General features: G+C 46.5%; 1 protein-coding gene and 1 long non-coding RNA gene across 4 annotated transcripts; both read left to right on the top strand.

Annotated features, from left to right (window-relative positions):
• The first annotated feature begins 15,406 nt into the window (after window positions 1–15,406).
• On the top strand, window positions 15,407–30,069 carry LRATD2 (LRAT domain containing 2). 3 transcript variants are annotated; one of them, XM_035126252.2, is made up of 2 exons: window positions 15,407–16,013; window positions 21,348–30,069. In XM_035126252.2, the coding sequence occupies exon 2, from the start codon at window positions 21,353–21,355 to the stop codon at window positions 22,241–22,243; it is 891 nt and encodes a 296-aa protein (XP_034982143.1). In that variant the 5' UTR covers window positions 15,407–16,013; window positions 21,348–21,352; the 3' UTR covers window positions 22,244–30,069. The 3 variants fall into 3 exon arrangements, with proteins under 3 accessions (XP_034982143.1, XP_034982144.1, XP_034982147.1); XM_035126253.2 differs by having other exon boundaries at window positions 15,407–15,854; XM_035126256.2 differs by having other exon boundaries at window positions 15,407–15,854; window positions 21,351–30,069.
• Window positions 30,070–44,838: 14,769 nt separating this feature from the next.
• LOC132592533 (uncharacterized) lies at window positions 44,839–49,351 on the top strand. Its single transcript, XR_009557984.1, has 3 exons — window positions 44,839–44,966; window positions 47,478–47,530; window positions 48,375–49,351. It is a non-coding gene; the product is annotated as an uncharacterized LOC132592533 (long non-coding RNA).
• Window positions 49,352–72,089: the final 22,738 nt, after the last annotated feature.

Consider the following 72,089-nt stretch of genomic DNA (forward strand, 5'->3'; position numbering starts at 1 on the left):
GATAGGTTTGATCGACCTGCAGTCCATGGAACTCTCAAGAGTCTCCTCCAGCACCATAATTCAAAAGCATCAATTCTTCAACGATCACTTCCAGCTCTCACTTCCATACATCACTACTGGGAAAACCATAGCTTTAACTATACGGACCTTTGTCGGCAAGGTGATGTCTCTGCTTTTTAAGATGCTGTCTAGGTTTGTCATTGCTTTTCTCCCAAGAAGCAGGCGTCTTTTAATTCTGTGACTGCTGTCACCATCTGCAGTGATCATGGAGCCCAGGAAAGTAAAATCTCACACTGCTTCCATTTCTTCCCCTTCTATTTGCCAGGAGGTGATGGGACCAGTGGCCATGATCTTAGTTTTTTTGATGTTGAGCTTCAGACCATATTTAGTGCTCTCCTCTTTCACCCTCATTCAAAGGTTCTTTAATTCCTCCTCACTTTCTGCCATCAAGGTTGTGTCATCAGCATATCTGATCTTAATTCCGACTTGGGATTCATCCAGTCCAGCCTGTGCTTATCAATGAGGATAAGCACAGGCAATGCAGGTTCTCCTTCCTGGAGAGCACGTGTTGCGGTGGGGGCCAGCAAACTACCCCCTTTGCAGCTGGGGCAGGATTGTTTGGATTACCGTTGTGGTGACTGGACCGCAGGTTGTTGCTGGGGTAAAAGACATGTTGCCATTATTGATTGACAGCCCTGGGGTATAAATAGGCAAGCACGTGTTCAGATCCCCCTCTTTGTCTGCGTACTTCGGATCTCCCTCCCTCCCTCCCTCCCTCCCTATTTTTAGGCTTCTGTGTTGTCCTTGCTGTGCCTGTCATGGGGTCATCCACATTGATGCGGAGGCCCAGTAGGAATTTTTCCATTTGGCTGATTGGCTGGTACCATCTGGTTTTTGCCTACTGCATAGCAAATAGTCACAACTTGTAAGGTTGGCGGTTAGGCATTGGTTAGTTTGTTGGTATTGGAGGGGTATTGTTGACTGTGGCTACCCCTCCAATTGGTAAGGAATCCAGGGGCTCGACATGCTTTTGTCCATATCCCCCAGTCAGGGGCCAGGGCCTCGCAAGAGCCCTGGGAGCCTGAGGGGAAGGGGGAGGGTCAGACACACCCGACCCCCTGTCTCTCCCCAGAGGGTTTTCCTCTGACTGACTTAGATGTCAGTTCTGTCCATAGGGGACAGTTGGTGGAACCAATGCCTACGCAACCACTCACATATTTTGTATTTTAATAAAGTTGTGGCCAAAGTCATGCCAAAAACCCAAAACAAAATTCCGTCTGTGGTGTGAGTTATTTGAGGGGGTGGTCAGGGGACCTCAACACGCAATTAGGAACAAGAGGAATGTCAATGAATAAGCAAAACACTTTTTGCCAAGAGTGCCAAAAACAAGCAAACAAAAAATCCTTGAAACAAAAGAAGAAGAAGCAAAAATCCACCACTCTGAAGAATAGCTTTTTCTTTCAGTTCACTTTGGTTTCCTTAGTGGGTGTTTTCTCCTGCTCCTTGGATTAGACACATGGGCATTCCCATGCAATCACAGATAACCCAGAGAACCGGATGGTTTCACAATGCTATGTAGCCAATCAAGTTTGGCAATACGATGACATCACTGAGGATAACCACAGGCAATTAGGAACAAGAGAAATGTCGATGAAACACTTTTTGCCAGGAGTGCCAAAAACAAGCAAGCAAAAAACCCAGAAACAAAACAAAACAAAACAAAACAAAACAAATAGTCCATAGCTTTTCCTTTCTTTTTCTTTTTTGGGCAGAATTGAAAATGCTGGCAACCCCCCCCCCCCAACTTGAGTATTTTCAGCTCAGCTCTAATTAGCAATAATGTCCTTTCCACCAGCCTATCCACAGGCAGTTGCATTAAGCCTGGTGCGTTAGGAGCTGAAGCAATGCAGCAGCACATCTCCATATGGGTCTGCAACCAGTCTGTGGAGGAAGATGAAACTGAAAATGGCTGGGAGGTTGCCCTGAAGCAACTGAAGCTTTCAAGTTAGATTTCTGTCTGGGAGAGAGCCAGGCGGGGTGCAGGGGCACAAAGCAGGTTGGAAAATAAGAAGACTTGAATTACAGCATCTCATTTGCTCTCCTCATCCCCTCTGCCCAATGGAAATCAACTTCCAACACCGGGCGAAATGGCATCTGTCTGCAGATTGGGGGGGGAGGGCAAACGTGCACAGCTGTCAGTTCTGACAGGTATCAGAATCATTTTTACGAGCGCACGCATCATTATCCACGCTGAACTTGATAGCTCCATTCTCAGTGCGCCATCAAGCAGGCCAATCGCTTCCTCTCCAGAGGTGAGGTAGTTTTTAATCCAACAAGTGTGGAGGACTAAAGGGAGATCCATCTGCTCCTGCCCATCGCTCCCAGAGAGCCCGTCGCAGATGCTTCTCTAATCATGAGCTCGGGAATGAAAACGGTGGCATCTGTGAAATTGTTCTGCGCCAGCAGTAAGGAACCCCTGGCCTGTAGGCGTAATGTTTCTACCAAGTGGTACCCACCTGCCCTCTAGATGTCAGCGTCAAGGAGCTGTCAACGAGGCAGGTCAACCACAGAACAGGCACGTACACTCACGGCAGGCATGGGATACAATTAGCTCTTCATTAACAGATAATAATAATAATAATAATAATAATAATAATAATAATAATAATAATAATTTGTTCCCCAGCCACTCTGGGTGGCTTCTAACAAAGATTTAAAACACATTAAAACATCACACATTAAAAATTTCAACAACAACAACAACAACAACAACAATAATAATAATAATAATAATAATAATTTTTTATTTATACCCCGCCCATCTGGCTGGGTCTCCCCAGCCACTCTGGGTGGCTTTCCAACAGAACAGGGTTGCCTTCAGATGTCTTCTAAATGTCAGGTAGTTATTTATCTCTTTGACATCTGATGGGAGGGCGTTCCACAGGGCGGGTGCCACTACCGAGAAGGCCCTCTGCCTGGTTCCCTGTAGCTTTGCTTCTCGCAGTGAGGGAACCGCCAGAAGGCCCTCGGCTCTGGACCTCAGTGTCCGGGCTGAACTATGGGGGTGGAGACACTGCTTCAGGTATACTGGGCCGAGGCAACACAGCAGAGTCCTCTGGTTAGCCTCAATCCAGCTTAGACATCGCTGGAACTGGGTTTGGCTCTTCCTCTGGGCCGGTCTGGCCCATTGCTCAGCAATGTGCAGGACTCTCCTTGATTGGGGTGTCAGAGGGGGAAGCGAGCCTCCAGTACTGGGACTGTCCTGCTGCTGTGTAGCAGGGCCAACCTTCGACTCCTCTCTGTCTGAGTCTGTGCTCAGAGTGTGACTCTCAGGCTCTAACCCTGTCCTGAAAGGCCCTCCTTCTCCTTACTCCTCTTGATTGCTCAAACCCCAGGCTTCTAGCACCTCCTAGCTTGTCTCTTCTGCAGACTGCTCTTCAGTGTCCCACCACCAGGATCTGGAATGTAAGTCATCATCTTCTGTGCCCTCCCACACTCTCGGTGTGTGTGTGTGTGTGTGTCTCCCACCACTCTTCCTCATCCATCCAGTCCCTGACAGCCAGGTTTAAGGCAGTTAAAGGTGTGTCTTCCTGTTGAAATCAGGATTTGCAAACCTCATCTGACATTGTTTCATCTGACATTGTGGGAGCACCAGATGGGGGGGGGGACATCATCTGTCAAAATGATCCACCGAGGGGCGCTCTAGATAGTTCCACCACCCTCAGAAATTCAGGGTGTGTCTGACGGCCCTGGAGAAGGAATTCTTTGTGGCAGCTCCTAGACCAGGCATCCCGAAACTGCGGCCCTCCAGATGTTTTGACCTACAACTCCCATGATCCCTAGCTAACAGGACCAGTGGTAGGGGACGATGGGAATTGTAGTCCAAAACATCTGGAGGGCAGAATTTTGGGGGTGCCTGTCCTAGACTGTAGAACTCCCTCCCAGCAGCTGATAGCATAACTCTTTAGCCTGGCCTTTGACACCTGAGATATGTGTGTTCTCAGGACGCACCCTATTCCTGTGATCAGAGCTTGGCAGAGACATTTCAGCAGCTGAGGTGAACACCGAAAATGGTGAGCCCTCTTTCCACCAGGAAAGAAGGGGTTGGTGAAGATCAAAACATCAGGAAGAACTTTCTGACAGTAAGAGCTGTTCAACACTGGGATACCCACCCACAAGAGGTGGTGGACTCTCCTTCCTTGGAGGTTTTTAAGTAGAGGTTGGATGGCCATCTGTCATGGATGAGATGCCTGTACTCCAGGGGGTTGGACTAGATGACCCTTGGGATCCCTTCCAACTCTACAGTTCTATTATCTGCTGCCCCTGGAGACCCTGCCTCACCTAGCCTCATTGGTGGTCCAGCTCTGCCTGTGACTGCGATTTGTTTTAACTGTTTTTAACATTGAATTTTATTATTTTTGTTATCACACCCTTGGACCTGATGGTGAAAAGCAAGAAGCAAGTCATCAACAGCAATGGTGTGCTGGTCTAAAGGATGCTGTGTGACCTGTTGCATTCATCTCTTGAGCATAAAGGAAGAACCTACAATAGATTAGTGAAGGTTGCACCAAGGAGAGGAGGTAAGTGGCTTCTATTTACCCCCCCCCCCCCAGTTTTAGGAAGAATGTGGAACAAACCATCAGGGTGTGGGCAGAGGGGAGCCTCTCCTTCCCTCCCTTCCCCCCCTGCTGCTGGTCCCCCACTGCAATGTGCTGCCTACTTGGTAGATACTAACAGCACCTCTTCAGCACTGGCTATAGGTCGATATGAAATTATACAGCTTGAGATGGCTTTTCTTTCGAATTGGATGCAATTGATCCATTGCAAGATCTGAGAGGCAAGGGAGATCTACATTGCCGAAGTCAATCCAGCCGCAGCAGAGAAAACCTCTAATTGCCCTTTCTCTATTGCGCCGGTGAAGCTCTTATTTTGTTTTGCTTTCCTAAGAACCCTTAACTCGATACTGCTGACTCCTCCTCTGGGGCTTTAAGCAACAGGAGTATATGCAACTTGTGGCTGGATTAAAGGCCTGGGAACGACACAGCCCAGTTGCTCCCCCTGTCCTGTTAACATCTATTATGCAGCATACAGAATCATCAGACGTGTGAGAGTTCTCTAACTCGTGGGAGAATCAAGGTCCTCCATGTGGGAGTCAGTGCTCATTGCACACAGATATAGGAGAATACTGGCTTGTTCCAGGCCCAACCAGACATGAAGGTCCTTGCATGAATGCCACGAATCATCATAGTGCAGGCATCCCCAAACTCAGCCCTCCAGCTGTTTTGGGACTTCAATTCCCATCATCCCTGACCACTGGTCCTGTTAGCTAGGGATGATGGGAGTTGTAGTCCCAAAACATCTGGAGGGCTGAGTTTGGGGATGCCTGTCATAGTGTAAGGGAAAGCATTAGCAGGACTGGGACCCTGGGAAGGAAGAGTTCAACCCTTTCCATGGTGGTCCCAATGACCTCCTCCCCATCAAAGCTATTTGCACTGTAAGAGAAACCTCCATTGGCAAAAATGAAGGTTTCTCTCCTAAGGCAAATAGCAGTTTGGGGTGGGGCAGGGAGTGTTTGTCACAATTGCGGCAGGAGGGAAAACAATTAAACTCTTCTTCCTGGCAGTGAACACACCACACAATTAAAGCCCCTTGCTTTCACCAAGGAATCCTGGGAACTGTGGTTTACCCCCCCCCCCACAAAGCTACAATTTCCACCAACCTTAATAAACTACAACTCCCAGGACTCTTGGTGTGTATGCAGCCCCGCCCCCTGCAATCCTGATGCTGAATGCCCCTCCCCTGACTGTTATTTACATTTTTAAAAAATAAGTGTACATTAATTGCCTTCACACAATTGGCATCATGTCCACTACTGACTTAGGCTGCAGTCCTAACCACACTTCACTGGGAGCATGTCCCATAGAATCTAGTAGGACTTACTTCTGAGTAGACCTAGATAGGAAGACACTGTTAGGCAGCAAGGCAGCTGTTTCCATGGCCAGGGAGGCTCAGTCTGGATAATAATAATAATAATAATAATAATAATAATAATAATAATAATTTATTATTTATACCCCGCCCATCTGGCCGGGTCTCCCCAGCCACTCTGGGCGGCTTCCAACAGAAAAATACAGCACAATAATCTATTAAACATTAAAAGCCTCCCTGAACAGGGCTGCCTTCAGATGTCTTCTAAAAGTCTGGTAGTTGTTTTCCTCTTTGACATCTGTTGGGAGGGTGTTCCACAGGGCAGGCACCACCACCGAGAAGGCCCTCTGCCTAGTTCCTTACAACTTGGCTTATGGCAACGAGGGAACCGCCAGAAGGCCCTCGGTGCTGGACCTCAGTGTCCGGGCAGAATGATGGAGGTGGAGACGCTCCTTCAGGTATACTGGACTGAGGCCATTTAGGGCAGCCCCGTTTTGTGATCTTCACCACCTCTGTAAAGTGTAATAACATGTATCCCATGTTTTATATATATCTCCTTTTATTTAAATAAACAAATGAAATGCAATATTTAACAATGCAGAGAGAATAAATCTTCTATTAAAAAATAGCCAATCAACCACATAGAGCACTTGCTGCAACACAGAGAACGCAAACTCAATGCATATTTATTCTTACACACCTGAGGAAACGGAACACTTTGAAGAGCTCTCAAGTCTGGGTGTTGAATTAAAAAAAGATAGAAAATTATTCACTGACCAAATAACAGAGCACCACAGTGAAAAATGCATTGGTAATGTGTCTGTAAAACGAACTATTCATGCTATTAAAGCTTATGAAGGGGAAACCATGCTATTAAAGCTTATGAAGTGGTGTTGTTGTGTCACTTCCTTAATTACCCTCTGGCGTTGGGTCAAGTGCTCAGACCAGAGCCATGTCCCAGATGTTCCAATGTCCTCATGGCAACACATTTCCCTGCTCCTGCTTCATATCATCGGCTGCTGGGAACAGGGGACCAAGTATTTTGTACAAAGTTGTGCTTCACCAGGCTATGAAAAGACGAAATTAAAAGATGCCTGCTTCTTGGGAGAAAAGCAATGACAAACCTAGACAGCATCTTAAAAAGCAGAGACATCACCTTGCCGACAAAGGTCCGTATAGTTAAAGCTATGGTTTTCCCAGTAGTGATGTATGGAAGTGAGAGCTGGACCATGAAGAAGGCTGATCGCCGAAGAATTGATGCTTTTGAATTATGGTGCTGGAGGAGACTCTTGAGAGTCCCATGGACTGCAAGAAGATCAAACCTATCCATTCTTAAGGAAATCAGCCCTGAGTGCTCACTGGAAGGACAGATCGTGAAGCTGAGGCTCCAATACTTTGGCCACCTCATGAGAAGAGAAGAATCCTTGGAAAAGACCCTGATGTTGGGAAAGATTGAGGGCACTAGGAGAAGGGGACGACAGAGGACAAGATGGTTGGACAGTGTTCTCGAAGCTACGAACATGCGTTTGACCAAATTGCGGGAGGCAGTGCAAGACAGGAGTGCCTGGCGTGCTATGGTCCATGGGGTCACGAAGAGTCGGACACGACTAAACGACTAAACAACAACAGGCTATGGAAAGAGAAGAGCTACTCTTTTCACATTTCTATCTCCACTTTCTTCCGCCATAAGAACATAAGAAGGTGAGCCTGGTGGGTCAGATCGATGGTCCATCTAGTCCTGTTCTTACAGTGGCCAACCACATGACTGTGGGAAATCTGAAATCAGGATTGGAGCACAAGAGCCCTCTCCACTCTGGTGGCTTCCAGTAAGTTGTAGCCATCAATTGCCCTTTCTTTCAAAAATCTGCCTAATTCTCTATTAAAGCCATCCAAAAGGCGACCCATCATTAACTCTTATGAGAGCGTTGTGAAATACTTTCTTTTTAAATAATAATAATAATATTTTTTCCCCAAAATTAAATAAAACAAATTGTACAACATATTCCAATTAGTATTCCATAAGTATTCATCTTCCCCTCCACCCTTCCATGGTTTCCTCAAGTTTTGTAATATTGCTGTATATTACAGTCGTACCTTGGAAGCCAAACGCCTTGGCTCCCGAACAATCAAAACCCAGAAGTGAGTGTTTTGGTTTTCAAACAATTTTCAGAAGCCGAATGTCCAGCGCGCCTTCAACCACACTGGCCTGAGAGCGCTCCAGTTGGAGAACAGCCTTTACCAAAGGTGTCATGGACTTTGAAGATGCTCAAACTCAGGATGAAAGGGAGAAGTGCACTAAGAGGAAGGCATACTTGGCAAACCCTCACTATCATCAACTCCTGCCTGGAAGCCAATGTCCCCACTGTGGAAGGATGTGTGGATCCAGAATTGGCCTCCACAGTCACTTACAGACTCACTGTTAAAACCGTGTTCATGGAAGACAATCTTACTCGATTATGAGTGACAACGAAAGGGGACAATGACAATAAAGATATCTTATTCTTCTTTGGCGATCACTCATAATCGAGTAGAAAAAAGAGGACCCTAACTTCCAGAACTATCTCTTTTAGGACCATCTCATCTGCTCACATCCCTTTCCCCATTCATATCAGGTTTGTTAGATTGTAAGCTTGCTGGCTGAGACTGTGCTGGTTCTTCTTTTTAAAAAAAAATGTTTTATTTAAACAAAGTCTAGTGATACATTTCTAAACAGAAAATGGGATAAACTACATAAACAAATATCTTGCCATATAGTTCATTCCAGTAATGCACAAAACAATTCCATCTCTCGGCATACACAATATTCCATTTTACACCTTCTCTTTCCCAACAGCACCTATCAATTTATCCTGTGCTGCCACTTCTGACACAATTCATTAGCCATTCCCAAGCAGTTGGTACATTCTGGTCTTTCCATTTTCTTACCCAAACGATTTTTGCAGCCATTAGTAAGACAGAGACTAAAGATCTCGATCTCTACTTCATCTCACTTTCAACAAAGTTAAGACAAAATCAACAAAACAGTAGGTCTTCTTATAATGCCTGCTATATCTGAAATGCACTGTGAAATTGTTCTCCAGCAAGTTGTAGCAAATGGGCATGCCCAACACACAAGGGCCACACATCCCATTTTGCCACCCGAGGCAGAATTAGATCACAGCAGCAACTCACACAGAGAGACAATGGACAACCTCTTTTGAGGGGAGGCGATTCTCCCTGGTTGCTGCATGGGGAGTTATTGCATGATCAGAATTACACACACCCCAGCATTAGCATTAGCTACCCAGATGCGGGTGGCTCTGTGGGTTAAACCACTGAGCCTAGGGCTTGCCGATCAGAAGGTCGCCGGTTCGAATCCCCGCGACGGGGTGAGCTCCCGTTGCTCAATCCTAGCTCCTGCCAACCTAGCAGTTCGAAAGCACGTCAAAGTGCAAGTAGATAAATAGGTACCACTACAGCGGGAAGGTAAACGGCATTTCCGTGTGCTGCTCTGGTTTGCCAGAAGCAACTTTGTCATGCTGGCCACATGACCTGGAAGCTGTACGTCGGCTCCCTCGGCCAATAACGCAAGATGAGCGCCGCAACCCCAGAGTCGGTCATGACTGGACCTAATGGTCAAGGGGTCCCTTTACCTTTACCTTACCCAGATATGACATCTCAGATTCACAAACCAGGTGACCATCTTCTGTCCCTTTCTGACCTCAGAAGCAGAACAATACTGAGTGTTGCGGTTTATTATTGTGCTGGCAAAGCAATAGGCCTTTATTACATACTGGAATCAAATAAGAGGTGCTGTTTTTGTACTGTTTTCTTCATTTATTTTATGTGGGAGAATGATGACCATGGCTTGCTGGAGAATTTTATTTTTATTTAAAAAGCGCACTTACTATAAATTATAAAACAGATATTAAAACTAATTTCCAGTTAATGCTCGACTCTGGCCATCAAAACTTAGCCCTAAGAGAAAGATCTTGCAAAATAATCATAAATATATATATTTGTTGTTGTTTTATTAACATTTTATTGCAAACAAATATTGTCCTCTTCCCCATTTCCATCCTTTCCCAAGCTATCCCCTACGTGAACATCCCACACATTTTTGAAAGTGTCCAGTGTTGGACTGGAATCCAGTAAACAGTAACAGCTTCAATGAACATGCCCTCTCCTCATTCTCAAGCCCATTACACCTGCTTCCTAGCTGATCCCACCTTAACATAATCCCTTTCACACTCTGTATATGTACTCCTGACCAAGAAGCTAACCAGGAGAAAAGATAAGGAATGGGGGGAATAGGACAAAAGGAGAAGGTGGGAGAGGTGGCAGCTCTAATCAGAGAACGTCGGACAGTGGAACGGACTCAGGAGGTGATGAATTCTCCTTCACTGGAGGTTTTTAACCAGAGGCTGGATGATCATATGTCAGGGGCATGTTAGCTGTGCTTCTAGCATTTCCGGGGGTTGGACTAAATGACCCTTGGGGTCCCTTCCAACTCTACAATTCTCTGATTCTGTGTCTACAGAAACCCTACAACTCATGGTAGCATCAGCTTACCACCTCTATGCAAAAGAACCCGCATAGTGTGGTGTGGTTAGAAATCTGACAAGCATGTATCATGTTGTCATTTAGGCAAGCACTGAATACATTTTTTATGTTTAAGAAGGCTTCCCCCGAAGTCTGCCCCAGTCACTTCATGGAATAATAATTGCACACTTTTTAATTGCACCGAGTTTGTAATATTTCGTTGTTGTTTTATCTTATTCTATTGTGTACCACTTTGGTTACTTTGTGATGTGAAGCGGTGTATAAATCTATATATATATATAAATGTAAACCGACCATGTTTGTTTGTCTCCACTTTTTGCCAAAACAGCTTGACCAATCGCGTTCAAATTTGGACACAACGTCACATGCGAGTAAGCGAGTGACCACATACCATGTAATGTCTCCGGTATACATCACATACCATTTGCATAGACAGACATCACAACAGCGCCAGGTTACCCCCCCCCCCAAACCCTGTGTCCCATAACTCACCACTCAGACAAAAGTGCATGCTGGGAAATAGAAGCCAGAAACTGCGTCTCCAAGGGCGGGACAGAGTGCATACTGGGAAATTGAAATCAGAAGCTGTATCTCACTGGGTAGGGCAGATCTTAAAGTCAGGAACCAATATGCTATAACCTCCACAATGGCCATTCCTCCACAAAGGGCCACGCCGGGATCCTGCCCCTAGCCACCCACGTCCCACCGTCAGAGACAGGCCATGCCTCTCCGCCACTGCCACCGCGCCGAAAACCAAGCAACGCCACGCCACGCCGTTGCCGTCCCCTTCCCTCTCCAAAACACCTCAGCTCAGGTTTGGAGGGAGTGGAGGTGGGGACTCGCCTGTGTTGGGGGTGGGGGCAGGATGGGGTTGGGATGGGTCATGGGTCAGGATGGGATGGGGGGAGTCACAGGGATGAGCCACAGCAACACGTGGCTGAGCCAGCTAGTAATAAATAAATAAGTGCATGATAAATAAATACCGGTAGCAGATCACATTTCAAATATGCCCTCCGTTAAGACTTAAAAAGGTGAAAGGCTGAACAAATCCCCAAGAACTGGTTCGCCTATTATAGGTCAGAAAGGTAAAGGACCCCTGGACAGTTAAGTCCAGTCAAAGGCGACTGTGGGGTTGCGGCGCTCATCTCGCTTTCAGGCTGAGGAAGCCGGCGTTTGTCCACAGACAGCTTCCTGGGTCATATGGCCAGCATGACTAAACTGCTTCTGGAGCAATGAGGCACGGTGACGGAAACCAGAGCGCACGGGAACACCGTTTACCTTCCCACCGCAGTGGTACCTTATTTATCTACTTGCACTGGTGTGCTTTCAAACTGCTAGATTGGCAGGAGCTGGGACAGAGCAACGGGAGCTCACTCTGTCACAGGGATTCGAACCGCTGAGCTCGAAACTGATCAGCAAACCCAAGAGGCTAGTCGGTTTAGACCACAGCACCCCCTGCTCCCTCTACGCCTTTGATACCGGTAGTAACATAGGAAGCTGCCTTACATGGAGTCTGACCCAAGGCTTTTTTTCTGCAGGAACTTGCCAGCTCTCAGTTCCGGCACCTCTCAGGTGGGTGCCATTGCCATTCTAAGAGAACGAGGGAGGTGTTAATGGTGAGTTCCGGCACCTCTTTTTCTAGAAAAATATCACTTTCTGACCATTATTCCATTGAGCCCAGTATTCCGACTGACAAAGGCTTTCCAGGATTCCAGACTCGGTACATTCACAGCCCTAACTGGAGATGCCAGGAAATGACACTGGGACATTCTGCATGCAAAGCAGGCGCTCTGGCACTGAGCTATAGCCCCCCCTGGTGTTCAGTGCCACCTCCAGAGCCACAGTTTCAGGTGTACCCTGTTAGTGTTTTAGATTACCTATGAGCAGGTGCCGCTTGCCTTTCCTTCATCACCAAGCAAGGAAATACTGTGCATGCCTGCTTGTCTGGAAGTACAGAGCTTCCAAGGCAGATGGGTAGAGCTCCCTTATAGGCCTGAACGCCGGCATCTCTCTTTTTTAGAAATTAAGCACTGCCCACACACCACTTGACAGCAGAAAACGCAGTCCAAATAATATATATGCCTGGAACATTTATAGCTTATGCAGAAGTTCTCAAGCTGCGGCCCGTTAGCTCCATTCCAGTAGTCCATGGAAAGCTTGCAGAACTGTTAAAGAATCATAGAATCATAGAGTTGGAAGGGCCACCCAAGGGTCCTCTAGTCCAACCCCCTGCAATGCAGGAATCTCAGCTAAAGCATCCATGACAGATAGCCATCCAAACTCTTCTTAAAAACCATGGAGAGTCCACAACCTCTCGTGGGGGACTGTTCCACTGTCAAAGAGCTCTTACCACCAGAAAGTTCTTTCTGGGACTCAGCTAGACTGGTAAAGAAAAAGCAATTTATATGTGTTGTGTGTGCAATGTAACATTGTGCCACCAGATGGCGACGTGGGGTCCTGGTTTTTCTCTACCTGTTTTCCCTGTTTCAATTTACAACGCTTTAAACTGAAACGCTTCTTTGATCCAGCCCTGGTATTTAGACGCAATCTTCTTTCTTGCAACTTGGCCCTGCTGCTAATTTTTTTTTGTGAAGATAGAGAACCAGGTTGTTGTTGTTGTTGTTGTTGTTGTTAAAATTTATACTTCTCTTCATCCAAGGATGACAGGATGGTTTACAACAGGGGTGGCCAACTCCCAAGAGACTGTGATCTACTCACAGAGTTAAAAACTGGCAGTGATCTACCCCATTTTGGGGGGTTCAGGTCCAGGGCCGTCTCTAGGCCCGGGTCCGGGGGCATGGGGCGCCAGGCCACCAGGGGCGCCACTGTGCCCACGGAGAGGTGTGGCGGAGGCGGCCCCAGGTGCGCCTCTCAGCTGTTCAGCAGCTTCAGGCCACTCTCCGGAGGCGTGCGGGCCTGGGGCCGCCTCCGCCGCACGCAGGGACATTGCAACAGGGGGCAGGCAGCACCCCCTGGCCCAGAATCCTACGGCTAGGTGGCGCAGGGCGCCGGCCCTCCAGGTGGCAGCCGCGCTGCGCCCGCTGCGCTGGGAAACGGAACGGGGGGGCGCCGGAGGGATCCGTCACACCAGGGTGCCAGGTATGCTGAAGACGGCCCTGTTCAGGTCAAAGTTGTTGAGCTTCTTTTTGAGAGAAGGAAGGCCTGTTTTTTAGGGGTTCAGGTCAAAGTTGCTGAGTTTTTCTTAGAAGAGCCAAAGCTGTTGAGTTTCTTTGGGGGGAGCCAGTGATTTACCACAGACGTCCAGTGATCTACCGGTACATCACGATCTACCTGTTGGACGTGCCTGGTTTACAATATAAAAAGATAAAAATGCATTCCATAGTAACAAACAAAAACAGTAACACCGCCTCACCACCACAATGATTAAAAGGCTATAGATTGCTGATTGCTTAATTAGCCAAAGGCCTGGGAGAAGAGGTATGTTTTTGCCTGGCACATCAAGATATGCAAGGAAGGCACCAGGAGAGCTGGCAGAGGAGACAAGCAGGAAGCCACCACAGAAAAGGCCCGTTCTCATGTTGCCACCCTCAATCAATCAATCAATCAATCTCCAATCAATATAACTATCCATCCATCCCCAACATGACATTATAAAGGAGGCCTCCCCAGGAGCCTGGCCTAAGGCCTGTGAATATCACTCATAATACAGCACCGGTTTCGATGAAGATACAGATGCCAAAGGAAAAGCAAGATCACACCCCCCCCCAGCAACTGTCAAGTGGTCTGCACACACAGAGACACAGTTTGAGAACTGCTAGCTTAAAATTATGCTTCCTGTGCCACTTACACCAATCCCAATATCACTGACTCTGACTGACAGCAGCTCTCCAGGGTCTTGAATACACACACACACCCATTCAAAGCATGTTCTCTGCCACTGAGCTATGACCTGCTCATAGCTGCGAGTGTTGTCGTTTAAAAACAAACACACACCAAGCTTGGGCTCCTCCTGTGCTTTCCAAAAAACAGCTTGGCGCTTATGAATCACATAGTTTTTACGGTATGGAGATGTAAACATCATGGCCTGCTAATTTTGGAGCATCAAATCGATGCTTTACATCGGCTGATTGGGGTGGGTGGGGAGATGGCAATTAGCATCGCCACTTGATTGGGACCGGGGGGGGGGGTGGATCCAGCCTAGGCTGGGCACGTGGCTTTGAACAGCAGCCTTATTTCACAGACGAAGAGCTGGTGCAGCTTTTAAGGAGGCTTTTAAGGAGAATAGTCATTCGTGGAAGAGAGGATTCATCGACGGCTACTAGCCGGGATGGCTCTGCCCTGCCTCCACAGCTGGAAGAAGCAGCAATGCTTCTGGATAGCAGTTGCTGAAAACCACAGGAGGGGAGTGAGAGTGCTGCTGTGCTGGAATCCTGCCTACTGGTTTTCCCACGGACATATGGGAGAACAGGGTGCTTAACTAAATGGGCCATTGGTAAGGGTGCCAACTTGAATAAAACATGGGGGGGGAGGCAGGTATGCCCCGCCCTGCATAATCAATCACAAGACCCGGTGCACACATACCATTTAAATTGCAATGCCCATCAACTTTGTGGGAACCTGGTCCCCTCAAAAATTTTAATGGGGGGGACCGCAGGGACCTCAGCCCCTAGGAGTTAGCTCCTGATCCAGCTTCTCATGTGCTTACGAAGCAGTCTGCCTCCACCATCCGCTCAATTTCCCGTTAAAGGCACAAGCGGCGCGGCTGGGCTTTTGTTTTTTAAAGTTGGCAACCTCCGCACCAACTCTGTACTTTCCGATTCTGACTTCATACGGCTCGGCTTTTTGTTTTTGTTTTCTTAGAGGAGCACCTCCCCGAGGGGGGAAAAAAACAACGCACAGAGATACGCACACCAACTGCTGCTTTAACTCCTCCTCCTCTCCCCCCCCCGATCTTTGCCCGCCCCCAAACCAAAGCTCCCTCCACTGGCTGCGATCGGCGCTGCGCGCACCGAGCAGGGCGCACGGAGGAGGAAGCGCCACCAAAGACGCGCGACTTTGGTGCGTTTGGGGAACAAAAAGCGAGCGGGCGAGAAAGCGCGCACCCGCCTCCCTCCCGGGAGAGCCGTGCCTTTAAATGCTGAGGGCTGAGCGCTCGCCGGGGACTCCAGCGCCCGCCTCGCTCTCCCCAGCCACCCGCTCCGGCTCCCGCTTGTTGCTCAGGCCGGCTGGCGAGGCGGGCGCGCGGAGCGCACAGCGCGGCGACCATGAACCACCTGCGGCCGGGCTGAGCTGGAGGGGGGAAGCCATAACTCTCTGTTGGCTGTTGCTCCCCCCAAGGGGGTACGAATAAAATCCCTCCAGCCTTCAGGGACAAGGCGGACTAACCGGCTCCCCCGAGAGCCTCGCAGCAGCGCCGTCGCTTGGTAAGTTTCCAGCGCCGTCGCCACCACCAAGCACCCGCTCTCCGGACGGAGGAGGAGCAGGAGGAGCGGGGGAAGGTATGGGGAGTGGATCAGGTGACGGCAGCCAGGCACACCTGGGCTGATCTCCGGCTTGTTTGTGCAGAGAAGGCGGCGGGAGAGGTGAGTGACTCTGGCTGCTGCCGGCTGCTCGCGTCTCTTTCGGGCTGCAGCTGGGGAACCTGGTGGCCGCCGGCACCCCGCCCCTCCTCCCCACCCACCCCCCGCCAAAAAAAAAAAAAACTTTGATCGCTGGAGGAAGAATGTGATGGAGGAGCGCGAAGGGGAGCGCAGCTCGCGGAGAAAAAGATCCCGCTGGAAAATAAACGAAGGTGGCCGGGAACTGCTGGGCTTTCAGCGTGTTCCCCAGCAAACACGCCCTTTAAAACCAACAGCCTCGTAGGCAAAGTTAGCCCAGATGTGGAGTGGCGTTTTTTTAAGGCTTTGGTTATCCTTCGGGTGCTTTCCAAATTAATTCGGGAAGAGGCGCTTCAATAAGGCTGTAAGAGTCCCGTTTGCATTTTTCTGTCTACATAAAAAACCCCGCTAATAGGAGAATGTGTGTCTTGCCCCTTAAGAGTTCTAAATGTTTGGAATGAAGTCTTTCTGAATGAAATTGGATTTCACTCTCTCAATAAGCGTGTACCCTGGTGGTCTTTGGCAAGGGGCCGTTCCAACCTCAGCCTCTCCTTGGCAATATGGAGAGAAGAATGTCCTACCTTGCTGGGTTGTCGGATGAACTGATTAGATGATGATGGTCTATGCCAGTGGTTCCTAATTAGCTAAGTCCCGTGGACCCTGTTTTTCAAAAGCCAAGCCATGGACCCCCTACTTTTGTATTTTCAAAAAATATTTCTTGGGTAGTTTTGTTATGTCAATAGTACCACAGTCCCAGTCCCCACCCCCACCCCCACCCCCACCCCATGGGTTACGCAAACTCCTACTTGGGAACCACTGGTGTATGGGAAGTGCTTTGGAGACTCGGGGAAGAGTGATCAAAATGCAGAATTTTAATACTGGCATTTAATTGCCATTTCAACTGCTGTTTATTTTTTCTTGCCCTTATCTGCTCTTCAGAGACATAGGAAGCTGCCTGGGATGGTTTGGTCATCTAGGTCAGTATCATTTACAGCAGGCATCCCCAAACTGTGGCCCTCCAGATGTTGTGGACTACAATTCCCATCTTCTCTGACCACTGGTCCTCTTAGCTACGGATCATGGGAGTTGTAGGCCAAAACATCTGGAGGGCCACAGTTTGGGGATGGCTGATTTACAGCGACTGGCAGGGGACGTTGCCACCATTCTTGAAGATACCAGGGACTGATAATGAGACCTGAGGTGCTTTTTCCCTGAACAGTCGCCCTTCCTCTGTCTAGCCACTGTCAGAAGTGGGGTGATGAAGGAGGCTGATGGGCCCTCCGCCTGACCCAGTAGGATCCTTCTGATGCTCTTACTAGAAAGGGCATAAATGATGGAAGGGGCCACCCTGGTGAATTTTGAGAATCCCCTGGGATCAAACGCCCAGCAAGAGCAGCGTTTTCATCTTGGGTCCCTTCAGCTCTGCTCGGCCTTCTTTCAGGAGCCAGTAGATGGAATGATGCAGACATTGAACTCTGTGGAGCAAGAGTCAAAGTGAGATTTTGCTCGCAAGTTAAGTGTGCCTGGGGCTGGAGCCTGAAACTTACCCTGCCTTGCCTCTGACTGTGTGGAGAGCTGATCGTCATGTCTAACCTCTAGCCTTGCTATATTCTATGATCCCCCTGGGTTTCTGAGGCCTTGCCAGAGCATGGTATTGATCCGTCTTCGAAATAAGCCAGGCACATTTTGTACCTGGCTTCTATTGGCCACTTGTGACCAATTGAAGATGCCTGGGTGCCAGTATGGCACCTGACACCTCCACCATCTGGAGGTGCATGTCTGGGGATCCTTGGGTCTTGGTTGTTTTCACACACGAGCAACATATCTTGTAGAATTCAATCAGTTCTATGTTATCTCCGCAGTCGGAATGGATTTCAGGAACCAAAATGCTTTTTCTGTGCAGCCTGAGCAGGAGCAGTGAACAACATTATAGTTAACTGTTGTCTTCACTTATTCCACCCAACTGCCCTGCTCACACTTGTGAAGGATATTCTTATGTTAGGAATGGTCCATTAATGTCACCATTAAGGAAAAGAGGCTGGAATAGGCCAATATATATGTGGACTGTCCCTGGATGAAGTGACTTTTCTTCTTGAAGTTCAAGGTTGTCATCTGAATTGGCCAGATACAGTATTTAATTGAGAATCAACCACAGCCAGTCCTTCATTTGAAAAATTAGAGCAGTCTTTCCCCAATATGCCAACTAGGCATTCCATTTTGGGGACTGCAACCCTGGTTTAAGGAGACATTTGGTGCCTAGCTATCTGAGTTTCTAATACTGGCTATTGATACTGACTTCCTTCATCAGAGCCACCACAGAGTAAATGTTGGTGTGACTGCAAGGCTAGCTTTGTAATGCAGTAGAACCTTTTTGCTTTGTGGAACTGCTCCAGAGCTCCTCTTCTGGGCCTTGCTATGGGAAGTAAGGAACAAAGGGTTGTTTTGTTTTGGTGACTCTGTTGTTGTGGGTTTTGCTTTGACTCCCAGGTTCTTTAAATCAAATGCTCAGGTTTATGGCTAGCAGCCCTTGTCCTTTCTGGTTCCTCTCCTTGCTCTCTTAGCTTCTTCCCTCCTCTTTAGATGAAGGTGGTTTGTTAAGATTAAGGAGCCTGTCGCTTTGCTCCTTTTACTCTATAGCAGGGTTCCCCAAACTTGGGTGTCCAGCTGGTTTTAGACTACAACCCCCATCACCCCTAGCAAGCAGGACCAGTGGTCAGCGATGATGGGATTTGTAGTCCAAAAACCACTGGAGAGACCAAAGTTTGTGAAACCCTGTTCTATAGGGACAGGTACACTGTGGCCCTCTGGACATTCCTGGGCTGCAACTCCCATCACCCTTGAGCACTGGGATTGATGGTAATTGGAGTTCAGCAGTAGCCACAGCTTTGCCATCAAGCAGTGCTTCCCAAACCCGGGTCTTCAGGTGTTTGGGGACTACAATTCCCATCATCCCTTGCTAGTTAGAAATGGTGGGAGTTGTCCAAAAATTGCTAGAGACCCAAGTTTTGGAAACATTGCTATAAAGTAACATGACATGCTGATATTATCTCATTTAGCAACAATGAAATTGAGACAAGTATCCTCTCAGCGTTCATCCTTCCCAAAGAGTGGCAAATGATTTTTTTTGGGGGGGGGGTAGGGGGGGTAGGTGGAAGGGAGGATAATCATGGCAGCAGTTGCCTTTTCTTCTTCTTTTTAATCACATTTAAATGGTTTTACAACACAACTTGCAGAGTGTTGCACGTGTGCATCAGTCACATATAAAAAGGGAAATCTGAGCAGGGACACTGTTAAATAACTGAATCATAGGATGCAATGCCAAGACTTCAGCTGCCCATAGCTTCTCCAGAAGCAAACAGCTGGCACTCTGACATCAGCATCACTTCTGTTTACATAGCTGATAGATGGGAGCCATCCCTGGTCAAAGCGGCCGGGTTTAATTTGGCCTCCCAACAACCCTTCTGCATTGTGTTAAGTGCTTTGCTTTCTGTGCTCTTCAGCCAAGGCAGCAACCCTAGGCAGGTGGCAAAACGGTACCCTTTCAGGCTCTCACCTGTTGTGTCATCGTAGATTCACCCCATGTCTCTCTGTTGCATTGCAAGCCCCTTCTCTTCTAACAGCTGGGGAAACTTCTTGTTACCTGAGCTCCCTTTCCCAGCATCCTTCGCACCATGTGATACTTCCTTAAGTCTGTTTCCTGCTACAGTTGGAACTGGCCGAAACTGCTGATTGGACGGACACACACACACACACATACACCCTATAGTTTCCAAATCGATTTGCATCTCATCCTACACACCCCACGTTTTCTGTAGCAACCCCTCTTGGCTGCTCATTGTGTTCCTTTGCACCATGTCATTCTTAATGTGGTCTTAGGGAGCCTAGATGAGGCATTGAAATGCCGAGCATCAGCTGAGAGGTGTGTATATGTGTGTGTGATAATTATGGGGATTGCAGCAAACAGATGGGGGAATGCGACCCTCTCCTCTCCTGCTGAGGTCTTTAGCAAAATCCCTTTTCTAGCATTGGTGTTTGCTGGGAAGGGGAATCCACCCCCAGCTTCTCCCCACAACCCCCACCCTGCACAACTGATGCTTGTTGCATTTTTTATAAAACAGCCGTTTCAGCACAAAGACGTATTTAACATCCTGCCTAGTTCAAGCCTGAAATATCTTTCTTCAACAACTCTGTTCTGTGCATAACCAAAAATATTTCTTCCTCTGTCACTTGTTTGCTCTGTTGCTTTCCCCTCCCCATTCTCTTTAGACTTGCCTGTGCAGTATGGGGAGCTTTTATCCTGTTCTGCAGGTACATTTCCAGATCAAGGGGTTAGGGGAGGTGCTCAGCCACCTACACACAAGTGTTACAGCAAATGCTTTGCATGTCTAAGATCTCCAGTGCAATCGCTGGCATTTCTGCTTAAGAAATCTCAAGTAGCAGAGCTGCAAAAGATCCTTGGCTTTAGGCCCTGCAGAGCTGCTGTTTGTCAGGGTAGAGCTGCCCCGGGTTTAAATGGTCTGGTCTGGTATAGGTTGGACCTGAGAGTGGTCACTAAGCAGTGTAAGGAGGGCAGAAACGGATTGTGGATTTAGACACCCAAGGCTGCAGCTCCCAGGGGCTCCTTTTCATTAAGGAGGGGTGGAAGTTGGGGGTCAAGTTACACAAAAGAGTCTCTTACTTTTGGACGTGTGTATATTTGCTAGATTTGGCGTGGTTAAGCTCAGGCTGTCCAGCTTATTTTGCTGGCCTAAAACCTACCCCGGCCAGCAAGCCCAATGGTCAGGGACGCTGCAAACTGTAGTCTAGCATCAACTGGAGGGCAACAGGTTCCCCCATGCCTGAACTAGAGACACTGGGGAGGTTGTAACATGGGGGGGGGAAGCTCAGGCTTGGTGGCCAAATGTGGCCCTCCATGTTTTTCAACCTGGCCCTCAGGGCTCTCTCTAGAGCACCAGGCCAGCTTCCTGTCCTCATGGGGTGGTTCTGCCTAGCTGGAATGTTTCCTTGGATAATGCCTCTTGTTTGGCTGGATGGAGAAGAAAGTGCAGAAACTCGCTGACTGGATAAGGGTAAAATTTGTACCTATTGCCCTGCTCTCTTTTGCCTCTGGCCCCATTCATCACTAGTATGTGGCCCCTGAAATGTTGCCCAGAAAGAACCCTTGGGTTGGAAAAGATCTCCCATGTCTGCCCTAAGAGTTGCAGTATTGGGATAAATGGTCATGCAGTTCTGCAACCTGTGAAGTGAGGGACTAGCTCTGGGGGGGTTCTCTTTGGGGGTTCCCCCTGCACTAATGCCTCTGTTGGTTTTTTCCTTCAGCAGGCATGGGGAACCAAGTGGAGAAGCTGACACACTTAAACTACAAGGAGGTTCCCACCACAGATCCGACAGGCGTGGACAGGGATGAGGGCCCCCGGATTGGGGTCTCCTACATATTTTCGAACGACGATGATGACGTGGAGCCTCAGCATGACTCTGTGGTGCCCGACCTCGGTGGAGAGCGCCCCACGCCTCAGCCTTACGACCCCCGGCTTCACGAAGTGGAATGTTCCATCTATTACCGTGACGAGTGCATATACCAGAAAAGCTTCTCTGGGGATGTGACGATGCTCGACGGGGTGGAGGGAGGAGGAGGAGGAGGGGGCCACCTGGCCACCTACACTCCAGAAAACCTTTTGAACCGGTGCAAGCCTGGGGACGTGGTGGAGTTTGTCTGCCAGGCCCAGTACCCTCACTGGGTGGTCTACGTTGGGGATTTCCAAGTCGTGCACCTGCACCGGTTGGAGGTAGTGAACAGCTTTCTGACCGACGCCAGCCAGGGCAGGCGGGGGCGCATTGCCAACCAGCTGTACCACTACAAGCCGCTGAGCCCGGCCACGGTGGTGCGGAACGCCCTGGACCAGGTGGGCTGCAAGGACCGGGACCTCAGCTGGAGGAACTCAGAGTGCTTTGCCGCCTGGTGCCGCTACGGCAAGCGCGAGTTCAAAATCGGCGGCGAGCTGCGGATAGGCAAGCAGCCGTACCGCTTGCAGATCCAGCTTGGGGAGAAGCGCAGCCACACGCTGGAATTCCAGAGTCTGGAGGACCTCATCATGGAGAAGCGGAGGAATGACCAGATCGGGAGGGTGGCCGTCCTCCAAGAACTGTCCAGCCACCTGCAGCCGGCCGAAGACGGCGACGGCAAGGATCCCGGGGTCCAGACAGCCAAGGAGTAAGCGGGGCTTGCACCGCTGGGCCCAGCCTGGGTGACGCGATTCAAACTGAAGGCGGAGAAACTGAGCTGTTATAAGCTCCTTTGGGCTGCTTCACTCCAATCACATGTGAAGGGAAGTGGGGGGGGGGAGAAGCTGATTAAGTGTCTGTGCTTTAGCACTTAACTCCTTCCGCGCTTGGTAGAACCAGCAACTTTATTTTTTTTCTTTTGTTTTATTTTTTGGTCAAGGGTTTAAACTCAGGGAGATCTTCCTTCCTCTCTGTTCTGGCGTGGTTTTCTCTCCCCCAGCCAGTTCCAAGTCGTCTTCTTCCTCCTGCTATTAGCTCCTGCAGCTTTAAATTGGATGAAGTCCAGTGGCTCTGGGCTACATGATTAAAATGCGGAGCCTGGAAGTTCCCCTCTGCTGTCTGTTTTCCCCCTCCTTTACCTCCTAGTTTGCATTGGCATTTCTGGAATCTATTTCAGTCCTGGCCTCCCCTGCCCAAGGATCTAATGGCTAAATCACTGTTAACCACTGTGGAATGGGGTTGTTGGCCACTTTGCATTGGCTCCTTAATAAAGAGAAGCCAGCCTTTGGAAGGCTGTGGGATGGAGGCTCCTGAGTCCCCTCTGTGGGGTCTCTGAAAGGAGCCCTTGTTATTAGACTCCCGCTCCCATCATCCCTGCCCATTGGCCATGTTGGCTTGGGGGGTGATGGGTGTCGGAGTCCTGCAACACCCAGTGGGCTACTGGTTCCGCACCCCTGGTGTAGGAGGACAATTGCAACTTCTTTTCATTTTTAACCGAGGAACCTAAAATATGTTGGCTGCAAGCAATAGGCTGCTGTTTCCTGGTAGCAGGACAGATTTCCTTCAGGTGCTACCGAAATGGTTGGCAAGGCTTTCCCTTGAATTCTGTTGAGCCATATGACCCACTTTCAATATATCTCACAGGCCAGGTTTTTTTTGGGGGGGGGAATCATACTATTTTGGTGGCAGTGGGAGAAGGATTAAATCCACTTGGCACCATTGGGGTGTGAATTGGCTTCATAGCCACATACTGTTTGGGCACATCTATGTTATTGTGAAATGTGAATTAATTCTACACAATTTATTTGCACACTTGGAACTGATAGCTCCCCCACCCTTTTTTAAAGGGTCCTAGGGTAGAGTCCAAAATTTCTGGGTTTGCATGACAGTTGGCTTGGAGGGCAGACATACCCTGATTTAATTGCTTTTGGAGATCTTAGTGATCTTAGTGATTTGGAAGAAACTGGTTGTCTTCCTCAGTTTGTATTGTAATTTGGTTTGCTTATGAAATTGATTTCAGGATCCCAGGAAAACTGTTTCTGAAAGGTTGTTTCCCCCCCCCCACCTCAGTAAGCTCTGCAGATTGTAGCAAACCCTCTCCCTTTCTAAGTAGCGGATTGGCAGTAGACTATGGTTTTCAAGCTGTGGAGCTTCTGGCTTCACCTGCTGCACCTCGATTCCTCTGGAAGCCTATCTAAGTTCTCCTGATGTGCCACTGCGCCATAACGATATTATTGGGGGAAGAAAGAGGGAGCAATTGTTCTCCTTTTGGTGATCTGATTTTTAAAAGCCATTTGACTCGTCAAGGGATCATAGTTGCAGAAGGAGAGAGATGAAAAGCCTGCCTTTGTAGTGTTTGTGGCTTGCTAGTGCAGGGTAACAATTGAATTGGCCCTGTTTTTTGAAAGCTCTTTTCATTTCAATGGGGTTTATGTAAGAGCCATGCTTGATGACTTGTTTTCTGCCTGAGAATTGCATCCCACTAATAGCACCCAGAGAACAAAAACAGGGTCCTTCACCCAAATGGACTGTCAACTTTTTTCACACTTGGGTGGGGGAGGGGCAAGGAAGAGAGAACTTAGTTCTTGAATGAGCCACTGGTTTGACTTGAGCAGGGCCGGCCCTACGTATAGGCTGGGTGGCGCAGGGCACCATGGCGCCGGCCTGCTAGGAAGGCGCCGCAAGCTGCGCCCGCCCGCTGGCCGGACGGTCCGCCGCGCAGCTGCGAGCTGCACCCACCCGCCCACCGCGCTGGGAAATGGGGCGGGAGGGCGCCGGAGAGATCGCGCTGTGCCTGCCCGCCCGCCCACCGCGCTGGGAAACGGGGCGGGAGGGCGCCGGAGAGATCGCGCTGTGCCTGCCCGCCCGCCCACCGCGCTGGGAAACGGGGCGGGAGGGCGCCGGAGAGATCGCGCTGTGCCTGCCCGCCCGCCCACCGCGCTGGGAAACGGGGCGGGAGGGCGCCGGAGAGATCCGGCGCACCATGGTGCGAGGGGCGCTTAAGACGGCCCTGGACTTGAGTAGCAAGAATTAGTACTGTATTCGGAAACAAAGTGTTTTCAGTGCAATTAAGCAGAATATATAGTATATCCCCCTCTCCCTTTCTTACAGCTTGCTGTTCTCCGCTACTTGATGCAGAAAGGGATCCCCTTGCCCTGCTGTCCATTGCAAGATTAAGGGATGTATGTGGATCACATGTAATTGGAGAGGGGGGGGCTGTACTCCTCATGAAACATACTTTGGGGTATTCCCATGGGAGCTAGCAGGCCTGTTCCAGGAAAAGCAACTTGTGGATTGCGAGTAGTTTGGAAGGCAAAGGAATTTCAAGTGCGATTCCGTTGTTGTGACTCCGAAGTTAAGGAAATTGTAGCACATAGGAAACGGTTTCTTAGCTTCCCCTCCCACTTTCTGTCAGTTCACGCTCCCCTTCCCCTCCATAGCTTTTCTAGTGGTCACAGATCCAAGTTTCCCCCTGAAAACCTAGCTCTCCCTTCCATTGAGGCCTCTGTCCAAGTCTGCAGAAGGGAGGGTTGTGACAGATGACAACTTCTTCCAGCACTTTGTTGCCATAACAGGGGAAGCACCTGCTGCAATTCTCCTTTCTTTGAACCACTATTAAAGGCACAAAAGGAGCCTTGGCTTCCCGTTAAATCCTGCAACTGTATCCTGGCTCCAGAGTCGATTCTATAAAGTTATTAATGATTCCAGTCCTCAGTTTTGTGTAGGACGAGATTTATTCCACTATGTAACGAGTGGTTGTAAAATTATATTTTCTTATGCAAGTATTTTTTAAAAAAGAAAGCCTATAATGAGAATATTTACATTTCTTGAAAGTTGTTGTATTATTTTCACATGCAAAAAAAAAAATCCTCCAAATCGGTTATTATTTTTGTCATTGGTGGTCTAAAAGTATTTTCTAGGTCATAAATCTACTGTAAAAGAAACTATAGATGTCAAACATTGTGAATCTATGTATCTACAAGGTACTAAACTGTAAATTTACTGTGAAAATTATTTCCCCCTGTGTGTCCAAACACTGGAGACAGTTGGGGGGGAGGACCTTTTTCTCATCAGCTTTTATCCCCCCCCCCAAAAAAAAAACCATGATGTGCTTTATTTGTAAAAGCAAAACCTATACATTATTGGACAGCTTGCTCAGGTTTAAACAAAACTCATTTGTTAACTGACGTGTTGGAATGATCATGCTTTTATTTTGACAAGTGCTTAATGCTCATGGAGCTGGTCGGGTGGAAAGATCAGAAGAGGCTGCAAAAACGCCCCCACAACACCCTGTAGAGCAGAGAATTATAGGAAGAAGCTGTAGTAACCACCTCCCCTTAGCATTCTGTGCAGGTCACTAAGGCTCAGTCTCCTATTTAGCACCTTGTGAGCAGTATATATAAGGTGGGGGGAACCTTGCTTACAATTGAGAGTAGGTCTACACACGACTTGAGACCTGCCAAGTTGAACACAAACCATTAGGTCCTCATTAATCTTTCTTTCTTTTTGCAACAAAATTAGGCGTGTCAAGCCCCATGGCAGGTCACAATACATGTCAATGGTGGGGGGCAGGACTTTGGTGACTGACTAATCACGCAGGCCTGAACTAGCCCCATGTCACATCTTAGCTCCTTGTTTTCTAAACCCTTGACCAGAATGACATGAGTCGACCAGGAGGGATGGTAGATGTTTGCAAGCTAGCAGGGCTGCATGCGGGAGCTCCATGCTGGGAGCTGTGTTGCAGATGGGGCTATATTAATCTGCTCCCTTAATTGAAAACATGCTTATCTTCCCCCTCTCTCCTTGTAGGATCTGTTTCCACTTCAATAAGAAGGCTGCTAGTGGTCCCAAGAGCTCAAAGCACAAGGCAAACTTCCCTTGGGTGAGGCACTGGCAGGTGCTGGGACAGTGATGGCCAAACTCGGCCCTTCAGATGTTTTGGACTACAATTCCCATCTTCCCTGACCACTGGTCCTGTTAGCTAGAGATCATGGGAGTTGTAGGCCAAAACATCTGGAGGATTGCAGTTTGGGGATGCCTGGTGTAGACACAGATTGGGTCAAATGTCCACTGCTTCCCTGCCTGTCCACACGTCGAGTTGGTGATGCTGAAGAATAGCCTGCTACACCTGCACTTTGGTGTGTGTTCTTTAGCCTTGAGCTTTCCACTCCTTGGTTTGACCGGTCTGTCCCCAAACTGGGAACGAGTCGAGCTGTGTGGGCATATCTGCACTTACACTTGTGTAATTGCTGTGGCTTCTCACCAAGAACCAGGGAGGTTCCATCACCAATGATGGTTCTTCGGTTTCTGGGGGGGGGGGGAATGACTATTAAATGTGTCCAAGATACAGCTATGCCTTCTGTTTCACTACGTGGCATTCAGTGCTAGTCCTACTCAGAGTAGATCCATTAAAGCTAGTAGACATGGCTAATTTCATTAATTTCAGTGGGTTCACTCCTAGTAGGACTTCATTTTAGCACTAAGCAGAATGATGGAACCATCTCCCCTCTCCTCCCCCCATGTTCTGCTTTCGGGTTTCTCCTGACCCTTCTTTGTAGATTTGAGGGGAAAATATGTTAGGGGGGACACATTCACACCAAACATTTAAATATATTTATTGATTTTATAGCAAACAAAAACATACAGAATACAAAATACAAAAAACACCAAAATAAAATTCCAACTTTCTATATCTTAGTTCAAATCTAACACTCTTGACTTCCTCATTCCTCCTCCAACTGCGTTACATTGTAAATCATCTTTAGTAATTTCTACATCTGGACCTTAAACTTAATTTCCATGTTAACTAAGCCTTTTTTATATTACATTATTGTAACTTAACATATATTTCAAATCCTTTTCCAAACTTATAACTACATCTAAATATATTTACTCCTCTACATTTTATATTTCTACAACCTCTCTGTACCTCCTTCACTTCAATTAGTTCTATCCATTAATATGCTTATTCTTTAAATAAACTTTAAATTTCTTCCACTCTTCTTCCACCGCTTCTTCCCTCTGATCCCAGAGTCTCCCGGTTAGCTCCGCCAGTTCCATGTATTCTATCATCTTCCTCTGCCATTCACCCACCGTTGGTAATTCTTCATTCTTCCAATTCTTGGCTATTAAAATTCTTGCTGCTGTTGTGGCATACAGAAAAAAAATAACATATTTCCTCGGTAATTCATCTCTACACACCAAACATTTAAATAGCTATGATATCACTTTAAACTGCCACGTCTCTTCCCCCCTCCAAAAAATTCTGGGAGCTCTAGTTTGTTAAGGGTGCGGAGAGTTGTTAGAAGGCCCCTATTCATCTCACAGAGCTACAATTCCCAGAGAGTCCTGTGAAGAGTGAATTATTAAACCACTTTGGGAATTATGAAGGGAATAAGGGTCTCCTAGCAACTCTCAGCCCCCTTAAACTACAGCTCCCAGAATTCTGTAGAGAGGGGCAGCCACAACTGTTCAAAGTGGTATCATAGCGCTTCAAATGTATGGTCTGAATGTGGCCTTAGTGCTGCGTTGAATTCCACTGCTTAACTCTGAGTTGCCCCCCCCCCCTCCCCAGCAATGCCTATGGGATTCCTCTGGAATAAGTGGCTTGAATGTTTGAGCCTTAACTTCCTATTTCTCAAGGTGACACTTGAGCCCACTCTGCCTTCCCTTGAATCATTTGGCTTTGGCTAGTGCTAATGGAATGAGTCACGAGTGCTTTGAGGATATACATTTGCATGTAGCCTGGGCACAACTAGGCTTTGGTTTCCAATGCCTTACTAAAAAGGTCACTTCTTGAAAAAACAAAACAAAAAACTTTAGCCTGTAGCTTAAAACACATTTGCCTGTTTGGACTTGTAGGAAGTTGTGATTCGAAGGCTATTGGAAAGCAGAGAGGCCTTTAAAGAACCCTTGTTTTTGAAACAAGTCACACTTTCCATTTGATTCAAAGATTGTGCCCTTCTGACACATCACCAAGAAAAGCCTGATTTTTTTTCTGGGCAGATGGGAAAGTCAGTGTCAGGGGATTCTTCGACTACTCTAGAGTAACGACGCTCCTCATGTTACTTTTCCATAACGTGTTTATTGGTGCTGCTATGTACAGTGAGGAAGGTGTAGAAACATGTCTTCTTACTCCGATGCAGAATCCGGAAGTGCCCCCCGGCGTGAACGCCCCAACATAAAAGTCGCGGGGCACTGAATCTCCTCCCCTTTCTTCTCTTTCGTAATTCCGGAACCGGAGGAAAAGGTCTGCATTCCATGTTTTCCCTCTCCCCCTTTTCCCCTTCTCTCTTCTCCCGCCGGTAGAATCATAGAATCATAGAGTTGGAAGAGACCACAAGGGCCACCCAGTCCAACCCCCTGCCAAGCAGGAAACACCATCAAAGCATTCGTGACATATGGCTGTCAAAGTCTGGGCTCTTTCCTCCTGCCTGAGCCCTGGCACTCTCTCTCCGTGTCCTGACTAGCCTCCCACGAGCCTGTGCTTCCTTCGCTGCTCGGGGAGGGGCTGCTCTTGATGATAGGGGGAGGTACTCTGTACTCTCTCCCCCTTACAGTCAGCATACCAGTGCACAAGCTCACCAGGCAACTGGGAGGATCAGATTTATGTTGGGGTGTTTTTCCTGTCTGCATATTTGTCTGATCAATATTATCCCTATTTTTCAAGAGAAACGATTAGGGCAAGATGTTTATGTGTGCATAGTGCTCAGGCTACCTTGCATGTGCAAAGAGGCCCATGCAGGTGTAGGAAATTGAACACAAGAAACTGCCTTAATATGCAGGCAAGTGGGCCGTCTCACTCAGTACTGTTTATACCAGCGGTAATCTGGATGTTGTTGGACTCCAACTCCCATCAGCCCCCGCCAGCAAGCCCAGTGGTCAGCAATGATGGCAGCTGGAGCCTAGCAAACATCTGAAGGGCACCCTGTTGGCAATGTCTGGTTTACGCTGACTGGCAGAAGCTCTCCAGGGATTTGGGCAGGGGACTTTCGTAGCCCTACCTGGTTGAAGCTGGAGACCTTCTCTATCCAAAGCAAGGGGTCTTCTCTTCCAGACGTCTTCATGGAGGAACAGGGTTGGTGGCTGCGTTGCAACAGTACGTTCCACCCTGATGTTGCTGCATTTGTTGTACTGTCTGAGAAGGTCCCTCCAGGCATGCAACTGTTTCCATGGAGAGCTTTGCTTTTTCCAGGAATGCATGTGTATAATTAATACATATGAGTATTTGAGGGGAGGAGCCTGTTGCAGCAGAAGCCACCTCTCGTGTGTTTTGTTTTGAGTGCATAGCCATGACTGAAAAGGGATGGTCTGTACACCATTCCCGGCTGGCTGAGTAAAATCAACAGCACAAGTGTTTTCAATGAAAAGTAGCTTGTGTTGCAAAAAGCCCTTAATGCAGAACTTGCAACTATAGGGGTAACTTGTTTACACAGTACAGCACAAGTCACTGACATCCCTGGGGCTAGTCTGGAGCGAGGGCTGCTCCACGCTAGGCTTCCCCAGCCTGGTGCCCTCCGGGTAATTCTGAGCTACAATTCCCAGCAGCCCCAGCCATGATACCCCAGCATCAGGAATGATGGGAGTTGTAGTTCAGAACATCTGGAGGGTGTCGGGTTGTGGGGAGCTGTTTTAAACCAGACAGAGATCACATGGCGGCCTGTGCTACTTTCCAGGTGCAGACCAGGGGTACACCTGGAAATCCTACAGAGAAAATCCCCGCTTGCGGAAAGCTAGCACAGCAGGAACAAGGCTCAACTCGAACTCTTCTCGGTCACATTTTGAAAAAAGAATTAATATTGACATTTGAACACTAGCCCTTGCTACATGCACCCTGAAGGGCTAAACTCCAAGAACAGTTTTACCCCATGATCTTCTGTTGATTTAAGACTAGCTCCGTGTAAAATCAATATTCTGGCCAGACGTTCTAATACTTTGTTAGTTATATTAAATATGCTGGCAACCTGGCCATCAAAATCCTAATTATGGGACCCCAAACACCCACCCACCCACGCTTGGGCCCCCCCCCCAATTCGGAGCTTCTGTGCCTTTTTTTTTTTTAATCCGGTGTGACAGAAGGGGAATGTGTAGGTGGAGTTCTTTTTTCCCTTGGAATAAAGGTTCAGTGATTTGATCATGTTGCATAAGAAAAGATAGCATCGCCTCACCCCTGGGACTGTTGCCCTGTGCCTTTGAACGACATATGACATAAAAAAAGCTTCGTATGACATAAAAAGCTGCCTATTGCTCCATCTAGCTCAGTATTGTCTCCGCAGACTGGCAGCAGCTTTTCAGGGTTTCAGACATGTGACATTCCTACCTGGAGATGCCAGGACTTGAACCCGGCACCTTCTGCATGCAGAACAGCAGCTCTGTTACTGAACTGCAGCCCAGTAGACACTTTTGAGCAGCAGCCCTCTTTGGTAATATTTGGTAAGATATGGAAGGGAGTTCAGATGAACCCCGTCTCGTGATAAAAAACACATCAAGAGGATAGGGGGATGCAGGCTCCCCTTAGTGTTCACTTGCCATACACACCACACATTAAAAGCACATTCCCTCCCCCAAAGAATCCTGGGAACTGTAGTTTGTGAAGGCTGCTGGGACCTGTAGCTCTGTGGTGGGCGAACTACAGTTTGCCTTGTATGTACACAGCCTTTGTTGATTAGGTACAGTGGCTAGAATCATAGCTGTCAGCTTCCGGATTGGAAAATAAGAGATCAGCAGCCTCACCCAGCGGCGCAGCACAGGAAATCGGTTCTGCACATGTCCATACATGCGCAGAAGCAATTTTCGGTGCCGGGCTGCCCGTGTCTGCATGTCTGGGCACCGGAAATCGGTTCTGCGCATGCGCAGAGGCGATTTCCGGCAGCACTCGGCAAGTGAGCGAGCAGCCAGCCGAGCGAGCGAGCGAGGCATTTTACGGGGTGGTGGCTGGCTGCTCGCTCACAGCGGGGGGGGGGGGAGAGTGGAGCCTCCCTGGCCAGCAGGGAGGGAGAGGAGCTGCTTCAAGTCTGGGAAAATACGGGATATCTAACAATCCGGGATAGCAGCGGGAAACGGATTGAAATAAGGGAGTTTCCCTCAAAAAAACGGGAGGGTTGACAGCTATGGCTAGAATCTGGATAATCGGGCACAGTCTGTAATCAAAAGTAAAATTTCTTAACCTGAAGCTAAGTTACCTTTTCCCCTCTGACATGAGGACTAAAATAAACATTTGAACATCCAGGAGGGATTTAAAAAAACAAAACAAAAAACAGGTTACTAAAGGAAACTGAGTACATAAAATGCTGCTTCATATTGGCAAATTACAACCTTGTTTTTTAAAAAAGCATTCTGTTTTCACCTGAATTCTCCAAATTACAAAACAGGCAATGGGTTTCATCGGAGGAGAGAGGTATGAATTTTGCACTTCATCTGTGAAATGCTAGGAACATTGGAAGCTGCCTTCTACTGAGCCAGACCATTGGTCCATCTAGCTTAGTATTGTCTACACTGACTGGCAGCAGCTCTGTGGGATTTCAGGCAGGCTTTTCTTGCTAGCCTATGATTCAAACCTGGGAACCTCTGTCTGGAAAGTGAATATGCTACCAATCCCCCCCTCCCCATATTAGCACATTTACAGCTAGAGTTTTCCCACGGGCAATAGAGGGTTGTTTTGTCAGTTGCTTCAACATCTGTGCTCTTCAATGATTAGCCATTCACAGTTCCTGATAGCAAGAGTATAGGAGCAAATGTTTCGGAAAGCAAAATATGAAGATCTTTTTTAAATAAAAGGCAGTACAGTACTGTACAGAATCGAGTACGTTTAGGTAGAGGAGATTAGACTATATACTATATATAGCCAGCTGTCCTTTCCTTCCCAGTTTCTCCTCCACTGTTCATTGGTTTGTTTCCCATCCACCAGTTTCCTGAATCAAAAGCTGGAGGAATAACTGGATATCAGTGAATGGGTTAGGATGATTTATTTATTTTTAATCCACAATATGTAGCCTTGTGAATGAAAATCGGGGTGATCTCTGACTTCAGCCTAGGTACTTCTAACCATCGCAAGATTTGCTTTGTATTTTTTTTAATGTAACAAAGACATGCCATGATACTGTCCACAAATGTTAATAGCAATAGTTCTTGTTTTCTCCATGAACTGTGTAATTCTGTAAGTTTGTGTTTCCGAAACTTCTAATCGTGGGGTACAGCGTTTTGTTTTTAAAACTGAAGGCCCACTTCATTCTTGCAAAAGGTATGTTTTCTTAATTCATCCATGTGGACTCTCTTCCTTGGAGAGAGTTTATATTGTCGCTGGCACCTCCCTTTCAAGAAGGCCTCAAGACTGGGATTAGTGCTTTCCAAACAGGGATGCCTCTGAGATTTTCCCATGCTTCCTCATATAGCCTGGGCTGCATTAGAGAATATCAGGGCGCCCTTCCCCCTTTCTTGGGGTGGCAGTTCTGCCTAAATATTGATGGAGAGGTGTGATTCAGCAATGCACAGGTAGCTCCTGGATCCAAGGGGCATAGAGTGCTGGATCCATCCAGCTTTACATTTCCCTCCCCAAGGCACCCCCTTTTCAGCCATCTCATAGCACAAAGTGTACCCCAGGCGTACGGTTTGGGAATCACTACTGTTTTTTGTCAGTGAATGTTGAAATGCTGTTTGCTCAGACGCCAGTTCTTTCCATGGAAAAGTGAAGATTCCTGATTGTATGACTTCCTTCAAAATGAAGGGCATTGCCTAGTTATTAAGAGGAAATAAAATAAAAATAAAATATTTATAATATCTTTTACATGCTTTCCTGCTGAGCGTTCTTTCCCCGCGTTCCTTACCCTTCCTTTTAAATCTAAAACTCTGAAACCGCAGTGATTTTTCGATGTTGATGTGCAGAACAATTGGGGGATTAGAGGGACTATTGCAGTTCCCCCAAAGGAACATAAGAAGCTGCCTGATGCGGAGATGGACTATCAATCCATCTTGCTTGGTATGGCCTATGAGGAATCTTCAGCCTGTGGACTGAATGCATCCTGCCAGACTTCTCCACTTGACCTACAGGACAATCCCCAGGCCATATCCCCCCTCTGGCCTGCTTTAAACCCCCTTGGTATTTTTTTTTTTTTTTGGTCTTGCTGGAATGCATCCTTCCCCTGAAATGACATTTCTGGCTCTCCTGGACTTTGGGAAGAGTAGAAAACTCTGGCTCTTGCGTGGCTGGAATGTAGCCTTTAGTTCAAAGGTATCACACATAGCATTAGGACATCCCCATTTCCATCAGAGAAATGTTGGAGGGTATGTTTTCTCAGTTCCCATTAATTTCTCCGGTCGCAGATTTAAAGTCTTTCCAGGCAAGGGTCAGCCAAGTCCAGATATTAAACACATCTAATAACAAACCAATGGCCCCCTCACCCTATGACTGCTCTTCCGCTACCAGGCCTCCATTTTGGTGGGCTCAATTATAACTACGTCACAAGCCATAAATCTTCTTAAAACTGTCCACAAAGAATTTTAACAAACTCCAGCTGCTACTGTAATCACATTAGGGAAGCTTTGATCTTACAAGCTTATCAAATGAAATACAGATACATCGCCTGTTATATATATTCCAATATCCACACAGTTTATATTTTACAATTTCTTGCTTGTTCTAGGTATTTTAGACGGTTCTTCCAGGGAAGGTTGTTAAGTGTAATCTTGAAACATAAAAATAAAAGAGTCTCACTCCCCTTTCTGTTCCGTCTGACATACGCTATCTTTGACACGATGTTTCCTCAACTCTCTTATCTCTCAGTGGCTGAATTTTCTGGCAGTGTCTTCCACCCCATCGTTTGAAGCATGTCCATAAATTTAATTCCAATTATTCCTCTTAAATCATGGAACTTGGCACGCAGGCGGAGACAGCGTCCAGGAGTGCCGGGCCATCCAGGGGGCTTTCCAGCCAATGCCCCCCAGCCCCTCCTTCCTTCCAAATTTGGGACCGGGTAATGGGCAGCCGCGGTTGAGACTGCATCTTCTCTCCCCCGGGAAGAATTTGGGGGCTGCTCTACTCCCATAACAGCCTCTGAGCCCCTGGACGGTCAGAGCGATGGAATGTTCGGCTGCCACCCATCGCACCCAAGCAGAAGTTCCTGCTTTCTCAGTTCCCATAGTGCTGCCCACAAAAGAAAACCCTACTGGATCAGGCGCAACAGCCCATCCAGTCTAACCCATCCTGTTCTCCCCATGGCCAACCAGATGCTGGTGTGAATCCTGCAAGCAGGACCCAAGCACAAGAGCATCTCCCACTGCTATCAGCCACCAGTAGCCATCTCCTCCATGTCTTTATTTTTCCTCTTAAAGCTATCTAGGTTGGTGGCCACAACTGCGTCCTGTGGCAGCGAGTTCCATAGTTTAACTATGTACTACATGAAGACATGTAGGAGTACGACAAGGTTGTATATTGTCTCCCTGCTTATTTAACTTATATGCAGAATTCATCATGCGAAAGGCTGGACTAGATGAATCCCAAGCCGGAATTAAGATTGTAGGAAGAAATATCAACAACCTCAGATATGCAGATGTCACAACCTTGATGGCAGAAAGTGAGGAGGAATTAAAGAAACTTTTAAGGAGGGTGAAAGAGGAGATCGGAAAATATGGTCTGAAGCTCAACATCAAAAAAACCAAGATCATGGCCACTGGTCCCATCACCTCCTAGCAAATAGAAGGGGAAGAAATGGAGGCAGTGAGAGATTTTACTTTCTTGGGCTCCTTGATCACTGCAGATGGTGACAGCAGTCATGAAATTAAAAGACGCCTGCTTCTTGAGAGAAAAGCAATGACAAACCTAGACAGCATCTTAAAAAGCAGAGACATCACCTTGCCGACAAAGGTCCGTATAGTTAAAGCTATGGTTTTCCCAGTAGTGATGTATGGAAGTGAGAGCTGGACCATAAAGAAGGCTGATCGCCGAAGAATTGATGCTTTTGAATTATGGTGCTGGAGGAGACTCTTGAGAGTCCCATGGACTGCAAGAAGATCAAACCTATCCATTCTTAAGGAAATCTGCCCTGAGTGCTCACTGGAAGGACAGATCCTGCTGCTGAGGCTCCAATACTTTGGCCACCTCATGAAAAGAGAAGAATCCTTGGAAAAGACCCTGATGTTGGGAAAGATTGAGGGCACAAGGAGAAGGGGATGACAGAGGACGAGATGGTTGGACAGTGTTCTCGAAGCTACGAACATGAGTTTAACCAAACTGCGGGAGGCAGTGGAAGACAGGAGTGCCTGGCGTGCTATGGTCCATGGGGTCACAAAGAGTTGGACACGACTAAACGACTAAACAACAACAACATGAAGACATACAGTAATTTCTTTTCTGTCCCAAATCTTGCAGTATTCTGCTTCATTGGCTGCCCATGAGCTGTAAGTGTTATCTGAGAAGGAGAAAAAAATATCTCTATCCACTCTCTATGCCAGGTATCCCCAAACTTCGGCCCTCCAGATGTTTTGGACTACAATTCCCATCATCCCTGACCACTGTTCCTGTTAGCTAGGGATCATGGGAGTTGTAGGCCAAAACATCTGGAGGGCCGCAGTTTGGGGATGCCTGCTCTATGCTATGCTTTATTTTTAAAAACTTTTTTTCATGTCGCCTCTTGCTTGCATTTTTCTCTGAATTAAAAAATCCCCAAGCGCTGTGACCTTTCTTCATAGCAGAGTCGCTCCATCCCCTTGATCATTTTGGTGGATGTTTTCTGAACCTTTCCCAACTCTACAATATCCTTTTGGAAGTGATGCCTCCAAAACTATGCACAAAGTTCCCAATGTGGTTGCACCATAGATTTGTATCATGGCATTATGACATATTCCATCTTATTTATGACCTCCAACAGAAGGTGGGGAGGGGGTTTGATGGATTCTAGTGTTGCACAGGCTGCCACTGAAATTTGAGGTAACCAGAAGGTCTGCCACCGGTCAGGCCATTGGCTAAGCTGGCTGAGGCCCCTAACATCTGGTGGCTACCAGGTTAGGTATGGGCTGGTCTACACCATCTGGCAGTGATGCTCTAGGGTAGGGATGGCTAACTTGTGACCCACCCATCATCCCTGTCCATTAGCCCAGCTGTCTGGGGCTGATGGGAATTGGAGTCCACCAACATCTGCAGATCAACAAGCTTTGGACAACCGTACTCAAGAATGTTTGAGTCTTTCTTAGTTGTAGAGGGTGCTCTGCCATTGAGCTACTTCCCTGCCTTCATCAAATAAAGATTCATGCAATGCATATAAACTGCCATAATATATATGAATAAAGTAATCTGCCATGAAGATTTTTTCATTTAGCAATGCCTCCCCCCCAAAAAAAAATCCCGATTTACAATAAAAAGTGTGTGTTGTCTTGACTTTCAACAAAAACAGCTCATTCAAATGCAAGCATTGAAACTAAGAACAATATGCTTTGCATCATGTCATATTGTATCATATCATAATTATTTTTTCATCCACCCTTCAGTCCCAGTACATGTTGCAACATTAAAACACAATATTAAAAACAATTTAGGGTTAGGATTACATATAATGATGTGCATGGGGGGGGGAATGTGAAAGACCATGATTATCTATTTCCTGAAGAGATAAAGAGTTGCTAACTGCAAAATCTCATAACCTTCAATATTATCACTGGGTTTCTTGATTCCTGAGCAGGATCATTTCCCAGAAAGAGTGTAGTAGAATGCACGAGATGTTATTAATATTATTATCTATGCGCCATCTGCCATTTCCCAGCGTGAGTCCCACAGAAACAAATTGAAAACTCTGCAAAGACACTGTAAAAAACAAGAAGGTACTTTCTTCCACATGTGGTGGACGTGCCCCCAAGTGAGAGACTTCTGGGAAAAGATTTATAATGAATTGAAAAAGGTGTTGAAAAACACTTTCGTTAAGAAACCAGAGGCCTTCTTACTCGGGATAACGGGGGATGATATCCCTAAGAAAGATGTTGTTGTTTTTCTGTATGCCACAACAGCAGCAAGAATATTATTGGCAAAGAATTGGAAGAATGAAGAATTACCAACTGTGGATGAATGGCAGAAGAAGTTGATAGAATATATGGAACTGTCTGAGTTGACGGGGAGACTTCGGGATCGGAGTGAAGAAGCAGCGGAAGAAGATTGGAAGAAATTTAAAATTTATTTGAAAAATAAGCGTATAATAGATTGAATTAATGGAAGTGAGGGAGATACAAGGAGGTTGTAGATAATACAAGGGTGTGAAATAAGTATTGATAGAAGATAAGGAAAAATTAATTAAGAAGTAAGATATAGATCGAGTTTATAAGGATAAGACATAAAAGATAGAGTAATAAGGTAATATTGAAGTAATAATTAGAGTTTATATAAGATTTAGTACTAAGTATGAAATACAAAGAACCGCAGTAGGAGGTGGAAAGAGGAAGTCAATTAGATTAGAAATAAGAGTTATAAGTAAGAAATTTTGTTTTTTGTATTTTTTGTATTTTGTATTTTTTGTGTTTTGTATTATTTTTTGTGTTTTGTATGTTTTTGTTGTTTGAAAAAATCTTTAATAAATACATTTTAAAAAAGAAAAGAAAACTCTGCAAAGACACAAGTTGCTCCTTCACAACTCTTGTCCCTTTCAATGGGGCTTGTGTCAAAGAATTTCTTAATGGTTTTCCAGTCCATAAACAAGCAGATAAGTGCTCATAAGCAAGGTGTGGGATGGTTGGTTGTGCCTTTCACATCCGCCTTGAATTCACGGCTGGTCTTCCCCCTCCCACTCTGCACCCAATTCAAATGCCACCCCTTGTTCCTTCCTCCATCTTCTGGGCAGAAAAAGAAAGTCATTCATGCTTTCAATGCTTGATGTTTCCCCCATCCACCATCCCTCTGTATTTTTGTTGGAAGCCGCCCAGAGTGGCTGGGGCAACCCAGTCAGATGGATGGGGTATAAGCAATCTATTGTTGTTGTTGTTGTTGTTGTTGTTGTTATTGTTATTATTGTTGTTGTTTAGTCGTTTAGTCGTGTCCGGCTCTTCGTGACCCCATGGACCATAGCACGCCAGGCACTCCTGTCTTGCACTGCCTCCCGCAGTTGGGTCAGACTCATGTTCGTAGCTTCAAGAACCCTGTCCAACCATCTCGTCCTCTGCCGTCCCCTTCTCCTTGTGCCCTCCATCTTTGTGCCCTCCAATAATTGTTATTATTAAATAACATAATATATGAAGGAAATAAACAACTATCTGACTTTTAGAAGACATCTGAAGGCAACCCTGTATTGGGAAATTTTTAATGTCTGATGTTTTACAATTTTTTATACATGCTGTAAGCCACCCAGAGTGGCTGGGGAAACCCAGTCAGATGAGCAGGGTATAAACCAGGCATCCCCAAACTGCGGCCCTCCAGATGTTTTGGCCTACAACTCCCATGATCCCTACCGGTAGCTAACAGGACCAGTGGTCAGGGATGATGGGAATTGTAGTCCCAAAACAGCTGGAGGGCCGAAGTTTGGGGATGCCTGGTATAAACAATAAAATTATTATTAATGATATTATTAATATTATTATTATTAGATGCTGCATAGTCCTACTTCACCATGGAGGGGAAACACAATCATAATGTACACATAGAACTTGGCTTCCTAAGCATAAAAGCTTTCATTTTTCTCTTTAAAGTAAGCTATATGATTGTAAAAGGAGTGTGTGTGGGTGCCAAAATTTCAGAAGCGCAGGTGGGTGGCTGTCAAGTGGTTCAGGGTAGTTGTGGTTCAGTGCCTCACTCAGTCTTGTGACTTGCACATGATAAATGATGCAAAGATGATAGAAATGTGTGCACGGAATGAGGCAATGCCGCGCCAATCGACTCCATTTGCACAGCGCATACCGGCTCCAGAATTCAGCTGCCCTTCCTTGATGCAGAATCTGGATTTCCAGAGAGTGGATTTTGCTCTTACAGTAGTTAGAGGGGCTTAGCAGAAAATCCTTTTACAGTACTGAGCTGAGTGCTCCTTCTGTAGGAAAAAGAACCCCATTTGATCGTCTGGTGAGTTATGACCTGTTCACAGACATCCTCCTCCTGGCATCCTGTTCAAAGCTCCCCACCCCCAGCTCCCTGCGAATATTATCATACCCATTCCTCGCATACCAAGGTGGGCTGGCCGTGTGTGAGAGGAAAGGTTATCCAAGCATCACTTTTGTGACTGGCTCCATTGTACGGCGAGAGGCTGTGGAACCAGATAAGTCAGAAACCGGCGTGCTGTCATGACTTGGAAGCTTGCCACCGGAGGGAGATAATGCTGACCGGGCAACCTTATCTCATGCCATGCAGTTCCTGCGAGGATGAAAGAGGACCAAAGCCGCTCATAAGTCTGGCCGACTTGGTTTCAGGTAACAAAGTGACCAGGCCTTTCTTTGAAACTGGAGACGTGGGGCCTCTCCCGAACCTTCCGATAGGAAGAGAATCCATTCACCAGGCGTTTCCAGCCTGTTTGCATAGATGAGGTGCCATTCATACAATTAGCAATTGCATAAATATAAATGTAATAAATAAATTAAACAAACCCTTTCATCACTGATGAAGATCAGGAATACCAGTAGTTCCCCAGCCCACAACCCACACTCCTGTACTGTGCCTGTAATTTGCATGGGGGGGGGAGAGCTCCCATTGTTGGCACCAATGGGATTTTTCCTTTCAATGCAAGTAGCTGGGGGCGGGGGGGGGGCATATCAACCCAGACTGAGACTATGATGGGGGGGGGGGGAGAATAGGTTAATACACCCTAACCCCCATCACCAAGTTTCAGATTCAGATCAGTCCACACGCACACACCACTTCTTTTTGCATGAATGGCTTTTTTTTTTAAGTCATTATCAATGGAATGAATGGCATTTCCTGTACTTTGCCCATAGAGGTACCAATGAAATGAACTCTAGCCGAGTTTCATAGTTCCTGTTTGCTCGATGCCACTGAAGGATTGCTAGGCTAGCTGTTGCTTTGATAAAATGAGCAAAGATTTCCCAAGCAACTTCCTGGGAACTCTGCCCTCTTTTATCATTTGCTTAGGCTAAGCCATGCAACCGGGGGGAGGGGAGGGATTTGGATCGAGGCTGCCACTTCTCGCACTGTGGGTTCCTGATTGTGTAGAGAGCTCTGCCCACATTCAGGTGAATGTGGACAGAAGCCGAATGCAGCCTTTCCCCACATAACACTGGGAAGTTTGGGCACTAGGGGGCAGGTCATACACAAGGACATGTCGTGGAGCTTGCAAGTCTATCCCTGCTTCTACATACACCTGAACACACCTTGGATGTGTTTATCCCTCCTTCCTGATGCATGCACACATAGGATGAGGAATGCAAATGCAGCTGTTAACCATTTCCTCCCCTGTTAGGTTGAGGATGAAAATTGCTCACCCGGAGCTGCTATTTGCCTTGGGAGGGAAGCTGGTCCCCAAAGGGGCTTTGAAAAACATCCTACATTACAAAGTGCTGGATCAAGCATTTGGACTTTGCATTCTGTGAATGACAGGAGAACAGGCAAGTCTTTAATTTTTAAAACTCTGAAATTAGCTAACGTTCAGTGTGGCTTTATTCTCTCTCCCATTGGCTGCAGGCAAACGCTGGAGGAAGTGGGAGCTGTGATGCATCCAAGAACAGGAAATGGCAAAACTGAATGGCAGGAGTGCTTGGAGACCCAGGGGCCACGGCCGTCTGCCAGACCCCTGCAGCCTTCTCATTTGCAACCATTTTGCAAAGCTTGCAAACTGTTTTTCCTTAAGATGCTGCATACCTTGGGTTTCTCTCCTGTACATTTTCAACATGCAGCATGAAAACAGAAATCAAAGCTGTTCTCTCTTTTGAAATAAAAGGCTGCCCCCTTCTCACCTTGCTTCATTGCTAAGGCTGCCGCATTATGAATGTCTGCTTTGACATCCTGCGTTGGCATGCGCCACAGCTGTGCTGTGCTGGTCCAAACTGTGTGTACCACTTCACTGGATCCAGATGAGGAGGTGCAGCCAATGATATCACCGGGGGGAGGGGGAGCTGTCAGGTGAGCTGCAATCCAATGGAAAAACAGGAGGTACCGGTATGTTAAAAAGAAACTGTTTGGAGTGGTTGAGAAGTAGTAGGGAAAATGGTAATACTGAGGATAAAAAGACAGCACATATACAATAGTTGGTAGAATGAAGTGTATATGCCACATAGGTCTTTATATTTAAATTCATATATTGCTCTCCTCCAGGTTCCCCCCCCCCCCCGGAGGTCAATGCTCTACCTGACAATGCATGAGTAGCTCAGAAATCACCAGGAGTCTAGTGCATGAGGTGGTTGGATGCGTGCAAAGCTCAATTGGTCAGAACTGTTCGGTTCCATATAGTAATCCATTTAGAACAAATGCCTCTTCCATCCCTTGTTGCAAAACCCTTTGGATGTCAAATGAGGACACAGCCTCTTGCAGAATGTTCAATGTATAAGTGCATACTCAAAGAATATTTAGGGAAGAGTTGCTTTCAAAATCAGTGGAAGATGATTTTGAATAGGTTTTTTGGGGGGGAGGGGGGAGAGATATTCTTAGCAGGAAGGCAGATCGGACACTGCCCCCCTGATCAACAGTGGCAGGGTTGTCAAAACACTGTGCATTGTATCCAATGCTAGTTATCTGCAGAGTAGATAGGCTAACTTAGGTCCATTAACTTCAGTGGGTCTAACTCTGAGTAAAAGTTAGTTGGCTACAAGCCTTTGCTGGCCCCAGCAGCAGTTTGCAGGGGTTGGGAGAATGGTCTCCTGGAGCAACTTCTGAACTTTTAGGACGTTATTACGGAAGTGCCTGGTTCTTCTTTTGCTCTGCTGCTTTACTTTGGTGTTACTAGTTAGTTAGTTAGTCAGATATAGCTGGTGTTAGTATGACTACCTTGTTTTCTGCGCCCTGAATCCCAAGCTCATCTTTTATAGAGAATGTCAGTTTGTAAAAAACTATTTGGGTTCCGCCGAGATTAGAGAAGCCATAAAACAGGATCATTATCATAATCCTGTTGCATTATTGAACACTGAAGTAAGGGCCTGGAGAATATGCAGGCATATTTGTGGAATGACCTTTCCAAAGCACATCCTGACCTTCCAGATAGCTAAGTAGTGAATATTAAACAAGCCCTTAAAAGTTTTAGGGGCTGATGCATTGGCAACTCGGTCCTCACCGCTTCTCTGGCCGGATTGGAACCATCTCTCCTGAAGAGAAAAAAACAACAGGGTTGCAACATTTAGTGGACTAATCAGTTGCACAAATTGATTAAAAACATTTGGATGGATGTGGCGAGGAATTCTATGCACAAGGAGTGGCGTAAAGCAAGTCTGAGATTATGGACTGGTTGGATGCAGAGGTACGGGGGAGGAACCAGATGGAGAACCTCCAAGGGAAGAATGCTCAGAGCCAGGGGATTGGTGGTGGGACAATGATGAGTGGTCACAGGGAGGATAGGGAGAAGACTGGAAGAATGAGGTGTTGGAAGCTTAAGAGGTAACAGGGCTTAGTGAACTGGGAGAGTCTGTGGCAGAAAGCAGTCCAGAATCAGAGGCAGAAGCCTTGTGGTGGTGTTCAGGTTATAGAGTGGAGGCAGGCTACTGAAGAAGCCAGGGAAGCTCTCCCTCCTGTTGTGACCAGCTCCCCTTTTCAATGGTCTCCTAGAACACAGAGAGGAATGAAGAGGGTGGAGCAAAGAGAGACAAAACGAAGGAGTCTTAGGCTGCTTGGGGAAACCCCCGGAGAGGAAGGGACTTGGGAAGGCGGAGAAGACCTTCAGTCCTCACAACTGCCTCATTGGGGAAAGACCTACTGCAGAGCTTTCCAGAGCTTTCATGTTGGTGGCACACTTTTTAGACATGTATCATTTCACAAAATAGTAACAGGGTAACAGGGCTTGGTGAGCGGGGAGAGTCTGTGGCAGAGAGAAGTCCAGAATCAGGGGCAGAAGCTGAAGCAGGAGAGTGGGATGAGGGGAGGCCAAGAGGCCAACAAGCTCCCAACCTGCCTTGTCTCCTGGAACCAGAAGAGGCATGAAAAGGGCAGAGGAGAGGTTGGCGGCACGCAAGTGTAGTCTCTGATTCTTGGAAAAAAGCCCTGAGTAGGCAACTGATGTTCATGGAGGAAGACCACCGGGAATGAGTTTCTCTGCTCATTAGTCCTGACACTCAATCAAGTCTGTGGAGATTGTGGTATTTTTTGCTAATAAAAGTGAACTCCATCTTTGAACTGTGTGATTATTGACTGGCAGGCTCAGTTAAGCCAGCGTAAAGTTACACCCGATCCAAACCCTGCTTGGCAACAAGACTGCAGCTGCCTAATTTGCCTATACCTTGCAGGGGGGGGGCTTTAAAATAGTGTTCTAGGCTGGGTTGCCAGGTCATGTGTCCAAACTGAGTTTGCTTGGGATCTGGCCTACATAAGTCCCACTCACAGAGCTACAGTTCTCAGATCAACCCCTCTTCCCAGTTAACTTTGGGAATTAGAATCATAGAATTGTAGTGTTGCACCTCATGAGAAGAGAAGACTCCCTGGAAAAGACCCTGATGTTGGGAAAGATGGAGGGCACAAGGAGAAGGGGATGACAGAGGATGAGATGGTTGGACAGTGTTCTTGAAGCTATGAAAATGAGTCTGACCAAACTGCGGGAGGCAGTGGAAGACAGGAGTCCCTGGCATGCTCTGGTCCATGGGGTCACGAAGCGTCGGACACGACTAAACAACAACAACAATTGTAGTGTTGGATGAGACCATGAGGGTCATACAAATCCAACCCCTTGCAATGCAGGAATCTTTTGTCCAATGTGGGACTCGAACCCACGACCTTGAGAGTAAGAGTGCTCTTGTGGTCTACCGACTGAGCCATCCCAGAACTGCAGCCCTGTACGGGGAACAGGGGCTCTCCTAGCAACTCTTGCACCCTTGACAGACTACAATTTATAGGGTGCTTATGGAGGGATAAAGTGGCATGAAACTGCTTTAAATGTAGCATATTGCAGAAATGGGGCCTTTGTGACTGGGCTGCGTTGTGCAGAGTGGCCCAGTATTATGGAAGATGCCACGTTCAATGCTGTGTGCTCACTTATCATCATTCATCTCCATTCCTTTTCTACGGTTGACATTACTATTGCCACTAAGGGGAGCTGATACCTTCCTTCCAGCTTCAGGGGAGTGCGGTCAATGAGATGGAAAACACCTGATTGCCCATTATCGAAGCCAGCAGTTTATTCATGTCTGAGCCCTAATAAATGAGTCACCGGACAAAGCTGGTGTTCAGCCTGCAGCTTGGCGGAGCTGATACTTTCTCCGTTTTTTTTTGCCAAAAACACCAGTCAGAAAAGCGACGCCGTCTTTTCTTGAACATACTTTATGCTAACCTTTGCATTACTTGGAACTCAATGAGGCAGACTGAAGGGGAAATCATGGCTGTCTGTACAAAAGGTGTTTTTTTATTTTTAAAAAAGTCAAATAATTAATTGGTTTAAAATAAGGCGGTAAATGGGTATAGATATGAAAACTGCTCAGCGCTAGGGGTATCAGAGACAGCACACTTTCACAGAAAGGAAGTGTAGTTCTGTGGAATCCTTTTCCTGTGGGTTTCGTGTTACACACACGCACACACAAACACAGGCCAGCAGTGGGTGACTTCAGGTGCAGGGGGGGGGGAGCTTTTAATTAACCATTTCCTTCCCAGCTGTTTGCTTGACATCATGACTCTGCTCTAGCTGCTTTTCTCATCGAGAAGGAAAATATACATACAGTGGTACCGCTACTTACGAATTTAATGCGTTCCGAACACACATTTGTAAGTCGAAAAAAATTGTAAGTCGAATCCCATAGGAATGCATTGGGAGAAAAAATTCGTAAGTTGAAGCAACCCTATCTAAAAATTCGTAAGTAGAAAAAATCCTATCTAAACCGCATCCAAGATGGCGGACGGAGCTCCATTTGTAAGAAGAAAAATTCGTAAGTAGAGTTATTTGTAAGTAGAGGTACCACTGTACAGCATGCTTATATTTTTCTCTCTGGGAGAGGAAAAACAGCTGGGGAGAATAGTGTAGACTTGTAGGAACCATCTTATTTTTTTATGATTGTAAGTTGTTTTAAACTGTTGTTAATGTTTGTGTTTTAGCTGACTTCTGGAAACCTTTTTTTTTTTTTTTTGCACAGAGATCCAAAATCCCCTCCCCACTCTGCCTCATTAATGCAAAGGTTAGCATACCATAATATCGAGAAAAGATAACGCCGCTTTCTGGCTGATGTTTCCTGCAATAAATGAAGCAAGAGCTGGATATCATGGGACTGTAGGGTGAAGGTCAGGTAATAAATAAATGATGATGAAAATAATAATAGTAAATACAGTGGTAACTCTACTTACGAATTTAATGCGTTCCGAATGCACATTTGTAAGTCGAAAAAAATTGTAAGTCGAATCCCATAGGAATGCTTTGGGAGAAAAAATTCGTAAGTCGAAGCAACCCTATCTAAAAATTAGTAAGTAGAAGAAATCCTATCTAAACAGCATCCAAGATGGCGAACGGAGCTCCATTCGTAAGTAGAGTTATTCGTAAGTTGAGGTACCACTGTAATAGTAATTTTGATCAAACAGCAGGGAAAGAAAGGGTTAAATATCTCCCTCCCCCCTTTTAAAAACCCTCCTCACCCAGGTCCTTCACAGAATCTGTACCCACCCTGGTAAATGAAAGCTCTCGGGGTGGGGGGTGGAATAGCACTGGAAATATGAGTAGAACCTACTTCTGTCCTATCCAGTGGAGACTGGCCTATTAGGGCAAGTGGGGCACTGCCCCATCAACTTCAGTCTGTCCTCAGCCAGACCCCCACCTGCCTTACTTACAACCAGGTGAGGGAACAGCATTGACTGTCAGCTTCCCCCTACTTAGTGTCAGTGTTGCCTCTGCAGAACTTAACGGAGAAGAAGATTAGTTGGTTCCACCTACCATTGGCTCTGGTGCCACCTACTGTTGACCTCCCTGTCTTCTGTTCCACCCGTCCCAATGAACGCCAGCCTCCGCTGGTCCCCTGGCTCATAGGATATAGGTCATATTATTTAGAAGAAGAAAAAATGGGAAGCGGGTAGCGCTGTGGTCTAAACCACTGAGCCTAGGGCTTGCCGATCGGAAGGTCCATGGTTCAAATCCCCGTGACGGGGTGAGCTCCCGTCGCTCGATCCCAACTCCTGCCAACCTAGCAGTTCAAAAGCAAGTCAAAGTGCAAGTAGATAAATAGGTACCACTTCGGCGGGAAGGTAAATGTTTCGCCAGAAGCGGCTTAGTCATGCTGGCCACATGACCCAGAAAAACTGTCCGCGGACAAACGCTAGCTCCCTTGGCCAGTAAAGTAAGATGAGCGCCACAACCCCATGACTGGACTAAACTGTCAGGGGTCCTTTACCTTTTTATTTAGAAAAATAATATTGATGTAAATACAGATGTGCATCAAGATTGTTGACAAAAAGGCACTGGCAAGTTGCATCTTGCAGGTGTGAGGGAGACCCTAAAATACCTCTTGATTCAACTCCCAGGCTCTCTGTGCACATAATAATTTTCACATCTCCACAGAATAACCTAAGTAACTGGAATGTGGTGTGGCCCTTGGGGCAGATAAATCTGTCCGGCAGATCTACTGTGATCTGTGAGGATGCGGAGGAAGACTCTGATCCTACAAAGCCGAAGTCTATTTTGACAGCAGGAGACTTAGAGCAAGTTTCTGTCTATACATTCGTAAGTCGAGGGACCACTGTATTTCATTGGTGGGAGATCAGTCATTTAGATTTGCTGAAGTTGCTCTCACCTGAAAAAATTCAAAAGGGATTCTGTCCTCCTGATTTAATAGTTCAGTTAGAAATATAATGACGACGGCAAAAATCTATGAAGCCAGAAATGATAATGGCAGGTTTCAATTATTGTGATTGGTTTCTTTTTTCTTTCCCAGACTTGTTCAAGTTCTTCACATCTGAGGAAAACAGAATCTAAAGATATTTCAGTGTAAGTACAGCATGTTCGCCAACTGTATTTTGACAGCTGCCAGGTTCATGAAATTGACAAGTGATGCTAATTACATGCAATTTAAACATGCTGATTAGCAGAAGTGTTTCTCTCCCCACCACCACCACCAATGCATGGTAAATTCCTAGAGTGGCCCTCAATGATCAACAAATTGCCCCATCGGGTTAATATGAAGTCTCCACATAGTAAAACACTAGGCATGGTGGTTGATTGGTGAGGGGACATGGAAAGGAATTGAAAATAAAACTACCACTACATTAATGCCATTATACAAATCTATGGTATGACTGCAATCGAAATACTGTGCTAGTGGTCACATCTAAAAGGATATTGTAGAGTTGGGAAAGGTTAAAAAAAAGGCAGCTAAAATTATCAAGGAAATGGAGGACCCACTGTCCTCATCTTCAACGAAAAAGGAAACAAGAAGATCCAACAAAATTAAAAAATTCCTTCCAGTAGCACCTTAGAGACCAACTAAGTTGTCATTGGTATGAGCTTTCATGTGCATGCACACTTCAGATCTGAAGAAGTGTGCATGCACACGAAAGCTCATACCTATGACAAACTTAGTTGGTCTCTAAGGTGCTACTGGAAGGAAAATTTTAATTTTGTTTTGACTACGGCAGACCAACACGGCTACCTACCTGTAACAAGAAGCTCCAATTAACTACCAACTGGGCAGCTTGTTCTAGGAGCTTTCCTGGTATCAAATAAGTAAGCAGTCAGTCCATGAGCACTTAGAAAAGAATCCTGTGTTTACTATGATCCAGCATGGGTTACTCAAAAACGCCAGATGAATCTCTACTCTTTTTCTTTTTGATAGATTTACAAGCTTGGTGGAACAGGGGAATGCTGTGGACATGCAATAGTGTATATTGATTTCAGGAAGGCTTTTGACAAAGTCCCCCATGATATTCTCACGAGGAAGCTGGTAAAATGTATGTTGAACAAGGTAACTGTTAGGTGGATTTGTAGCTGGCGGACTGAACGAACCCAAAGAGAACTCATTAATGGTTCCTTGTCCTCCTGGGGGGGGGGAGTGACAAGTGGGGTGCCGCAGGGTTCTGTCCTGGGCCTGTTGTTGTTTTATGTCTTTATAAATGACTTGGATGAAGGAATTGAGGGGATGCTAATGAAATTTGCAGATGACACCAAACAGGGAGTAGCAGCTAATGTCGCAGAAGACAATCGTGGGGAAATCACAGGTTGGCATATTGCTTTTGTGCCCACGTCAGGCTTCCCACAGGCAATCTGTGAGAACAGGATTCTGGACTAGATGGGCCATTGGCCTGATCCAGCAGGCTCGTCCTATGTTCTTACATCCTGTGTGGACTGCCCCCACCTTCCACTGCTGATGCATGCTGTATCTATGCTTTTCTGCACCAGTGTGCATGATGGAAGCACTTTCTCGCCATCTGGGAATCAAGGGTTATATCCAATGCTAGTGCTACTCAGAGCTGACTCACTGAAGTTAATGAACATGGCTACTTTAGGTACATTGATTTCTGTGGTTCTATTCTGGGGAGGACTAGCATTGGCAACAACCCTCAGTTGTGATGGGAGAGGAAAGTGAGGCCAGTCCACACAGCCCCTTCCTTGGAGTTTCACCACATGGGGAGGGGAAGGTTTACGTGAACGTTTGTACAGTCAGCACTGAATAGCCTCTCACAAAATACAGGAATTAAAATCGATTCATTTCCTTGAAGTTAATACTCCGAAATTTGTCATGCAATCCATACCAGACTATACTGATTTGAAAAAAAAAACCCTATACAGTTTTGGGAAAGGTAAACTAGATAGGGACCCGGGTGGCGCTGTGGGTTAAACCACTGAGCCTAGGGCTTGCTGATCAGAAGGTTGGCGGTTCGAATCCCTGTGACGGGGTGAGCTCCCGTTGCTTGGTCCCAGCTCCTGCCAACCTAGCAGTTCGAAAGCACGTCAAAATGCAATTAGATAAATAGGAACCGCTACAGCGGGAAGGTAAACGGTGTTTCCATGTGCTGCTCTGGTTTGTCAGAAGCGGCTTTGTCATGCTGGCCACATGACCTGGAAGCTATACGCCGGCTCCCTCGGCCAATAATGCGAGATGAGCACGCAACCCCAGAGTCGGTCACGACTGGACCTGATGGTCAGGGGCCCCTTTACCCTTTGTTGTTGTTGTTGTTTAGTCGTTTAGTCGTGTCCGACTCTTCGTGACCCCATGGACCAGAGCACGCCAGGCACTCCTGTCTTGCACTGCCTCCTGTAGTTTGGTCAAACTCATGTTCGTAGCATCGAGAACACTGTCCAACCATCTCGTCCTCTGTCGTCCCCTTCTCCTAGTGCCCTCAATCTTTCCCAACATCAGAGTCTTTTCCAAGGATTCTTCTCTTCTCATGAGGTGGCCAAAGTATTGGAGCCTCAGCTTCACGATCTGTCCTTCCAGGGAGCACTCAGGGCTGATTTCCTTAAGAATTGATAGGTTTGATCTTCTAGCAGTCCATGGGACTCTCAAGAGTGTCCTCCAGCACCATAATTCAAAAGCATCAATTCTTCGGCGATCAGCCTTCTTTATGGTCCAACTCTCACTTCCATACATCACTACTGGGAAAACCATAGCTTTAACTATACGGACCTTTGTCGGCAAGGTGATGTCTCTGCTTTTTAAGATGCTGTCTAGGTTTGTCATTGCTTTTCTCCCAAGAAGCAGGCGTCTTTTAATTTCGTGACTGCTGTCACCATCTGCAGTGATTAAGGAGCCCAAGAAAGTAAAATCTCTCACTGCCTCCATTTCTTCCCCTTCTATTTGCCAGGAGGTGATGGGACCAGTGGCCATGATCTTGGTTTTTTTGATGTTGAGCTTCAGACCATATTTTGCGCTCTCCTCTTTCACCCTCATTAAAAGGTTCTTTAATTCCTCCTCGCTTTCTGCCATCAAGGTTGTGTCATCTGCATATCTGAGGTTGTTGATATTTCTTCCGGCAATCTTAATTCCTGCTTGGGATTCATCTAGTCCAGCCTTTCGCATGATGAATTCTGCATATAAGTTAAATAAGCAGGGAGACAATATACAACCTTGTCGTACTCCTTTCCCAATTTTGAACCAATCAGTTGTTCCATATCCAGTTCTAACTGTAGCTTCTTGTCCCACATAGAGATTTCTCAGGAGACAGATGAGGTGATCAGGCACTCCCATTTCTTTAAGAACTTGCCATAGTTTGCTGTGGTCGACACAGTCAAAGGCTTTTGCATAGTCAATGAAGCAGAAGTAGACATTTTTCTGGAACTCTCTAGCTTTCTCCATAATCCAGCGCATGTTTGCTATTTGGTCTCTGGTTCCTCTGCCCTTTCGAAATCCAGCTTGCACTTCTGGGAGTTCTCGGTCCACATACTGCCTAAGCCTGCCTTGTAGAATTTTAAGCATAACCTTGCTAGCGTGTGAAATGAGCGCAATTGTGCGGTAGTTGGAGCATTCTTTGGCACTGCCCTTCTTTGGAATTTACCCTTTACCTTTACCTAAACTAGATATACTGTTTATAAAGAAAGGTAAACTACAGAAGGGGATCATATGATATCAAATTGCTTAATTTCCCCAGGTTTTGTTACATAGCACATTTTCATTAGCAGCTAATTTAGATCATATACAAATGGCACACTCAGGCATATCTCAGAATCTTCTTCCCACTAACAAGAAGAGTTTGACATCTGCTTACTTAATGAATTAATTGTCTGGCTGATACTCAAGAAACCAACTTGATGCTAACTCCACTGGCTATCTACCATCTCATATCTATTCTTCCCTTTTGGTGTAAGATTGTAAACTGAAGATTGCCTCTCATCTTCCAGGAAACGTGGACGACCTCACAGTCCTGGATCCATATGGATGTGCTATTAAGATGTGGGTCGTTTGTGCTTGTGGGTGAAGGGTACTTATGTATTGTCAAAAGAGGAAACGCATCACCAAGAAGGCGGCAGGAGGGGGCACAGATTTGCATAAGATTTGCATATGGTAACTTATATGTGTAGATGTAAATATTACTGTAATTCAAACAAAAATAGCGGGGGAGACTGTGAGAGAATAGAGGGCAAAAGAAAGGGAGAGGGGTTGGTTCTACCCATGTTTGGCTCTGACCCTGCCCACTGTTAGATTTGGGGCCTACCCGAAGTCAACATGCAGCCCATAAGAAAATGCAGGTCTCGACAGACATATAAGGTTGCCCACCCTGGTGTAGCTTGCCTTGTTAACTACCAGTAGAGTTACTTGTCTCCCCCGACTCTTTCTGGGAAATCGGATTATAAAGGCTACATGTCACCGTGCTCTGGAGCTGTATTGCGAAAGGAACTGGATCAGTTTTACGCCTCCCTGAGATGAACTGCCATGTCAACAAAATGATTTCATTTGGGGCCCCACAAATCCTTGGTGGTTGGACGATGGATGGCGACTAACAGATTGAGTTTGAATCCCGACAAGACAGAAGTACTGTTTTGAGGGGACAGGGGGTGCGCAGGTGTGGAGGACTCCCTGGTCCTGAATGGGGTAACTGTGCCCCTGAAGGACCAGGTGCGCAGCCTGGGAGTCATTCTGGACTCACAGCAGTCCATGGAGGCACAGGTCAATTCTGTGTCCAGGGCAGCTGTCTTCTAGCCCCATCTGATATGCAGGCTTGAGACCCTACCTGCCCGCAGACTGTCTCACCAGAGCGGTGCATGCTCTGGTTATCTCCCACTTGGACTACTGCAATTCGCTCTACGTGGGGCTACCTTTGAAGGTGACCTGGAAACTACAACTAATCCTGAATGCAGCAGCTAGACTAGTGACTGGGGGCGGCCGCCGAGACCATATAACACCGGTCTTGAAAGACCTACATTGGCTCCCAGTATGTTTCCGAGCACAATTCAAAGTGTTGGCGCTGACCTTTAAAGCCCTAAACTGCCTCAGCCCAGTATACCCGAAGGAGCGTCTCCACCCCCATCGTTCATCCCGGACACTGAGGTCCAGCTCCAGGGGCCTTCTGGTGGTTCCCTCCCTGCGAGAAGTGAGGTTGCAGGGAACCAGGCAGAGGGCCTTCTCGATAGTGGTGCTCGCCCTTCAGATGTCAAGGAAATAAACAACTATTTGACTTTTAGAAGACATCTTAAGGCAGCCCTGTTTAGGGAAGTTTTTAACGTTTGATGTTTTATCATGTTTTTCATATTCTGTTGGGAGCCAGCCAGAGTGGCTGGGGAAACCCAGCCGGATGGGCGGGTGATCCCTCATCATTCAGCCTGGACACTGAGGTCCAGCACCGAGGGCCTTCTGGCGGTTCCCTCAATGCGAGAAGTGAGGCTGCAGGGAACCAGACAGAGGGCCTTCTCGGTAGTGGCACCCACCCTGTGGAACGCCCTCCCAGCAGATGTCAAGACAATAAGCAATTATTTTACTTTTAGAGGACAACTGAAGGCAGCCCTGTTTAGGGAAGTTTTTAATGTTTGATGCTGTACTGTTTTTAATATTCGGTTGGAAGCCGCCCAGAGTGGCTGGGGAAACCCAGCCAGATGGGCAGGGTATAAATAAATTATTATTATTATTATTATTATTATTATTATTATTATTATTATTAATGTATTTTATTAGCAGCAGCAGCAGTAGTAATAGTATTTGATCCCCAGCCCCTCTACACCTCACTGGTTGGGGTCTAAATAATAGATGGAGGAGGAGGAGGAGGAGGAGGAGGAGGAGGAGGAGGAGGAGGAGGAGGAGGCGATGGCAGTCTGTCGTTCTGTTTTCCTCCTGTTCCCCCCATATGCTGTACTTTTCTGTGTCTCTGTCAACGTTAGGTGAGTGGGCTTTGCAAGAAGTGAGGTGGTCTAATGTTGCCTGTGGAGCATTGAAGAGCTCCAGATTGTTTTGTAGTTGTTGTTACAGTGGAGGATTAGAAGCTTCATTTAACTTTAACAAGATAATAATCCGCTGCTCCATTGTGAGCTGGCTGCCTCCAGCTCCTCAGCCCTCTGCAGGCAACATTAAGGACAGCCTCACCTTGCGATGTTAGTGGAAGACGTCCCCTTCCCACCCAACCCAAAGAAAGCTCTGGGAAATCTGAGCTGGGTGTTGTAAAGTTACTAATGCTTTACAAGTGGGCAGGCAAGATGATGCACCAATTGGTTGAGTGAGTTTCTTACTTCCAAACTCCTCTTGTAGCTATAGTGGTAACAACTGCAGAGGAAACAGTTTAGGGCAGTGATGGCGAACCTATGACACGTGTGTCAGACGTGACACGCAGAGCCCTCACTGCTGGCACATGCCCCATTGGCCTATTCACGCTGTTGTTGTCCCCCCCCCCCAATTTGTTCTCCCGCTCCTCCTCACGCTACATCTTGTCTCCGCTGTTAAAACCCGGATCCTTTTTTTGTTTGTTGCTGTTGCTGGTAGCCAGAGATTGGTTTTTTTAACCCTTTCTGTGCTGTTTTTTCTGGCGCTTTGGCAGACGATGATTAGGTGTAACAGCGTTCATTTTTTAACCCGTTCTGTGCTGGGTTTTTTTTGGCACTTTGGCAGACTATGTAGGTGCTATGTCGGTGTGTTAGTTCCAGTGAAGGTATTATTCGTCATTTATTTCTGTTCTCTTCTCCCCCCCCCCAAACCGCAGCAGCTTTGGGGCATCCCCCCCAATAAGCAAAGCAACTTTTGCACCCCCCAAAAAATCTCCAAAACTTTGGTCAGCAGCTCCCCCAAAAAAGCTGTACAACTCTGGGCACGTTGTGATAAATAAGGGGTTTTTGGTTTGGTTTGGTTAAATAATTAGTTTCTGGTTTATTAAATACAGTTATATATTACAATTATACATTTTTGTTATTTAAACTATAAATATCGTGAAATTATGGTTTTTTTCTCGAAGTGACACACCACCCGAGTTATACTTGGTTTTTTGGCGAATTTTGACACACCAAGCTCAAAAGGTTGCCCATCACTGGTTTAGGGGAATTAATAGTGGAAGCCGGAAACAGGCAAGAATTTAATTATAATTAATGTTGCATTTTGTACTCTTATTTCTTGTGGGGAATCATATGTATGTCAATGCACTAATCAATTTATCAACCAACCCCATAATCAGATTGCTACGCCCCCCCACCCTCTTTGTTCTCCTTCCACCATAGATTTCTCTGCTGCTAAGCAGCCTGGGAATAGAAAAGTGGTGCTAAATGAGAGAAATCGGCTCAAGTCCAAAGGTGACCTCTAGCTATTAAGTGAAAATACAAACACACCAAATTGGAGCGGGCTGATCTTTCCTTTCAAAAAGAAAAAAGAAGTGGGAGGGGAGAGAAAAGGAGAGGCTTTTATAAGGCATCCAAAACAAGACTGTATTGATGGTAAAACTTCTATGCGGCCAAGGTTTACCAAGCAAATCTAAGCCAAGATGACTTGAAGAATAAATCATGAGCTGCTGGCGTGAATGGCTTATCTTTATACTTCTGGAGAGCTGTGCCACTGTTAACTCCTTCACTGCTTAGGAAAGAACTGCAGTCCGCCACAAACATCTCGCTGGAATGAATGGGGCTTGCTCAAACATACAGGTCATTGTAGTTTAAAAAACGGTTCACCCTGTGGGTTTGTCAGGTGGCAAAGCTCCTAACGACCATAGTTGTCTCCTTAAGCAGGAAGATGGTTGCAGGTGACATGAAATACCTCTGGTTGAGATTCTGGAGGTTTACTGATCACATACCCTCCAACATTTCTCTGATGAAAATAGGGATGTGCTATTCCATAATAATAATAATTTTATTATTCATAACCCGCTCGCCTGACTGGGTTGCCCCAGCCACTCTGGGTGGCTTCTAACACACACACACATATATAAACACACATCACAAAACATCAAACATTTTAAAACTTCCTTGTATAGGGCTGCCTCCTAAAGGTTGTACAGTCGTACCTTGGATCCTGAATGCCTTGCGAGTTGAACATTTTGGCTCCGGAACACCGCAACCCTGGGGGTGTTCTGGTTTGCAAACGTTATTTGGAACCTGGCGGGGTTTCTGCGGCTTCCGATTGGCGTGCAGGAGCTTCCTCTAGCCAATCAGAAGCCGCGCTTTGGTTTCCAAACATTTTGGAAGGTGAATGGACTTCTGGAATGGATTCCGTTCAACTACCGAGGTTCCACTGTATGGTTACTTATCTCCTTGGCTCGGGGGGTCGCATAACTCCTTATCCTCCAACATTTCTCCAATGAAAATAAGGACATCCTAAGGAAAAAGCAGGACATTCCTGGATCAAATCAGAAACCGGGACGACTTCCGTAAATCTGGGACTGTCCCTGGAAAACAGGAACGCTTGGAGAGCCTGCTATCAGAACAGTGATGTTGTATGTGTGCTTCCGGGGGGGGGTGAAGAATATGCAGGGCAGCACAGCAGGGGCATCACAAGGGGGGGCGATGGGGGCGGTACGCCCCGGGTTCCACTGTGGTGGGGCGCCAAGTGCAAGCGAACTTTTTACCGGGAGACTGGAGGCTCGGCTTGGGAATCGCGGTGGGGGCGCCAAGTGGCACCCCCCCACCGCACCGTGCGGATTGGAGTCACTGGGGGTGGCGATACCCTGCTAGGTAACACGCATGGCGGGTGGTCTTTCTACCCGGAGTTTGTAGCTGGAGGCGCGCGGCTTTGGAGGCACGGGGGCGGCAATATCCCGCCACGTAACAATGCATGTGTCGTTACGTAACACGCCTGCCTCATTACGTAGCCACGGCGCCCCCCCCCCCAGGTGCATGGCGTGCATGGCGCCTGAGTGTCGCGGCGCTTCGCTATGCCCCTGCAGCACAGTTCCAGGACATTTTCAGAGCAGACACAGTTATGGTATGTCATCTGCTAGAGCACCAGGGTAATTAATGGATCAGCCTTGCTCTGACACTGTGAGGCTTTCACATTTATGGGGAAAGCCATAGCTCATTGCTTAAACATTAGGAAGAACTTCCTGACAGTAAGAGCTGTTCGGCAGTGGAATTTGCTGCCAAGGAGTGTGGTGGAGTCTCCTTCTTTGGAGGTCTTTAAGCAGAGGCTTGACAGCCATCTGTCAGGAATGCTTTGATGGTGTTTCCTGCTTGGCAGGGGGTTGGACTGGATGGCCCTTGTGGTCTCTTCCAACTCTATGATTCTATGATTCATCTGATTTGGATACAGAAAGCTGCAGTTTCTATCCTTGGCATCCCTAGGTAGGGCTGGAAGGGATCCCCATCTGAAATCCTTTGGGGTGGGGGGTGGGCACTGCCACTTGGTGTACACAGTATTGAGCTAGAATTCAGGGGTCAGCAAACTTTTTCAGCAGGGGGCTGGCCCGCTGGCCCTCAGACCTTGTGCGGGGCCGGACTATTTTTTTTTGGGGGGGGGGATGAACGAATTCCTATGCCCCACAAATAACGCAGAGATGCATTTTAAATAAAAGGACACATTCTACTCATGTAAAAATATGCTGATTCCTGGATCATCTGCGGGCCGGATTTAGAAGGCAATTAGGCCGGATCCGGCCCCCGGGCCTTAGTTTGCCTACCATGAGCTAGATGGACCAATAGTCTGTCTCAGTATAAGGCAGCTTCCTATGTTCATATAGTTGGTGTTGGATCAGCACAGAAGCAGCCAGAGAACGGGGAAAATCACCATGGCAGGTTACTGCTTTCCTTTTGAGGAGATTCCACTTCACACCAGCAGTTTAAATAATGACCCTTCTTTGCAAGATTGTTTGCATTTCTAATTAAAAGCTAAAGATTGCCTTTCAGCTGACTGAAGATCTTTTGTTAAAGCTTTTACAAGTTGAACTTACACAGTCAGAGAATGTAAGTCAGCACTGCTAGGGATGGGAAGAGGAATTCGATGCAGTGTACATTTAAAGCTGAATCTGTCAACAGTATGCAAAACAAACACAGCTCTCCTAAATTTGCCTAATATTTTTTGCATTGCAGCTCTCCAGCCAAAGTGTGTTTATAAAAAAATGTGTCTATTAAGGAAGCATATGCATAAAAATGAAGACTTTTTTGGGGGGACATATAAAATGCATTATGTTAGATAAAATAACATGCAAAAAATGTGTGCATTGGTCAAAACCCACTCTGAAAATATGTTCATTCAGAAAAAATATCCACATCTCAGAATTCTTGGTGGGAAATGTAGGTGTCCCCCCTCCTTTTTCCCATGTCACCCATTTTGACGCAAACTGGAGAAGCCTTCAGTGGCACAGGAATAAGCAGAGAGTTGTTCAAATCCATCGGAATGCGGTATTAGACCAAACTTGCTTTTCTGTGCAAACAGAAAAAAGTTAACAATGCCTATATCAGGTCCTTTCAGTGCTGCCCGGGCAGAGCCTGGAAAATAAATAAAACCTTGGCTTGAACTGGTCTGCATTCTGGCCGAGCAATACACAACGCTGTTCGTGGAATGAATTGGCAATTGTGTGTAGATGGCTTTCTAAAAGCAAGCTGCAGTTGTGGGAGTCTGATCTGGACTGGGACTGAAGTAAAGTAAAGGCTCCCCATGACAGGATCCTGATCCGAGTCAGAGTTCCCCTCCCTGCAATTATCTCCTGTGGGGTTTTTCCAACAGTAAAGTGTTTTTCCGACCGTAAAGCATGATCCTTTTATGTTGTTTGCACTGCCTGTCCATCAGGAAGTAAAATCCCTACAGTTCTCTTCCCGTCTGTCCCCAGGGTAAGAAAAATAATGGGTGCTCAATTTTCCCTCCCATTGAATAAGAATGTGCGGCGGCAACACCTGTGCAATTCCAGTCATACTTGAATATGGGGCATTGTTTGCAGACAAGGTAACAGGGCTCACGTTTCTAGGTGAGAAGCTTTCATGTAGCAAGACCGGAGAAACCAGTGCCTGAACTTCAAAGGCCCATTCTAGGCTAAAGATTCCAATATTCCAACTTGATATGAGTGGGGCCAGCCCAGGACATATTGCGGGCTTGAGACAAAGGAGGAGATGGTACCCTACACACAGAGAGGCCAACTGAAATGCACTTCAACCGTGGTGATTTGACAGCGCCCTCCACAGGCTAGCTTAGGAGGTGCAGGGCAGGTTGTGTGATGCACCAAGTTCTGTTCTCCTAACATCTTGTCATCTGGTGCCAGTTTAGCTGAGAGATCGCCTTAGGCGATATATTCCCACATGAGTGCTTCGACCTCTGGAACTGGCAGTGCTGCAAGTGCAACATAATTACACCCATTCCACATTTGTAAAAATCAACATTTGGTGTGGCATCACCTAGACTTGGGAACTCCCTGCCTATTGACATCAGGCCTTTAGCACCTGCTGAAAACATTTTTTTCTTTAGACAAGTCTACCCAGACATGCAGGATGCTGATGTGTGTTTTAATCTGTTTTTAGTTCTTTGCTTATTTTTCTTGGGGGTGGGTTAAAATAGTTTTAAATAATGTTTACTTACAATTTTCTTACTTTATTCTGGAGGTTTTATTACAATCAAGCAGTGTATAAGTTTTGTGATATAAATAAATAAATAAAATAATAAACAAACAAATGAAATGAAACAATCCATGCGTTAACCCACAAACTGTCCCAACCAATCCATTTTACCATATGATAACGCAAATATTTACGTGCCTGCTGAAGAACAGATTGTTTCAATTGCGCGCACACACACCCAAAAAACCCTACCTAACAAAAAAAAAATCCAAACCAGGAAGGAGGCAAAGAAACCAGAAAGACAGCAGAAGAAAAGTTAAAGAGAAGCTGGTTAAAACTAATTTTTAAAATGTACGTTTCAATGCATTTTGGAAAAAATGACTCCTTTTTAAGGAGCAATATAAAAACAATTAACAATGCAAAAGTCAGCTAAGAGATGAGCATAATTATGTACAATGCTGTTTAAAATACTTGAAACAGATAACTAATATGTCCATCATTTAAGACTATTACATCAAACTGAACAGTAATACAGTTCATTGAGGTCAATATTCATTGTTGAGCTACATAACGGGACACCTCTAGAAATGTCTAAGCCAGGGTCAGTGAACCTGTGGTGCTCGAGATGTTGTTGGACTACAAATCCCATCATCCTTGACCATTAGCTGTGCTGGCTGTGGCTGATGGGAGCTGGAGTCCAAAAACATCCAGAGTGCTGCAGGTTTCCTACATCCCTGCCCCGGCACTCTAAGCGGAATGTGTCAGAAGATGGTTGGGATCCTCAATCACAATGCAACCTGACAGATAGTTATCAGCCCGTAGAGCTTAAGTGACACCACAGAGAGCTTTAAAAGCAATGACAAGACCTATTCCTGAGTCAGACATGAAGGCTTCATTAGGAATTACTGGAGCAAATATGCTCGTTGCACTTAATCGAGGGAAAAAGGCAATTCGCAGGTAGGAACTACAACTGGCATGCTTTTTCTATTTTCGCTTCTCCTTTCTAATTTTGGAAAGTCCCCCTATGCAGGCTCATTTTCTATAATGTGAACTTATTTTCCAACCCAGCCTTGGAAATGATTGAGTTACTGGATGCCCCAGCACTCTTTGCTGCAGTCACTGCTAAAAAAAAAGCCTCTGTAACCCTAAGCAGACTTTGATGTCCTGCCTCTCTCAAGGGATTGTCCCCAGTTATAAGTATCTATAGCAGACATCCCCAAACTTCGGCCCTCCAGATGTTTTGGACTACAATTCCCATCATCCCTGACCACTGGTCCTGTTAGCTAGGGATCATGGGAGTTGTAGGCCAAAACATCTGGAGGGCCGCAGTTTGGAGATGCCTGATCTATAGCATATGGGGCTGAGTAGGAGGATAGTACAACCTACCATTGGTCTGCTTAGTCAGTGTTGTTGTTGTTGTTGTTGTTGTTTAGTCGTTTAGTCATGTCCGACTCTTCGTAACCCCATGGACGATAGCACACCAGGCACTCCTGTCTTCCACTGTCCAACCATCTCATCCTCTGTCGTCCCCTTCTCCTTGTGCCCTCAATCTTTCCCAACATGAGGGTCTGTTCCAGGGAGTCTTCTCTTCTCATGAGGTGGCCAAAGTATTGGAGTATTGGAGCCTCAGCTTCAGGATCTGTCCTTCCAGTGAGCACTCAGGGCTGATTTCCTTCAGAATGGATAGGTTTGATCTTCTTGCAGTCCATGGGACTCTCAAGAGTCTCCTCCAGCACCATAATTCAAAAGCATCAATTCTTCACTGCTTAGTCAGTGTATCATAATCCAAACATCAGTGAATGTTCGGATTCTATGTAGCCAATTCAGAGTGAGGGTATGTACCAATGCCATTTCTCTTAATAGGTGTTGGGGCTTTAAAATGGGGGGGGGGGATAAGTCACCTCCCTTTTAGAGGGTACAATATCAGTAAGAAGTACCCCAGCTGTGGCAATTTTGACTGCTCTCAGGCTGACAGTGTCATTTTGTTACTAAATGCAATTGTGCCTAAGTTTGCTTTTTTCCTCCTCCCTCCCACACCTTTTTTCCTTTTGTGACACGTCTCTTCGACTGTAAGCTTGAGGTCATGGATCTTTACCCCCGATCAAATACAGAAAAATTCAGGGAAAATAGCATGGAAATGAAAGTACTTCCTTCCATGGCTGGTACCAGATTTCAGGCACCCCCTCAGCCTATCCCTGTTGGAAAGTGGTTCCCAAGAGAATGGATTGGCTTAGAAAAATTGCTCTCCTGCTAATTTTTGGGTTTCATTAAGGAACAACTCCAGTCATTTCTGAGTTGGTGGGAATAGTCAAAGTGCAAGGTAAATACAGACTTGGCTCCAGCCCTCCAGCTCTCTCTGCAATTTGAGTCATTGCACGGGGATGTAGTTCTGTGTTCCTACCCTTTGTCGGAAAGACAGCTCATGGATAATTGCCTGAACTGCCATTTAAACCATCACAATCACTCAGAACCCGAAGCCACTTTTCCATGGAGCTTCATCCTTGCCTCTTCCCTTCACATAGGCAGGAAGTTATTAACTTCCCAATAAAAAAATGTTTAAATGTCATTAAAAAGTTCCAGTTGTATCATAATTCTCCTTAATGGTGGAAATTTCAGGCCTGGCCCCATAGTCCTGAGATTGCATTTTCAAACAACCCTGTGCTTTAAGTCTCAAATTACCTAATTACCATATTTATTGGCAGATTCTGTTTTCTAATCCCTGATGACTTTCTCAGATATATTTATGCCTCCTTGCTTTTTACTGTTATACAAGGGAAATGTGCAAATGGTAGGCGGGTGGTGGGCTGAGAAAGGGGCTTGCGAGGTCCCAGACCGGAGAGCGCTGTCGCTACTGAGCGACGTTACAGACTGATGACACCCTGCAAACCAGCCAATCCAAAAACCATTTGTCTGCATTATCAGCATGAAGCACAAACAGGTTAGCTAGGGAAAACTGAGAAATCAATGAAGTCAGATCACTCTGTCTCAATTCTCCGGATGCTAGTTGCAGGAATTCACGAGCGTGGAGAGTGAAGGTCTTGCTTTTGGGTTCCCCATTGGCATCTGGTTGGCCACTATGAGAATTAGACCAAATGAGACTTTGGCCTGGTCAAGCAAGGCTCATGTTTTCTTTTGATGTCTTTCTTTTTAAAAAAAAATCAAAGTGCAGCCACGCCAAAACCTTTATGCACTGGATTTCCAGCCCGCCTTTCTTAAACAAAACCAAGGCAGCTGACAAAGCTTAAGACAACAAAGTCACAATGAAATAACGACAAGAGAACCCACAGCATCAATGACCGTTAAAATCAGTACATTCTTAATGCCCCGCCTTTAAAAAGCCAGCTGCAATAAAGTTGCTTTTACAGCTCATCTGAGAGCAAACAGCAATGGAGAGACAAAAATCCCTCTCTTAAGGAGGCTATTCCAGGTAGGGGCATAGGAAGGGGGGCAGTGGGGCAGGACCGCCCAAGATGCCCTCACTGAGGGGGGTGACCTTCGGTCCGCCGCCTGCCCATGACTCACAAGCCTACCCAGAGCCGTTGGGGTAAGGGGGGAGCTGTGCTGCTTTGCTGGTGGCATTCCCCCCCTTCCCCTTTCGTTTTGACAGCTTGGGAGAGGCTTGGGAGTCAAGGGCAGGTGGCGCACTGAATGTCCGCCATGGGAGGCTCGCTCCGCCCCCGTGAGCGACTCGCTCAGCCCCTGGCTGCAGGGCGCACATGCTGCTCCGTGCACCCAAGCGGCTCTCCCGCATCTGGGAGGGCACCCTCCGCACCACCACCCTCTCGAGAGTGTGACACACACTGGGCAGTTCTGGCATATGCTCTGCCGCTGGTTCCAGGTTGTGGGTGTAAAATAGTGGGTAAGAAGGATGAAGACACAGCTCTCCAAACAACCAGCTCTTTATTCTAGCTCTGAGTCCAGACTGAACAGTAGCTTAGCCAAGTGGCTTATATAGTACTCAGTAACTTGCAACAGGGACCCAGGTGGCGCTGTGGTTAAACCACTGAGCCTAGGGCTTGCTGATCAGAAGGTCGGCGGTTCGAATCCCTGTGACGGGGTGAGCTCCCGTTGCTCGGTCCCAGCTCCTGCCAACCTACCGTAGCAGTTCGAAAGCACGTCAAAATGCAAGTAGATAAATAGGAACCGCTATAGCGGGAAGGTAAACGGCATTTCCATGGGCTGCTCTGGTTTGCCAGAAGTGGCTTTGTCATGCTGGCCACATGACCTGGAAACTATACGCCGGCTCCCTCGGCCAATAATGCGAGATGAGCGCGCAACCCCAGAGTCGGTCATGACTGGACCTAATGGTCAGGGGTCCCTTTACCTTTACCTTTAACTTGCAACAGTAACAAACTTCCCCTAGCTACCCAATCCGTGAACAGCACTCTCAATCCTTCATTTGCATGTTGTGGACCTGAGTGAGAACTGCAGCCACAGTGGGCAGGGTAAGAACTGCAGCCATGGTGGCCAGAAGGAGTACTGCAGTTAACTTAATACATAACACCCATTTTGGACCTGAGTGAGAACTGCAGCCACAGTGAGCAGGGTAAGAACTGCAGCCACGGTGGCCAGAAGGAGGACTGCAGTTAACTTAATACATAACAGTGGGCACAAAGGTCCAGTCGCTGGTGCCCTTCTGCCATGCATGAGATAGCAAGGGACCCAGAGAAGGCTCTCTGAAGTGGAGTGGGCTTCTTAGACAGATTCACATAGAGGTCATCTGGCCTCCAACTGTGTGTGTGTGTGTGCATGCGTGCATGCATACATACAGTGGTACCTCAGTTTACGAACTTAATCCATTCCAGAAGTCCATTCTTAAACCAAAGCCGTTGTTAAACCGAGACACACTTTCCCTAATGAGGCCTCCCGCTGCCGGTGCCCTTCCACTATTCAGATTCCATTCTTAGACCGAGGTTAAGTTCTCAAACCAAGACACTATTTCCGGTTTTGCGGAGTTTGTAAGCCAAATGTTTCTTAAACCGGACTGTTCTTAAACCGAGGTACCACTCTGTGTGTGTCTATGTGTATTTGCATTTTCTATTTTACATAAATTCATTAAATACATAAACATAGAATCCCTTTTGATCCCTTTGTGGATCTTAATAATAAATCTACAGCTGATGGGTATGGGATAAGGGAAAACAATTAAAATTAATAATTGTAAATTGAATATAAGGAATGAAATGCGAATTAGAGGTAAATATGTAGCATCAAGCAGCAATGGATGTCATATAGAGGAGGGAGAAAGATAATTTTCTGCTGCTCCAGAGAAGCGGACACGGAGCAATGGATTCAAACTACAAGAAAGAAGATTCCACCTAAACATTAGGAAGAACTTCCTGTCAGTAAGAGCTGTTCGACAGTGGAATTTGCTGCCAAGGAGTGTGGTGGAGTCTCCTTCTTTGGAGGTCTTTAAGCAGAGGCTTGACAGGCATATGTCAAGAATGCTTTGATGGTGTTTCCTACTTGGCAGGGGGTTGGACTGGATGGCCCTTCTGGTCTCTTCCAACTCTATGATTCTATGATTCAATGGAGGGAAAGTAGGGACACATCCAGGATGAAGAATGGGAAGTTAACTTTTTTTTTGGAAAAATTGTATTAAATTTGATGTAATTTTGTATGGATTTTTTTAAAAAAGGGAAAACTACAAAATATTATTTGGTGGGGAGAATATTATTATTATTATTATTTTATGGAGTGGTATTCAAACATGCAAACTCCCCAACACCACTTCCAAACACACAGTCTAAAGTCCAGGAAAACATTTAGCGCTTGAATCTTTGGCATGTATGAACTTGCTGTACAACGCCAGGACTTCACTGTAGCTTTCCTGTGGTTCATGCTGGGGCATGAAAAGAAGAATGCCGGTGTTCTCGATTTATCACAGGAAAAGGCATTCATACTGTAATTTCATCCAGATCTGGCTCGAAGAATGCCTGCACTGCTGAGGTTGGCCGTTGTTTCTGCCACCCTGAACTATGAAATATTCAGGAATAAATCCAAAGGAGATTGACAGGAATTTTATTTTCCAATCCCACATTATTAAATGGAAATGCTGGTGTGTCTCAGAGGGTTTAGGTACCTAGGACTAATTAGTGAGAAGCCCGGGGGCATAATCAAATCCACTCCGGTCCAGTAAAGAACAAATAGAGTGAGATCTACCGCAGCCAGCCGGAAGGAGCTGAAGCTCAGTTGAGAGGGAAAATTCAGTTTCAGAAAAATGAGCAGCATTCATGGGACATTACATTCAACAGTCTCTCCTGCATATAAATGCACTTCTCCAGGCCTTCACTTGATTTACCTCAAGAGTTTTAAGAGGTTTTTTTTTTAACAAAAAGAGAGAAATTACTCTTATTCTAGACCAGGCATCCCCAAACTTCGGCCCTCCAGATGTTTTGGACTACAATTCCTATCTTCCCTGACCACTGGTCCTGTTAGCTAGGGATCATGGGAGTTGTAGGCCAAAACATCTGGAAGGCCGCAGTTTGGGGATGCCTGTTCTAGTACACACAGATCAAAGACATAAATGTGGGGGGGGGGTCTATAGGAGACTGAGTAAAATATGCAAAATTAAAATGTAACATATTGCATTCAACAACTCAATAATAATAAAAAACATAAATCAATAAAACCACCCCAGCAATATTACAGAAATAAAATCCAACCATGAAATCCAACACCGACAGACACAAATAAGAGGTAAAATATATCCAGGGGGAGTGGTCAAGACATCGTTTTTATTGCACATTCACAACAATTTGTGCTCATGATGCTATTGTGGTGGTCACATATGCAATCCTACTTTCTAAGACTGGAGTACGCAGGTGGTGCTGTGGTCTAAACCACTGAGCCTCTTGGGCTTGCCAATCATAAGGTTGGCAGTTCAAGTCTACACGACGAGGTGAGCTCCCATTGCTTGGTCCCAGCTCCTGCCAACCTAGCAGTTCGAAAGCACACCAGCACAATTAGATAAATAGGTATCACTGTGACGGGAAGATAAACCGCATTTCCATGCGCTCTGGCTTCCATCACAGTGCCCCGTTGTGCCACGTGACCCGGAAAAGCTGTCTGCGGACAAACACCGGCTCCCTCGGCCTGAAAGCGGTGATGAGTGCCGCACTCCATAGTCAAATTCAACTGGACTTACGGTAACCATCCAGGTTTTGTTTTTACCTTTGATCTTTACTGATTGCAAACATTTAGAAGTGGGGCTTTCCATCAGCATCTGCTTGGCCACTGTGATTCTGGGCTAGATGGGCCTTTGGCCTGATCCAGCAGGGCTCCTTTTTATATTTTTAAACAGAAGGAAAGAGCATGATTCAGCAACATAGAGTAGCAGGTGGAGGCAATTCCCTTGCAATACTGGGGCGATGCCCTCTGATTGGTTGATTGGTTCCCTGGCAGCCTCGCAATCTCATCACCATTCCTCGAGAAGCAGCCCATCCTTCAGTTGCACAGGTGTGTTTTGAAATCCATCACCATGTAAATTTCCCCCGATTTCCTAAGCTGCGTAAGCTCAGCTCCTTTAACTTCTAAAGTGCTTTATCCAACTCCGGGAAACATTAAGGCTCATAAAAGAATACCCAAGGGGGTGTATCAAAAGGAGGTGTATGTGATACATTTTAGGCTTTGGTGGGTTGTGTTTTTTTTTGAATAATAATCAGCCTTTAATATATAGCAATAATTTCCTGGAGTGTTTACCCACAGCTAAGGGTATTTAATTTCCCTCTGATTTTATGAGCCATTGGCTTTGATATTAAGCCGCTGAGCTCCAATCAGATGACTGTCAATCAGTGGCTTGAAAGAAGAAGCCAAGGTATTGTTGAAAGGTGATTTTTAAAAATATATTTTAAAAGGCCTGTGCACTTTTACAAATGTACTCTTTCACTAAACATTGTTTTATGCGTTGCTCTGCTCAAGGGAAGCCACTGTGTAAATCAGTTAGTGTGTTTTCACTGAACTGGAAAGGGAAACTGAACTGGAAAGGGGAAGAAATGGAGGCAGTGAGAGATTTTACTTTCTTGGGCTCCTTGATCACTGCAGATGGTGACAGCAGTCACGAAATTAAAAGACGCCTGCTTCTTGGGAGAAAAGCAATGACAAACCTAGACAGCATCTTAAAAAGCAGAGACATCACCTTGCCTACAAAGGTCCGTATAGTTAAAGCTATGGTTTTCCCAGTAGTGATGTATGGAAGTGAGAGCTGGACCATAAAGAAGGCTGATCGCCGAAGAATTGATGCTTTTGAATTATGGTGCTGGAGGAGACTCTTGAGAGTCCCATGGACTGCAAGAAGATCAAACCTATCCATTCTTAAGGAAATCAGCCCTGAGTGCTCACTGGAAGGACAGATCCTGAAGCTGAGGCTCCAATACTTTGGCCACCTCATGAGAAGAGAAGACTCCCTGGAAAAGACCCTGATGTTGGGAAAGATTGAGAGCACTAGGAGAAGGGGACAACAGAGGACAAGATGGTTGGACAGTGTTCTCGAAGCTATGAACATGAGTTTGACCAAACTGCGGGAGGCAGTGGAAGACAGGAGTGCCTGGCGTGCTATGGTCCATGGGGTCGCGAAGAGTCGGACACGACTAAACGACTAAACAACAAAATGGTTGCTCCTCAGCCAGGTTTCCATAGCAGAAAAACTATGGATAAATGTTTTTCCAATGGAGGTATTGGGTGTCGGCGGGGACAACACACACAAAAACAGAGCTGTCATCTAATGCACGCTTAAATGTGTCATAAAGCATTTAAAGAAGTTTAAATAACTCAGGATCTTTAGAGTATCATAGGTTTTGTATATTTGTGCTGGGACATACACCATAAAAGTGATTGAAAGCATATTTGCACAGGGTGTTCATCAGGTCATGCTCACCTGGTTTATGCAAGCTTTGTGGCCAAAATACACACATATCGAGAGTTCCTACACTCACTCAAACCAAACTTTTCTAATTAATTTTATTAACAACCTTGGAATACAGCCTAATAATTAATGTTCTCTGAGCAGTGAACAATACAGTTTAAAAGCCATACTTATTTATTAAAACAAAACACAAAGAAGCAAATTACCTTTTTTAAAAAAAAAATAATAGATGAGAAAGGAACCACCAGCATATGAAACAGAACTGAAAAGTATTTGAGGATCTGAAGAATTCTTCAGAACTGGAAAATATATAAAAAACAGTGTTCACCTAGTGCCAAAAACAACTGGTAAGCCTCTCTGGAGATCGTATTCTGAATCCAAGGCACCTCCACCAAACAGGCTCTGTCTTCAACAGTGACCTATCACAGTTCTTTCGGTGAGGGCAGATGGGGAAGAGACTCTGAAGGTGATCGTGGTAAGAGTAGTATAACCCACAAGTGTCCTGGAAAACCTGGGGCATTCTGTTTGTTCTTGTAAGATAACAGCGGCCATTTAGGATGCCATGATCTTGTGCAATTTCGTGACATGATTTCAGAGCTGCAATCTCACACGGCACCCCAAAATGCGTGACTTTGGGTGCCATGCCCAAAAAAGCGCTGATGTTTCCTGATGTTTAGTCAGAATCTCCTTTCTTGTAACTTGAATCCATTGATTCAATCGTTCTGCCCGGACACTGAGGTCCAGCACCGAGGGCCTTCTGGCGGTTCCCTCATTGCGAGAAGCCAAGTTGCAGGGAACTAGACAGAGGGCCTTTTCGGTAGTGGCGCCCACCCTGTGGAACGCCCTCCCATCAGATGTCAAAGAGAAAAACAACTACCAGACTTTTAGAAGACATCTGAAGGCAGCCCTGTTTAGGGAGGCCTTTAATGTTTAATAGATCACTGTGTTTTATTTTTCTGTTGGAAGCCACCCAGAGTGGCTGGGGAAACCCAGCCAGATGGGCGGGGTATAAATAATAAATTATTATTATTATTATTATTATTATTATTATTATTATTATTATTGCCCTCCAGAGCAGGAAGAAACCTTATATGGAAGAGGCCATTGGTCCATCTAGATCTTTATTATTAACAGAGTGCCTGTAGCTCTCCAGGCTTTGAGACAATGACTCATTTTCCAGCGCTACTTGGAGAAGGCAGGGATTGACACTATGCAAATCATGAGCTCTACCACTGAGCTACTGCCCTTCCCACTTCCACTTGCACAATGTCTAATAAGCTTAATTGATTTACAAAATCCACACATTCTAGTTTAAATGTTTTTTTAAAAATGAAAACATTGCATTTTTTTTACTTTAGAATTGCTTTGCGGTGTTAAGCTTAGCCTCCTCTATATTATTCATTCTATAGTATAAGTTGTGGAACATCTGGCTGGCTGACAATGGCTCTATTCAGTCGCCACAGAAAACCTGACCTCAAACATTGACTATTTTCTAATGCATTCCTCGCATGTTTCCTTCCATTCTGCAATCTGTTCTGGCATGGCACGCGCACGTGGTGCCTAATAAATAACAGGAGCTGTGCTGCATATCAAGCCAGCTAATATTTATTTCTTGATATTTGTTGAAATAGCGATCACTCCAAGGAAACACTGACTGATTGGGGCAATCTGAAGCTTAAGATAAACTGTAGCAATTTTGACAGTGTAGTTATGAACATCTATAATTCTTTCTGCTGTAATATTTGGAGTGGGGGGGATGTTTCTTTCAAAGCGGGACTTTGCAGCCCCTCACTTGGCCACCCCATAATTGCCCATGCTTCTAAGCAAATATGTGTACATGCATATCATGGCCTAGCATATAAACTAATGCAGAACTCATCAGCTAGGTTGCTCACTGGGGCAAGACAGGTTGAGCATATTATACCGATCCTGGTCCGACTACACTGGCTACCAATTAGCTTCCAGGCCCAATTCAAAGTGTCGAACAAAGGCGTTGTGACACCCAATGCGGGGCGTCGCTACGTAGGCCGCATGTGCAGCATCGCTACATACAACGCATTTACCGTACGTAGCGACACACACATGCACTGTACATGGCGCTTTGCCAGCGATGCCACTCCAGCGCCGTACAGATGGTGTCGGGATCCTCCGTTCGTGGCTGTAGCGGCGGCGGAAGGATCCCGCCACCGTCTGTATGGCGCTCGAGCGGCACCGGTGGCAAATCGCTATGTACAGCGCATGTGCGCCGTTTCTATGTACAGCGCATGCATGCAACACTGCACATGTGCTGTACATAGCGGTTTGCTGCCAGCGCCAGGATCCTCTGCTCGCGGCTGCAGCCGTGAACAGAGGAACCTTCACATGCGGCTGCTGCAGCGCAATGGCTGCTCGCGCCGCTGCGAGCCCCCGCAGGGTATCACCCCCTCAGACATGGCACCCGGGGCGTAACACCACCCCGCCGCGATGCCACTGGGTTTCACCTATAAAGCCTTAAATGTTTCAGGACCGCAATACCTAGAGGACTGCCTCTTTCCATATGAACTGACCTGGACCCTAAGATCATCTTCTGAGGCCCTTCTTTGTGTGTCTCCTCCACGAGAGGACTGGAGGGTGGTGTCCTGATCCAGTGGCCTACCTGGCAGACGGACAGTGTGCTAAGACGAATTCCAAGTCCAGAAGCCATTCCCCACGTGCAAAATCAAAGATCGGGAAATGCAGGCCAGGACCAGTCCAAGTCAGCCAAGATGTTAGGACACAGTCCAGAGTCAAAGTAGAAACCCATGAAGGTCCAATGAGAATCCCACGTAAGGTCCCTCAACACAGGCAGTTAAGCAGACACAACACCTCAGCTCTGCTTTCTTCTTATATTGTGTCTGCTGACTGCAGCATCTGGGCTTAGATGAGGCAAGTGACCCTCACCTGCTCTCAGCTTGCCCAGCTGAGGAATCACATATCTCCTTCCCCACCTGGCCAGCTAATGAACCAGGCTGCAGGCCCTGGCCTGCCTCTGTTTCCTGGAGTGCCCCGCCCTCTGTTCCCTGTGTCTCAGGACCCACCGTGTTTGTGGGGATGGGGGCCATTCTGGCTCTGGCGAACGGTCCTGTTGCTCGGCTTCCTGTGCCCTAGCATCACCCCCTGTCACCCCATGAGTACTATCTACACCAACCTCTCCTTCCCCACCCCCAGCTTGCTCCCATGTGACCCACTCCCAGCTCTGCCCCTTGCCGGGATCCTCTTCCTTTTCTTCCTCCCCCCAAAGTCCTGCCCGTTCATGGCATCTGGCAACACGAGAACGGGCCTTTTCTGCAGTGGCTCCCCCCTTGTGGGATGCTCTCCCCAGGGAGACTCGCCTGGTGCCTTCATTAAACACTTTTAGGTGCCATGCAAAAAAAAAAGTTCCTCTTTAACCAGGCCTTTGGTTGATTGATCTCCAATGCCCTTTTCAAATGTGTTGGCGAGGGAGGGATTATTGGGTTGTTTTTGCTTTTATTATGTATTTTGTGTTTTCATATTGTGATTTTATGTTGTAATCACCCTGAGACCTGTGGATACAGGGCAATATATAAATTTAATAAAATCATCATCATCATCATCATCCCCTGGATAAGGGCCCCTGGAATGAATCCAAGTACATTTGAATGCGTGCTTAAATCCACAACTTCCTCCTAATAGCCACAAATTAACCCCTTGTTTACAGGCAACTAGAGCTGGATCAAGGCCACTGAAGACAACACTCCAGAGCTGTAGCTCCAACATCACTTAATAATCAATGGTGGGGAGGGTCTGCATCACTAGAGCAACTCTTGGGATGGGAGCGCAATCACCATGAAAGCACACTGTAGTGATTACGTCCATGGTTTACATTCGAAATAGCCTGCTCTTGCTTTGGAGAGTCAAAGTAGCCTATTTCTGGTTTTCTCTTGTGAAGGGTGAATGACACGCACTGTGCAGGTCTGGAGCTTCCTTCTTAGAATCATAGAATCATAGAGTTGGAAGAGACCACAAGGGCCATCCAGTCCAACCCCCTGCCAAGCAGGAAACACCATCAAAGCATTCTTGACAGACGGCTGTCAAGCCTCTGCTTAAAGACCTCCAAAGAAGGCGACTCCACCACACTCCTTAGCAGCTGTTAAACAGGACAATCCACTACTGTGCTCCTTTGCTTTCGAAGGATCCTTAATCCCACAGGATTAATGCCTCCAATCATCAGCTGTTGAGCGGAGGCCTCAATCCTGAGGGGTGTCAGATAGGAAGGCATACCCTCCAATATTTCTCCAGTGAAAATAGGGACATCCCATTCCATAATGA

This window comes from Zootoca vivipara, chromosome 8 (genome assembly GCF_963506605.1).
Source record: "Zootoca vivipara chromosome 8, rZooViv1.1, whole genome shotgun sequence".
NCBI lineage: Eukaryota > Metazoa > Chordata > Lepidosauria > Squamata > Lacertidae > Zootoca > Zootoca vivipara.

Excerpts from the sequence above, each read along its gene's own strand:
- LRATD2 (XM_035126252.2), top strand. The coding sequence starts at position 21,353 with ATGGGGAACCAAGTGGAGAAGCTGACACACTTAAACTACAAGGAGGTT.